This window comes from Haliotis cracherodii, unplaced genomic scaffold (genome assembly GCF_022045235.1).
Source record: "Haliotis cracherodii isolate W230 unplaced genomic scaffold, xgHalCrac1.p SCAF_1, whole genome shotgun sequence".
Taxonomy (NCBI): Eukaryota; Metazoa; Mollusca; class Gastropoda; order Lepetellida; family Haliotidae; genus Haliotis; species Haliotis cracherodii.
The window spans coordinates 21,633,772-21,694,008 of record NW_027266264.1 but is presented as its reverse complement, the minus strand read 5'-3'; the positions used below and the strand labels follow the sequence as shown (position 1 = coordinate 21,694,008).

Genomic DNA, 60,237 nt, shown 5'->3' with positions numbered 1-60,237 from the left:
TATCATTGCTACACTCCGACCCAGATGCAATCATATCCGACCCAGGTTCCAGACAGCAACAATGAGCCCGTACCTTACATGGCAACAGAGGTGTATGTGTGAGTGCAGCCCGGCGATGTCTATGCATCAAAGGCATCCATGTCAGGCGCCACCAGTGGCACCAGCCACAAACACACGCAAAGACACGTCAAGTGCAACAAACGGGAAAAAAATAAAGAATTGCATCATGTTCGTCAATCATGCGTCAGATTTGGAAATATGTCAACGGTAACACTTTGTAAAGCTTCAACATTGTCTTGAATGATGTCACCCTGATGAAACAACTTTTAAGTCAGACTTGTATGACTGACTCTCTTGGAAATCGTTGTAGAACACGCAGGCATGATTGTACTTCAAAAGTTGTGAACTTTAGAGACCAAAATTTAAGGCTTCAGCTGTTGGAATGTTGCTCGACATAAAGGAAAGCTGGCTCTTGGAAAGTTGAAGTCCAGCCTCATATTATCATTATAGAAATAATTTTTGTTAGTTAAAATCTTGTTATGCATAGGCATAAGATATCCTGTTTGTTTGTTGTGATACCCCGCTCAATGACGACCGCGATGAGGATGAGGCGGTTTCACAGTTCGCTTCTATTTCTAGCTCAAGTGAGTAAATTATTGGAAGGGAATTTGCTTTTTAACCATTATTGAACCATATTAGGTCATCAATATACCTGAAGTTTACATTCCCGTGTTTTGATTTTGCCAACCCGACAGAAAGTCCGATTCGTATGCATAAAGAAATAAATCAGGGAAGAGAGGAGCAGAAATCTTACCCTTGAGGATGTCTACAATTTTCACATTGATGTTATCTACGAGGACGTCAAGCGTATCACAGAAAGAGTTTTCACGGATGACTTTTTTCAGATTTGCATTTTAGTTTGGACAAAACCTTTGACCTTTGACAGAGATGGAGTCCAGATATTCGTGCTTGTCAAAACTCCACACAAGATCTTTCGCCGTTCAACGGCTCTTCAGGTGTAATTAAAACTTTAACTTATATTGTAGTCCTTTGTGGCGTCATAATGCCTATGATGTAACAGTGACACTAGAAGGAGAAGTAAAACGTACATATATATACGACTTGGCATAAAACATTGCATCATTATGCCCACGTTAAGTATCTATGGTAACCGAGTATGTGGTGTGTAAGCTTACTTTCAAATTGGATGGACGGAACTTCCGAAGCCCAAACCCACCATTTATACATTTGTGTTCAAAACCTGAATATTATATAACTCGACGATTTACAGGCCCCAGCGTGTCGTGTTGAGCAACAAACTAACAAACATTCGGAATCTTTGAAAGAAAACAAGGTTCTTGTTATTTTATGGACAGTTATTTATATATGCCAAAACCCAACATCAGCATTTCTGCTACTAATTATGATGCAGAAACTGGCATAGGCAACTTCCCTGCACACATAAGACAGAGATTGTTAAGCAGATAATGACTATAAAGCTTATTCGCAAATTTCAGATTATCAGTTTTGGACCATTTTTGTATGGAAAGTGATGTACATTTTTTTTAATACACTCTTCTTTTTGAAGAAAACAAAGCCAGTTGGTTATAAATTAGGATAAAGTGTTTCATATGAGTTCTTAAGTTTGATGTTTATGGTTCAATCAAATTCAATAAGATCTTTTACTCCAATCCGATACCTCTCGGTCAATAACGGGGTGAGCTGTGGTGTGTCATAAGTCGGTCAGTGTTGCTACATCTAAATTCTCGGTAGATCTAGAGAAGCGGATCTGATTTCTGTATCTCGAGAAGGAACATGTTCTGGAATTCACCAGATAAAATGAAGGTCAGCTAATCCTGTCACAGCTTCCATTACTATTCCTCATTTGTCTTCCAGTTATTCCACCTATATATTAATGTTGTGACTTTACACTTGTATCCTCTACAGTATCATAAAGTTATATTAACTGTATATGTCAGTAAAACCTCCTCTACATCTCCAGGGCTCGCGTGTCGGTAAATCTACACTAACCCCTTGTTCCAGTCCCGCGGTTCTCGCAATCTCAAATTACCCGCCCGTTTTTCCGTCAGTCAATATGACTGGCTACACTACTACGTCGAACGTACCCATTAGAATGCGAGTTACAAACCAACCTTCCAATTTGACTGACTACGCTACTACGTCTAACGCACCAATAAGAATGTGAGTTACAAACCAGCCTTCCAATATGACTGGCTACGCTACTACGTCTAATGTACCCATCAGAATGCGAGTTACAAACCAGCCTTCCAATATGACTGGCTAGGCTACTACGTCTAACGTACCAACCAGAAAGCGAGTTACAAACCAGCCTTGGCTACAAACCTTGGTTGGGGATATCAACTACATGGCGGACAGTCCCATTGATTACGAAGGAGTTTGCGAATTCAACATGTAAAAACTGACTGAAGCGCATTTTTATGCAAAAGATGACCATCAAATCTGGCTGTGGCTTTGGTTTCGAGGCAATACGAATTACCTCCCTTACCCATTGCTTAACTCGACGTTTGAATGGTCGGTAAAATGTTAATGAAAATCAAGGGCAGGTTATCTAAGATAGCGAAAAACCCGCGAATGGATCCAGGGGTAAGTTTAGGTTTACCGAAAAGCGAGCCCCGAGGATATAGAATATGGGTACAAAATGTCAAATCCAAGTTCAAAAGTTGTAAAAATTGAACAAATAGTGGGTATGTATTTGTTCTGTGCAAAATATGGGGACCAACAATTCTTCTCCAGTATATGATTTAATAAATTCCGAGTCCAACACACAACGAATATCAGATGGTCACCCCATTATCATCCTTAATATTCTTTAAACTTTGAGAAGCATAATATTTCTTTGTTTTGGTGGTAGGGTGTGTCTACAGTATGATTGTTTTCGAATATGTTGTCGTTGTCCCCAAAATGGAATGTGTCCACGGTATCAAGGACACATTAAACGATTTATTAGCCGTAACTTACAAAACTATCCCCCGTCGAGACAGGGTTAATTGGGACCAACAATTCAAACCTTGGTCTTGATGGCGGGCTAATTATAATGGGGTATTCTTTAAAGTAAATGTAAATATATTATCCACCATCCCTGTACGAATGTGAGGATTTTGTATGTTTAGAGGGCTAAACCGCATTATTGGCGGTTCGAGAAGGGAGCTAACTCCGTTTGCCTAATCGAAAGTTCGAGGTGGGCCCACATTCGAAACTAAACGCACTTGTTGTTGAGAATACGTACTATGTAAACAAGCTGCTATTTTGTCTGTTTAAAATAAGTATTATGACTTATAATTGGATTAGAATGTTCACATGCGATGACGATACAGCAGAACTCACTTCTACGAACATCGCCAAACTTGGTCGTAGGGTCATTAATATTCATGAGTTATTCCTTTTATGGAACAAGTTCTCGGAAAAGTTTGAGGCTTGTATCATGTCCGAGATGAATTCAAGTGTAGACATATTTTCAGGCTGATATCGCCACCAAAACTTATACTGGAAAAAGTGCAATGAGTGGTATTGCCTCTGTAAATTCAAGTTGAAGTAGATCTAAGTTTCTTGCTTTGTAACTATTTTTACAAAACTAGTGTGGTCAGCTATGATGATGTTATTCAAACTTCAAAGACTTTGTGTGCGTTTCGTGGAATTATAGTCACCCTAAATAATTTATAAAGATATTTCCCATCAATATTACAAAATGAGAATAATATATAATGTCACATACCCATGCAAAGTAATGACAAGTTTGAGCCCACTAGCCTAAATGACTTAGTCAACCCAATGAAGCGCAGCGATTTACAAATGTGGGCCCACCTGTTTCGATCACTATAAGACGTGAACCATGTGGGCCCACATTTTAGAAAATGGTTATAAGTAAGCCAAGCTAATGAAGATTACCGATTTATAAATGTGGTCCCTCCTGTTGCAATCAATATGACGGAAGAACGTCTGCCCACATTTAGGAATTGATTATCAGAACTAATTAAACAACCTAACGAAGCTAGGCAATATACAAATGTGGGCCCACTTGTTTCGATCCCATAGATGACGGGAAACATGTGGGCCCACGTTATAGAAAATGGTTATCAGCACTAAACCAATCTAAGAAGATGTAAGAAGAACATAAATATATAATGCATTCAAACATTTAATTAAGAATACGTTTTACCTTAGGGATAAGCTGGGCATTTAATAGCTGGACCAACAACGTACAGCGTGACTGACGCCATTTCTCGCAAATACGAAAACAACGGAGATAGCTCCCGTTTGAAATCAGAGTGACCTCCCTTTCCCAATATGAATCACTGATAATGCGGTTTCGTCGTTTGGAGAATCAAGATGAATTCTTGTTATTTAATATAAATGTTAAATAATAGTTCGCGCATATTCGCACCGAGGTCATGTATATCCTATTAACCCTGTACCATACATGTGACGAAATAATTTATTATTTCACACCTTTCTCTTCAACATTTGGATTTCACAGGTCAGAGAATTCAATTTATATAGTAATTGTAAAATTAGATCATCCTTGTGTAATGTTCATTGGTGCAAACAAAATGTAATTCTACCTGTATTCTATTCCAAAAATATCAGGATATGTCGATTTCCACATACCTGCCTTTTTCCTATGTTAAAACATAAAACTGATGAGAGGGAATTGCATATGTATGGTTGCATTGAAGCTACAGTTACCTGCTGACAGGGATTCCTCGTTATGCTTTTACGAGATGGTCAAGCCCGGGGACCTGGTTGATAGCGTTTCGTTGTAACCAGACGGCGTGGATCAACTTCCTGTAACCATACAGGACCTGAAACAAGATATGTGGTCGTGTCCCTCTGTTATCGGAAACTGTAATTACTCGTTAAACTTAGGAAATGTGTCATTTGTCAAAAATCCACATACATATTACCTACATTCAAGCAATGACGGCTGCCTTCACAAGGAAAACCACTGATTGATAGCATGAGCAACGATCTCCTTCGTCGTGTTATGATGGCAGTCATCTGCCTGATCCTCCCATTTTTGTCGGTTATAGCCAGAAGCAAGTGGTGATATGGCTATGAGAATGTGTTTCTGAAGACCCGTCTTCCTATAATATAGTTTTAATACATATAATACCACATACAGATTCAACATTCTTGCTTATAAGCAGAAAACATGAGTAGCATAATGTACAAAACAATCATATCTACAGCTGAAATACAGCTAAGGAAGATATGCATGAAACAAACGGAAATGTACATTGTCGTTGATTAAAATCTGTTGTCGCTGCAGGATAAACAAAGATACATATGCTCGAATGATTTCATTCACTCTAGTAATATTATCATTAAAATGATACTCCAGCTGTCACTGAATTATCCCCAAATGAGAGAAATCATCGACAATACATCCCAACATATTGCAGTATCGATGTGTTCTATTTCCAAAAGACTATTGTAATATCCTGAACAACGACAGATCACAATCGATTCTAACTGCAACGGCCAATCTAGATATTGATTCTTGAAGTTTGGCGACTGGGCTAAAAGGACGAAGTGACATTTTGCAAAAGACGGAGAACTAGTACTGTATCTCTGTTTCAAGGTGACAAATATGTTTTCCAATCCCATTTACAAAATGAAAAAAATTGTCTGTCACAAAAATTGTTGCAAGGTGTTTTTCTTAAAGATATATCCAGGCTTACAGTTATTTTTTTTTTTTCAAATATCTGGTTTTGCAGCTGTACCTGACAAAATATCTAATCTCCAGACAAAATTCCAGTCCCCCCGAGAATATCAAATGATCGGACCCAAAGCATGATATGATTCGTGTTTAAATCTAAATATGATTAGGATCTAAACGTGTAAACTTTTGACAGAATTACGACATCAACATCTATATACTAAAAACAAAATTCCCAACATGATTGTATCGAGCTCTAAATGCGTTCAAAATACGGGACAAGAGCATATTTAGTTTTGTGCTTACAATAAACATCTTCTTATTCAAAAGAAAGTACGACGTTTGTTTTTTATGTTATTGAAGATTGAAAGAATTGTTCAGGTTTGAAGTTTGCAAAGAGCAGCGCTAGACCTACTCATTGCCTCATAAATTATGACACCGGGCACAGGCTTGCCTGTAGCAACAGTATCACTAAAAGACATCCAGTATAGTCCTCAGCTTTTTGCCCTGTGTTCACCTAATGTAGAAACAACACTCATGTCCATAAGTTTCTTTACATCAATCAATATTTTCTATTAACCCCATTGAAACCATATATATTTTGTAACAAATGTCACAATAACCAATGATACAATCTGCCGACCAAACCGTTATCCTTTGTCCATTTATATAGCTAGGAGAGTAACTGGAGACCATGGAAGTGACAGAGGCCTCGAAATCAGATGGACAAGCTCTTTTGAGAAAAGAGGGCGCGATGGGGAGTATTTAGAAGATTGTTATCTCCTTGATGATCATGTCCAACTTTACTGCATGGTCATGTTTGTCGTTGATATCCCAATTTTTCCAATCGAGGTATGTACAGAACTGAACAGGTGAGTCAGATGAGCTTACACTCTCATGGGCACCTCAGAAACTCTGCAGTTATTTTACAAGGTTAAAGGGTAATAAAAACAGCAATAAAAATTAACGCATTAATCATAGTTAATCGCAGAGCATATGCACATAGTCCCCAGTTAATTCGAAATTTAACTGCAAACCACGATATGCTTCGCAAGGGCGTGGTGATTACATACGAATAACCTGAGATTTTTGCCTATAAACAGCGGCTTTCTGGCACAACACATCACCACCAATGCTCCTGCATATCATTGACCACGTGGGAATCCCGGATTAGTGTATGCAGACACCGATGTAGGTCATGGAAGGCCACTTGGTGGATCTGGTGGTCCGACACGGTGACTTGGTTCATAGCATGTTATCGTACCCCGACAGCGGGTATCGCTGCTCATGTCAACCATTTGATTATTTAAAGGTCAAAGTCAACTGACATATTGTTGGGTGCGGCGTTTAATAACAAACAGAACCTTGTATGTTAGTTTACAAAAAGTCACTACGCCAGAAAGGAGATACGCAACCATTTACCAACAAAGAGATGCAATTATTATTCTGATTTTGACGATTATTCTTTCATTAGCTTTTAAGGAATGATATATAACGTGATATTCATGGTAAACGATTCTTTTTGTTCCTTTCCAAGCAAAGAAGAAAGGATAAGGGGAAACTCTCATAGGGTTAATCTACAGTAGCGCAAAATTAGTTATCTTCTTGATGTCCCCGCTGTTAGGATCTTTGGTAAGTCAAATATGTCTGACAGTTTAGTAATTGTCTGGTTTGATTACCTTTTCTTACTCGACTTGTGCCTCTCCAAAAGTTTCGTATTTGCAGCTAACATTCACCTGTGGGCAAATAAAGCGTTTCATTAATATTCTCGTGATACTACATGCATAACATTCTCCAGAGTATGAAAGTTTTATGTTTGTCTGTTCTCAAGCATCTGATAGGAATGATAAAATGGTAATACATGAGATGAAGGGCTCTCTGCAAGTGTAATTCAATTCGTTCATGTACCACTTTGGTTATCTGCTAGCAGAAGTTGTATATCAATCTAATAGTGAATGGTATCCTGCCAAGTAAGGTGTTTGCGTTAAATGCAAAAACAGGAGAAGTATCGTCATATGTAATGCCATCATAAATGTCCAAGATACTGTGTACACACAAGCTTTATGAAACTTTATCTACTTTCCACCGAGTGACCTTGACCTTCAGTCTCATCCAGTTGCATGCGAGAACATTAATTCTTGCAAACTGTAGTTGTGTTGCATGAAAAAAGTATCCATACCATACAAAAAATACTTCATCCAGGAAACTTTGTGAATGAGTAACCCTCAAAGCGACCTTGATATTTGACACACTTTCGACACGTGAATGACTTCATCTTTACTGAATGTAAACACCCTTGATTTCCACGAATAACTCTGACATTTCGTGAAATCTGAATGTCCTTCCTGATGTCTCGTTTCAAGATGTGATTTTGTAGGAAAATATGAGTAATGTTGTGATCAATCAGATCCATCTTATTCATACGACCACTGGATTCAACGAGATATTTTGCGATGGTGTTAAAGGAAAAGGAAAAGGAAAATGTTATTGTCATTGAAAAGTTTGTGTGAGTTGACATTACACGTCTGTCTTAGCTCCATAGCAGCATTTGATAAATAAAAGAAGGTTAAATCATGGAGGATACATTTGCGGAGGGTCGTTAACTAATTGCCATACCACAGGAAACGACCAGTAGACGCGAGCGCGGGGTTGTGTATAAGATGACCATTGCATAAGTGAAGTGAAGTGAAGTGAAGTGAAATTGGGTTTAACGTCGCGTCCAAGATTATTGCACTTATATAGCGAAGTGCATGTACGTGTGTGTGTGTGGCTGCTTGTACAAGTCCGATTTGTACTAGTACCGATGCCGATTTATAGTGCGAACTCACTGAATACCATGCAGCAGTTTAACATGAATACCCCACTCAGACACAGTATACCGACTCCGAGCCGACCAGTCCTTGTTTTAGCCCCTAAATGCCGATCGCCAGACAGGGTAACAACAAGTACCATCTTTTAACGTCTTTTGGTATGACGCGGCTTGGGATCGAACCCAGGACCTTCCGGATCCGCTCTCTGGGCGGACGCTTTACCACTAGACCACGGACCACCATTATCAATGAAACAGATTGCTCTCTGACTCTCAAAATAACCGCCCTCTCAAAAAATGCATTTTTTGTTCTGTAAATTTTCACTGTTGAAGATGATAGACGCTGAAATTCTGCATGCGCATTATTATTGAACGATGACATCATGCTGTGTAGCTACTTCATGGTACATTGTGATTTTATAGATTGTATACATTTAACAAAATTGTAGTGACATCGTCTTTTGCTGGTTACCAGGTCATGTAGGCATACAGGTAACTCAAAAGCCGATACTGCAGCTGAAGCAGCTCTTCACAAACCGTTATCTCCACTGCTGATCCCGTACAGTGATTTCAAACCGGCCATTAAGAGTTATACTCGGGATCTCACGCAAAGGAGGTGGGACATCCAGGTGGGACATCAAGGTAGGAAGCAATACATTTTTAAGCAATTGCTTGACTGTGTGGACTTTGTATACGCAAGGGATTCACATCATCAAAGCGTAAATCTGAAAGATCTCTTTTTCGTGTCAGCGGGCATCTCATTATCAGCGATTTGAAAGAAATTGGTCTGTATAATAAAATTTAAATATGTATGTAGATAATTAAATGTTTGTTTTTTAAATTCGGTGTGATGCTATTATCAACTGACATTATTAAAGGCTCTGTCCAGGAGGTTAAAGTAGCGTAAAATTATTGTCCCCCTGTGTGGCACGTAATCCTATCATGTTCTATGTACCTATTATCAACCAGTGTTTTTAGGCCAACTCAATGCTGAGTATTTTTTAAAATTGGCTAGTATTACGAACAACCACCAGTGCCTAAAGTGATGACGAAAATTCTCCAGGGATATCATGCAGGAAACAGGGGCATTGTAAGTCCCCATGATCCCCAGCGAGGTGGCCTAGCTTTGGCTACTGGTGGCCTATAGCCCGTGTTTTCAAACTGTATACATGATATTGATATGCTCAAATATGCTTCATAAATTGTTTTTTAATATAACTTTGCATAAATAACATATTAATTTGGTCTCGTCGCTATATGGCTGAAATAATGCCGATGCGACATTAAATTTTATCGACTCACTCACTCCAAGACGACTAGACAGTTCGTGCTCCAGCATAGTGTCTCGCTGAAAGGGAGCTTCCCATGTACCGTGAGGAAAATTGGTAAGCGATGTTACAGTCGAACTGCGTGAAACGTTTTATCAGGATGTGGTTTCCGGTAACTTAAGTTCCTCCTACATCAGTCAATGTAAATATAAATTCATAATAACCAAGGCCAAGAGGCACACAAACAATGGTCGGTTAAGGTTATCTTATGTGCAAAGTTCCAACATAGAAAATGAAGGGATTTTTTTATGAATGAGGAAAGGGGTGCGAAACAATCCTTTCCTCATTCATAAATATTCCGACAATATCATGAACATGTGTTTCTGAATACCTATCAAATAGTGATGACACCAGGTGCTCGCGAAAAGTTGAGCGTAGCATGCCTCACTGGTGGGACCCGTCACAAACACTTGCAAATGGCATAGGCGGACAGAGTCTTGACATGTTTTTCAATTTAGGTTCCTCAATTAAAATTGTTTTTGCATTATCTCATTCCTTCAGACACTACACATGAATAAACTATCGGATGTCATTTGTAGTTACAAAGAAACACATAATGAACTTTTCAGTTTGTTTTGATATTAAATATACTTTGATATACAATCGATATGTTTACAATGTTAAGTCATGTGGTGGAAGTTCTTTGAAGTATTAACACATTACAAAATATAATTAATACCCTTTTACTATTGAATTGTAAATCATAAATGTATTACAGTAGATTAATAAAAACTATTTGATTTTGTAATTTCTGATATGAAGTTAATTATAATTACTGTGACAAATATTAGGAAAACAGGATAAGTAAAAGTTGTTTTAGACAACTTATTAGATGTTAATTATACTTTCCAAAAAGAGTTGGGTTTTTTTGTCATTTAACGCCGCACTGAGCAATAATCCAGCTACATGACGACGGTCTGGAATACTCAAGTCTGGACCAAACAGTCCAGTGACTGATATCATGAGCATCGATCTACGCAGTTGGGATACGATGACATGCATGACCGCCATGGAGGTGGCTCAATCACGATTTGGGGTGTCATCAATAGCACTGGAAAAAACAGTCTCCATAATTCAACTCTTTATGACTTAATGTCAACTAATATTCCCCAATGGGCGAGCAAAGATTCATGTACCATGTTTACCCAATCAAATATAAAAGCACTGAGCTTTTGAATACTAGAAGTAGTGATGCATGTTTTTGAGAAGAGGACTACATATATGTACATATATTGTGCAACGTGCCAAATTATATCTTCTCTCGGTGTATCTCGGGATCTGATGCATTCAGGTCTTGGTACACTTGTATGTCTGTCCACATACGACTTTTAAAGTAGTTTCCTTCCTTTCTGCTTCTAGCACCCAACGTGGTCCTCTGTTTGGAGGTTTGCTCACCGAACATTTCGGCTGTGCCTAGATGATGGTAGCGGGAGGTAGACGATACCTGATGACTCCCTACCACAACATTGGCACTATCAGACACAGAGACAGATACGATTATTCCCTCTGCAGAACACGTTTTCTGATTGAACAAACTTTTGGTATTTTAAAGAGACGCTTGCCTTGTCTATCTTTGGGACTGAGAACCAATCCAACCAGAGCATGTAAATATGTTGCTTCCTGTGCAATTTTATATATATCTTTACAAGGGTAGGATGTGGATACAAATTTTGCAAGCAAAGATAACTTTCGATCTGTAAATTTGCAGTAACTCTGTGTTTTGCTCACGAGTTGAGGATGCTATAAATCTCTTCCTTTAGCGTGATCTTCCGCTGTCCGGTCCGCTGACATCCGTCCAGTTTTCCAAACAGAATGCCCTCCCTTTTTGAAACCTCCTCCACCAAAAGCACCTCTTCTTCCTTTATGTACTGATGTCTTTCTGAACTTCAAGACTTTGGCCATGTCTCCGCCTGGCCTTCCCTTCATCGTTACCTGCTTTGCTGTCAGGATGATCGGAGCAACGGGAGTATCTTCATTTTTATCTTCATCCTTCCTGACAGCAAGCCAAAACTATCCAGATAACATAGGGTCGATATTTGTAAGACTTCGTAAATAGTATCAGAGACAAATCTTTTGATTTACTGTGAAACTGTTGATATGGTGAATATGTACGACAAGTGTAGTATTACATATGCTTTATCATTACCTCTGAAGTAAAATACGTGCATACATTTCGTATATTTGCAGGGTTAGCGCATATCACTTCTCTGTCATGCTTGGCATTCGATTGGCTGATTGTGGACCGTGACCTTCATAGGACCGCTTTCCTTACAGTCATTTCAGCATATTTCGATCTGCGTTTTTCACGTTGGAAATGAAAACTGAAACGAGTATAGTCCCTTCGGTATCTTGTTACGGGCCGACCATTTAAAAGTATAAATTGTCCCAGAAAATATATTCATGAAGAAATAATTATGCTTCAAATTGTTGGAAAAATATACAGTTTTGCAGCTGTAGATGAACATATGCCGCGTATCTGATCTAATACCAATTCCCAGTCCTCAATTTTTCACATTTTCAACAAACTCTCTCGGTAACCTCTAGATAAAGTTGAGTTCAGTATCAATATTTCAATGAACCAGGCCATCAACGACTTCCGTTGTGGTTATGTCCAGGAACGTTTTAGCTTTGACCTACAACTATAATTAGACTTTAAAGACAGAAACAAATATTTCACTTGGGGCATAAAAGTAATTTGATATTGGTATTTGTGTATTTGTACAACTACCTCTGTTTCAGGGTACTTTGGAGACGGCGGTTGGCTTGGGCTTTATAGCAGGGCCTGCGATAGGCGGTGGATTGTATCAGGTAATAAATAATCTAATGAAGTACATGTCAAAAGTTCATTTTCGATCAAAGACTATCTCATAGTAAAGCTTTTTCAGGCATTAAAGTACTCTACGGGTACTTGATAATATTATCAGATGACAAGTTAGAATTTAGCCAGTTTAACTAGAATATTAGGTCAGTTATCTGTCAAAAGATCCAACATCCGCTACAAGCATCATCAGTAATCTACAGCGATTTCCATTTTCACAAACTTGTTTTAGTCGATTTATCCGCGTTTGAGAGGCTGTAACTGCATATCCTTGACGAAGTGAAACGAATAATATCTCAATTTACCATACGATGGGTGGGGTTCTCGGTACGATAAAGCCAACGGATAAAAACGGTATCATTTTGGGGTCATATACGGATAAATACGCAAATATGAAAGGTCAGGTAGGTACTACTTTCAGTGTTTACAAACAAACATAGCGTCGCCCTTGTCTATCGGCGATCGACTCAGAATTAACCATCGTGAATCTGTAGAAACTATAAGGATAATTATTATCATATATTTTGTATCAAATGTTTATCAAACTTTAGTCACAAATACTAAAATTCAGTTTCAAACTGTGTTGTAACTGATGCATTTTAGATGCCTTGGAAACAGATTAGCGAGGTAAATTGCGTGTAGACCTCTGCGGTTTTCCTCTAACCTAAAACAGTTGCATTTAGCCGAAATATGTCTGAACTGATACCTTTTTCATTTTGTCGCCGTGTGTAAATCTGACACTGCACTTTGTAACGTTATGACAAGACATAAATTAAACACACGTGGCGTCTCATGGACTAGGCTTAGAGTAGCTTCCCTTTTATAAAGGGCAGTTGCTGTAGATGGTTTGCCACGAAAGTAGAAAAGGTATGTGCAGGCAATTGTTATTTTGCCCATATGAAGTTATGCTTCTGTCCAAGAAACAGTTTTTAGTTGGAACTATATTGACGGTTGTCACTGCCCGACTGACAGATCACTGATCTTCTTACGTATTATATTTTAACGCACACATTTCAGCGAAAGTTGCAATGTTTAGTTAAAAAATTTAAAAAATTGTGAGAGATGGGAACATGCTTTTCGACAACTGAAGAATATGTTATATGAAAAAGAGGTTATCACGCTTGTGTGTTTTGGGATGGTCAATATCCAGTATCAGGTCTGATTTAATATAATAATAATGTCCTGGTCTGGAATAAACAGTATGTATTCCTCATACAGGATATTTGCTATCATCGCTAGCGTCATAACCTAATCTCTATATATTTTTTCTATTACCGATGTTTAAATGTATACAAAACTGAAATTAAACATGATATTTATGATGTTATAATTATAATGTTCAACATCTGGTATCATTACTTTTCTTAATAGTGATTCATAAACGTGCGTATTATGGAAATGGATTTTGTCGCTTTTATTCAGTTAGGAGGATTCAGTCTTCCTTTCTGGGTTCTTGGGGGCTGCACATTTGCCTGCGGTGTAGTATCGTGGATTCTGCTGCCATCAATACACTGTAAGTACATATGTGTTGAAATGTATTTGTTTTTTGCATCATGATGACACATCGTTATGCTCACATAGGTTGGTCTCATAGTTTGTTTCTGTTGTTTAACGCCGTTCTCAGCAGTATCTCCGGAAGCCTGTAAACAACTGAGTACAGCCAAGACAAGCCAGTGGCTGATAACATGAGCAACGATCCACGCTGTCGGGGTATGAAGACACGCATTCAACTAAGCCACAAAATCCATATTAGCAAACTCTTAAACTACCATACATTTATATTGCTCGGATTTGTTTTAACCCGGCATCCTCACGGTGTGGTTGAATATTTAAGTACCAGTGATCTTGATCACGATAACGATTTGAAGGTTGACATTGATTTTATTCAGCAACATCTTTCGCTGAGGTAGATTAAGCAAATGAGAATGTGCAAGGGTTTAAAGACCAGGTGACAGAACTGTGGATCAAGATTTCTGATAGGCCACTGTTGAACCTTTTTATAAACTGTAGGTCCAAACACTACGTACAAGATTAGAATTTCCAAGGGTTGTAAGGCAGGCCAGTCGCACCTGTGTAATCTTTTATAACTTAGATGTGTCAGTATTTAAAAGATGTACTGAAATGGTATAAGGTATAAGACCATTCTTTATGACCAATGCACATTACAATTATCATGGGATAAAACATATGAAAGTATGAAATGAAATAGTGGAACGTCTATAGACGTACGCATGTGTCGGACATGACTTTGCGCCTGTCATGTATTGAACTCACTGGACAGTGATGTGTAATTACGTTCTTTGCGTGAATGCTTGAATTCCATTGTCACGATAAGGTGACAATTGTGCATGTAATTTATTTCTACTGAACATTTGGTCTTCCAGGTAATTATGCAAGTTAATCTTCTGTATATTTTAGATGGGCAGGAATGCAGTGACTCTGAAAGGCCATCTGGTTGTACCATCTTTAGAAGTCCATGGGTCTTGTTTGGAAGCTTTGTCACCATATGTGTTTATACTGCGGCCTTAATTTGGATACCTGTGCTATCGCTGCACTTAAAGGGTGTATTTTGCTTCATAAAACGGTTCACTTATAAAGATTTAAAGAATGTACTCAAGTGACAGTCCCCAGACATAGACATCCTCCAGTATAGTATGAAAACCACATGAAACATCTCTGACACAATACATAGCCACCTATCCAGTAATGTTTACAGTCAACATGGGCACCACTCCAGGAAGTTATGAATTTGTGGTTAGCGGTGATATCCTAATTGTCACGCAAAGGTTACCCCAGAAATCTGTACTAACAGAACTAAATTGTGAAATCAGTAAATGACCGCACAAGATCATTGAACATAATTTACAAACTATATTGAAACACAGTTTTACGTTCACAATTACACATGGTAAAAAAGGAGTCAAACACGTACTGGCATCAATAAGTAACAGGTCCTATAACTTGTCGCGAACGTCCAGAATGATTCGCTGTCGATTGTCGTAAAAGGCCTCGAATCAACTTAGTGTCGTTGTTATGTCCAACTGTAAATACTATAACTGTCTTCTAGAAAGTGCGACATCACGAAACTTCTCGAAAGATCAAGACTGTCATATTACAGTTTATGCGAATGGAAAACTGTCGTACCACTAACATCTGACCAGGACAGTACACGACATTACACTAACTCTTTAATCTTTGCGATTCTGAGAGACTACAATCACTACAAATACACATACAACAATCTCTTCTTCCATATAAAATCTGTCACTTCACAAGCACACATTCTAATTGCTGACAAATACACTTCTTCCCCACAGTATATAGTCACATTGACACCACTCCATATGGTATAAAGCCGGCATTGACACATCTCGAGTACATTGTATTTTGTTTTTGTTTGTTGTTCAACGCCGCACTCGTCAATATTCCAGCTATATGACGGCGGTCGAGTACATTGTAAAAGGAATCAGCAAATGTGAAACCTTATTTCACACGGTGGAAACGTATATGATTATCTTGTTTTGATAACAGTGCTAGGAACATATATTACTGTACATACCCTTGATGTTCGAAGTGATACTTACTTTATGAGGCATGTAAACATTTGAAATTTACAAATTGGTAAATATTTCCCATCCCAAGGAAATGCTCATATTTCAAACCCTCGTCAATATGGAAAATATTTAAACATTCTAAACCCAAGGATAATAGATAGAAATACATTTGAAATACGCTAGAGAATTCAGAATGTGTAGCAGTGTGGAACTGCAGCAGCATGACGCGTTGTTAAACAAGAACCGTGGTTGCCAGTCAGCGATGTAAGCTGAACTGTCATTGGTTTAAGCATTGGCTTCCCGCTCGCGGCAACCATGATTTTGCTTCTTGTATTTTTTGTTGAATCTGTTTCGGATAAACAAGACTGCATTGACTGCATTGGGATAAACATATGTATGTCTGCCTGATATACCTCTCTCAAACAAAACTCCCAGTCCCTCATTTCCACCATGCCACACTCAATACAATCATTATTTTATTATGTCATATTTCTGTTACAGTTTGATCTAAGCCAGGTTGTAATCGGCCTAATGTACACAATCCCTCCAGGGATGTACGCAATCACAACGCCCCTGTGGGGGCATCTTATTGACTGGAAGGTATGTTAAATCACAATATATAGTGAGTCGGCTTTTCATCCATTTTATGGGATGCTTGTGAATGGAAAGCCCCAAAAGACGCAGATCGTTTATAACTTTGGAGAAACCTACGAGCACGGTTTTCTTACTATAGTTAAGAATAGTATGTACCCGTATCACCTACGTTTTGTACCAGATTTTTCAAACTGAATGGTATTTTACACCTTGAGACCAATGGCGTACAACATACGTCTGATCGATCAATTTCGCACGGCCAAGTGAGAGGCCCAGTAGTTTTATAAATGGAGACGCTTCTAGGGTGTCGCTGCTTCACTTTAAACACTGTTTGTTCGTTTTTTGTGTGACGCCGCACTCAGCACTATTCCAGCTATATGACGGCGTGTAAAAAAAACCAGTCTGGACCGGACAATCCATTGATTAAACAATGATTGTTATTTTAAGAAAGCGACAAAACCCTTCCCATATTCACAAGAAATCTCTGCACAAAGCAGAGTCGACTGTACGATTTCGACTATATCAAGAGCATGTGTTTATGATTCACTATCACCCGTCACTAACACATGCAAGTCAAATGTTCACCTGAAAAAAACACAGACACATATAGTACGAGTCAAAATAGGGAACTGCATCAGACATCATTTTTGTCACTGATGCGTCAAATATCGGAATGTCCGGTGGTATCACAACTATTTGATGGTGATTCATAGTTGGAATGGTGGTTTCGACTTTTAGCAGAGATTTCGTATGAATATGGAAATTTATTTATTTATTTATTTATTTATTTATTTATTTATTTATTTATTTATTTATTTATTTATTTATTTATTTATTTATTTATTTATTTATTTATTTATTTATTTATTTATTTATTTATTTATTTATTTATTTATTTATTTATTTATTTACAATTCAACAGTGAAACCTCCAAGCAGGTCTTATAATTGAAATGTAACACCTCTCAGCAGGTCTCACTTGATAGTAGTACCTCTCACATGAGAGTGAGTGAGCGAGTATGATTTTATGTCGCTCTTAGCAATATTCCAGCAATATCACGGAAGGGGACGCCAGAAACATGCGTGACGAGCGAACGCCTAAAACACTAGGCTACCCAAACGCCCCCCTCTCACGTGATAGATAGCAAGATACATGCAATACTATCAGCAAATGTTGCAATAGATTTATAATGGAACCTACACTTCTTCACACAGGCTGGCAGTCGTCACAAACAACACGCATTCTGACCACAACAGAACCGTCCACAATAGAACATCATGGTCATCACTAAGACATATCTTGAGTATGTAATCTAAAATACTTATTTATTGCTCTGAATAGCTAAATAGGACACATATCTTAGTTGTTCCAGAGTGCTGGTTTTCTTTGATAGGCCTGGAATACGAACAGTCAGAAATGGGCACGTATTGATCTCGGCACTTTAATACGTCAGCAAATGCTTCATTTTACGTAGGAATCTATAATCGTAATAAAAGTTACTGACGTGCAGCATTTGAAGTGACATACCAATGCCCACGAAGCATTTACTTTTTGTTGCATTTAAGGCCCACATATTGTTACAGCAGTTGTAAATATATTTGTATAGAGGACACTAGGCGTTCTCTCTTGTTTTATTCAGGCATATGTGTTATGGTATAGTTTAAAATTCAGTCTTACCTCCAATGGGAAAACGGTGGTAAGAGGGACAGGCAACACAAGGCAAATTAGTTTGATACTGCAATCACTCCGAAAATTAACATCAGCTTCCACCGACCTGACTTAAAGCATATACGTGAAGTCTTTTGCTTCACGGATACACATTGTGCCATTTTTAAGACCACACGCGAAATATGACCATTAATGCAAGTATATGTCGATATAATTGTAGAATTCACCACTGCATCAATTTATCTAAGTGCCAAAGTAATCAGAGCATCTATGCAATGCACACTCTCATAACCACACACAATAGCCCAACGGTAGCCATATGAACGTTTGAAGCGTTACCAAGAGGACGTTTCAATGAGTGAGTGAGTGAGTTTGGTTTAACGCCGCTTTTAACAGTATTCCAGTTATATCACGGCGTGTCAGCTTAATGTGGGAGGAAAGCCCGAAGTGATGAAGGTCACAGACGTTTACCACTTCGGTGAAACCCACGAGCACGGACGTTTCAATGAATGACATAAACAAAACGCTTTTTAATAACAGAAAGAAATCATTGGATGGGAATGAAAAAACAAAACAATTGATACGACATATTTTAGAATTCATTATAACTGTGCAATTTCGGGCACCTAAACGCGCGGTTGATTATTATTATTGATTGATATGATCATGTTACATAACGGTATTGTGATGTAGATTAATTTGTTTTCAAACTTTTATTACCAAATATCATTGGTATTGCATGTTTGTTTGCAAGAAATATCCAATACCTGCTTGTATAGTCCGGCGACGTCTAAGCTTCAACAGCATCCGTGGAAGGCACCACTAGAAGTATCCACCACCAATACATGCAAAGACTCGTCACGTGCAACACATGGGAAAAATTCAAAATAAGTAATTATATCATAGTCATCAATCATGTTTCCGATTTGGAAATGCCCTCCATATGTCTCCTGTAACACTTTTTGAAGCTTCGCCACTGACTTGAATGATGTGACCCTCATTTAACATATTTCGAGCAAGATTTGTATGAAACTCTTTGAAATCCCCGTGATTGATTATACCTAAACAGTTGTGACACCAAATACTGTTGCTGCTGTAATAGTGCTCGACACAAAGAGGAAAGAAGTCCTCCCTCTAGTCATAGATACTTGTGGTTACTATTTGTCAGTTAGAATATTGTTATGCATAGGTCTATATATCCTGTTTGTTTCTCCGCTCTGTGCAGGCGGTGATGAGGAAACTGGTTCTAGTATAAGTGGGTAAATCTTTGAAAGGGAATTGCCTATATGGCCATTACTAAACCAAATCAGGTCATCAAAATGCCCGATTTTTATATTCCCGTGTTTTGATTTTTCCAACCCGACATCCCTTTGGTCAGATTCATATGCAAAACGAAACTGATCATCAAAGTGGGGAACAGAAATGTTACCCATGGGAATGTCTACAATTTTCACATTGATGTTATTATGGAGGACGTCCGGCGTTTCACATATTGAGTTTCCTCTCAGAATCTTATTCAGATTTGCTTTCAAATTGACCTGAACATTTGAAGACGGATACAAGTATATCTGCTGTTTTCACAACATGTCATGACAAATGCCCAATCGACCAAGGAATGAAGTCATAGTGCGATAGTGGTGTACAAAATTGAAAAACTAAATGTTTCGTCAGAATTGAACTGGATTCCTTTATTAGATTGCATAAATGCAAGCAAATCCTTGTTTGGGAATCCACCCTGTATTAATTCCACTTTGATTTGGTGGTACATTTGGTGGTAACAGCGTATGTATGTGTGTATACATTTTGTATGATTTCTCAACAATACATTTTCGATTATTTACAGACTACAGATATATAGTTGAAATATTGCTGAGAGCAGCCTTAAACAACAAAACAAACAAAACTGGGGCAACGTACAGACGAACGTTAGGTCAAAACCAACTGTATAATGCGTTCATAATGTCCATCAAAGTTACAGGCAGCCGTCATATACCAGTAGCTGGATTGTTGCTGATTGTGGCGTTAAACGATAAACAAACTGAGGAGAACTTGCAACAGAATTCGATTATGCGTAGGCCCTGGTGTGTGGCTTTACGCAACAAACTAACAGTCATAACTTTAGGAATCTTGGAAAAGGTCCTTGTTCTCTTGATTGTTGATTTATGCCTAAAATCAGCACAAACATTTCTGCTGCGAATAGTTATAATTAAGATGCAAAAAACATATCAGAAATTGATCCGTTAATGTACATATACAACTGGCAATAAGGCATATCCCCTGCACACAGAATGACAAGTTCATAGCGACTTTAAAGCTTATTCTCGCATTCCTTTCAGATTATCTGTTTTTGGAATATGTATGCTCAACACTATGTATGAAAAGTGTTAATTAAAGCTTAACAGGGTGTACAATCAGGTAAATGATGCATTCATTTCAATTAATAGGGTTGGTTTAACGCTGTATTAATGGTAGGAAAACTGTAACAGTCGCCCGAGGACGCGCGATTCTACCTACAATCTCCCAGGATTCATTAAAATACAGTTCTTGCAATGTAAGTTCCAGAATTTGAATTTAGGATAAAATGATAATGTAGAGTAATGCATCCATAATTAGCTCTGGTGAGCGTATGTTATCGCCTGCTTGTGATCCGAAAAGAACTAACTTCTCCTGAGAAAACGCAGGACCATTGAAACATGTACTTCACATGCTTGCTCCCTGCTGTTCAAAACGGCCGCCATTTTAAGTTCTCTTAAAATGCATCCCTTTGGTCTGTAAATTTTCCCCTTTGAAGATGATACACGAATGAAGCTGCAATTCTGCATGCGTGTTATAACTGAACGATGCCATGATGCAATGTAGCTTGTTCATCTGACATTGTGATTCTATTGACATTCAACAAAAAAACTCAACTTTCATTCATATTCCTCTTTTCCACAAAAGCATCTCACCTTAGTAAACAGGTTTGTTTGTTTGTTTGATGTCTAACGCCGCACTCAGCAATGTTCCAGTTATAGGACGGCGGTCTGTAAATAATCGAGTCTGGACCAGACACTCAAGTGATTGATACCATGCGCATCGATCCCGCAATTTGGATACGATGACAGAAACATTGTGCGTATGAATGACAATTAGGTGATTCAAGATGGTGCAGCAACAACCCATATGGATCCGATCTCTCCGTTACAGAGTCACTTGAATTAATATTTAAATTAAAACAATGAATTTGATTTTTTTAATGCATCATTCGTTTAAGACGAAAAAATAGAAACCAAGATGACTAGTTTCATGTGACTTCTTAACTTAGATTTATATGGTTCAATCTAATCAAAATAACATCCTTTGCTCCAATTCGATACATCTCTGTCAAAATCTAACACACTCTCCATGTGGACTGTGGTTTCTCACATATCACATTTCTAAATTATCTGTAGACCGTCCGAAGCATTCGGAGCAGCGTATCTGATTTCTGTGTCTCGAGAACAAATTACCCAACATGTCCTGATCCCCGTTCCACAAAGCGATCTTAGTGCTAAGTTGGTCGTAACTCCCATACTTTATCATAGGCTTACGATCAACGTAGCACTAAGATCGCTTTGTGGAACGGGGCCCTGAAGTTCACCAGAAAAAAATGAAGGTCTGCTGATCTTGTCACATCTTCCATTACCATTCAGCATTTGTTTTCTAGTTCTTCTACCTACATTTTCGAATCCAAGTTCAAAACTGGTAGGGGCGGTGGGGTAGCCTCGTAGTTTAATCGTTCGCTTTTCACGCCAAAGACCAAACAACAATCGTTTATTAACCAAATGTTGTGAGACAATAAATTCGTACAAAATATATTTGGTACAGGGTTGAATGGATAAAGGTCATCCCGCTAGGGATATCCACGAAATATTTTTAACATGTATATAAAACAACGAGAATTCATTTTGATTTTATAAACCAAACTAAATCCTCACATACGTAAAGAAAGGATGGATAATCATTTTACAATTACAAAAATGATTACAGAATCCTCCATTATAATTGGCCCTCAAGCGAGACCAAGCTTTATGTTCCTGGTCCAATCCTCCGTCTCACCGGGTGATATTTTCTCTGTAACCAAATTATTGACATCTCTGTTTTCATAACAGATATATATGCCTTGACGACATTCCCTTTTTGGAACATTCCACGATATATTAGAGGACGATCGAACTGTAGACAAACCTAACCCTCAAAACAAATAATGTTATGTTAAGCAAGGGTTGGTGGGGTAGCCTATTGCTTTAGCGTTCGTTAGTCATGCCGAAGACCCGGGTTCGATTCTCCACATGTGTACAATTCGTGAAGCCCATTTCTGGCGGCCCCTGCCGTAATATTGCTGGAATACTGCTAGAAGCGGCGGAAAACCATACAATTGTTCACCTGAAAAAAACACGGGTCTAAAAAGGAACTGCATCGGACATCATTTTTGTCAAATTTAGAAATGTCATCCACATGTCTTCCATTAAACGTTTTGAAAGCTTTACCGAGGCCTTGACTATTTTAACATTGATCAAACAACTTTTGAGCAAGAGTCGTGTGACGCCTTATGAACACAGGACATATACATGTAACTGAGGACTATGATTAATGTTCTATATTGAAATATGGTAGTCAGACGTACGGCCAATATCCTATTGTGCTTGATGACTCGAATAACTCATTGTATAGCATGTACTATAGGCACACAAATATTGGTGTGTTTGGTGGTAAAGAAAAACTATTATTGGGCGTTAAATAACACTGCTTCATAAAGTATTTAGTAATATAATACTGTATTTATCTGAACATGTGAGAGTCATATGTCATGGGGGTGAAATAATAAGTTTCACTCGAGTAAGAAAACAGTTTATCCTTACCAACTACCTTCCGTCTGAGTCAATGACGCTATAGTTTTGAGAGAAAGATCACAAATATCAGTAAGAAAATACATAGAGAATAGATCATTTGTCTTTTCCATTCAAATAACTTGTTTATCTTACCTCGTGATATGACAATGTTGTGGATTCACATTTGTTATGCAGTGCAACACAGCTACCCCGGAAAAGATAGAGAACAGTTCTTTCAGTGATATTAAAGTGGCCAGTGGTGATATTAAAGTGGAGCAGGGGAAAGCTTTAAAGACTGTGTTGTCATGTCATATAGGCAAACTCATTCTGCATATATGAGACTGGCATGATTAGATCGAGTAATAAACCAAAGAAGGAATTATGATAGTAAATGATAATATAATCAACTTGATTCAATTGTAAATATTTCGAAATCTTGTATTACACTTTGTTGTCTTCTGAGAGGAATTTGTTTTGACAGTAAACATTATATTTCGTGGATTAGCTTAACGGATACATAGCTTGAAATATTGAAATATATGTGATTATTTCAAAACAAAGGATTTGTCAGAATTTATGTTTGGTTTGTTACTGTCGAGTTTTATTAAAACAAAATCAATATATTGATGGTAATAAAATAGATTTTCAAATCGTCAAAATATACGCTTTGCATTATATTTTGTATCAGTTGTCTGTTTTCGCCACCAATGCAAGGCCTTCTTGGAACGTAAAACAATCATACACATATAGGGGTGCCGCAATCGGGGCGGGATTACAAAAATGGTACGTTATAAATATTATCATACTAGTTCCCTGTCCCGTAGGTAGAACCAACCAAAAATAATTTTTACTTGTAGGGATTTGCACTTCCTTACAGAGCAGACACATTTGACTTTGTTTTAATTTGGCTTCTGTTTGTTTCATCAATATGAACATCATCATTTAAAAAGATAATAAGACTATATGACAATAAAAGGAATCTTAATATTAAGCCAAAAGAATACAGGTGGAACAGACTTGCGGAACGATAATGGGGATGTTACGAGACAGCTAAATTTCATTGTATCGGATGAACAGACAAATGTTAGAAAATATTTATTGAAAATTTAGACATCTCTCTTACAATTAAATCACTGAACTTGAAGAGTATTCAGTGTGAGGAACTTACACGAACTCAATGACCCAAGCAACATTGTTAACTGGACAGACGTCACAGAGCATTGTCTCGCTGGTGTGTCTTACAGTCAGGACAACCAAAATTAAGTCAAAGTGCATTGCGAAGAGGGCTGTACGTGTAGCCCTTTGTTTAGTATCGCTGACATCCCCTGCAGTTTCGCAGTGGTTTATAGTACCACCATTGATCGATAAAAAATGCATCTCGGATTAAACTTTTAAGTTACTTTTGGAGGTTCATTCAAAATTCAATATCCGACAATTCCTAAAATATGTTTTAAATACATAAGGCTAAACATATTCAACATATTTATTTAAATAGAAAACGTGTAAGATAATGTATAAAGCAATCATTTCTATAAGCTGAAACACGAGTACAGCTAGGAAAGACCTGCATAGAACAAACGGAAATGTACATTGTCGTTGTTAATTATAAATTAATTTTGTTTCTCAGCAGAATGAACATAATTACGCTCTAATGATTCCATTAACTATATCCATTGTATCATTACTCATGCAATGATATTCCCGAACATTGCTTATTGTTTTATGCTCCGGCTGTCAGTGTATTATTCCCGTTTGAGGGACATCAAGAGCTTTACGTGACAACATGTTGCAATATAATGGTGCTGTATTTCCTATAGCATATTGTGATATCCCAACAATGATGTGCCAGTTATCGTTTTCAACTAATTAATACGTCCTACAACGTCTATTGGAGATATTGATTCTTGAAGTTTGGCGACTGGGGCTATGATTCTATAACAGACAAAGTGACATTTTACAACTGTCTCGGGAACTGATGTCCAGGTAAAATATGTATACGTAGAAATATCTTATATTGCAACTGGAAGTGAAGCGCAAGCAGATAGAACTATGATATGGTTGTATGCTAGCCTATTTGCCTTGGGTTTAAGCGGAACAAGGTAAGATTTGTTTTGTGCATATTTTCATTGGTGTTATGTGGAGTCGAGAAATCGTATCTGTTAGCAAGGGATCTAGCTGAAGTTTTACTCTGTAACTTTCAATAACCGTATCCCTATGCATAATTTATGTCAGGTTTGCTGTGTCGAAAACCCGGGTACTCTCCCAATGTCAGTCAACAGATTGGGAGGAACCAAACCTAAGGAACCGAGAACAATGGGCCGTCGGACAACTGGGTATTTGGAATGCAAGCGTGACATTTCGAAAACGATTTCTGCATATTTGCCATGTTTTTTCCTGAATCTTGTCAATCACATTAGTGTCAAACGGGACAGAAACTTCAATGGTACAAATGATTTCATTGGATTTATTAAAAAAAGGACAAGATCAGGTTTGTAGGCCTGGATAGGTCTGATGCTCTGTACGGGACTATTCCAAAGACTTTTGTATTTATTGTTGTAATTGTTATTATTATTATTATTATTATTATTATTATTATTATTATTATTATTATATCAATACTGAGCATATGATAATACGAGGCTGTTCGCGGTTATGTCCGTACCAAATCTGTGAACCACAGAATGTTTCCAGTGTCTCTGCTGAATGTTGTAAGCATGTCTGACCTTTATTGATTCGAGGTTTAACCGTTGAGCTGAGACAACTCCTTGCATAACTGAAAACATTTAAACGCGCTGTTGTTACATGGACATCGCCACATCCGACACAGAACATCAACGATCAGGGTTAAAGCATCGTCTGTAACCCGGGTTGAAATTCCATGTCCAAATTAATTGGTGCAATGCCCATTCCGGGTTTGAAGTCTGTAAAGAGTGGCCTAAAACCTACTCATTGCCTCGACGATTATGACAACGGCTACGGCCTGCCTGTGGCAAGAGTATCAATAAAGAACATAAATTATAGTCCTCAGCTATATGCTCTGTTTATACATTTTTTTAAACACAACACATCAATCATTATTTTCTATCAAATTCATTCTAAAGCTTTTTATTTTGTAACGAATGCCACAAACTCCGAGGGATACAATCTACCAATCTTTTGGAACATTTAATACCAAACAATACATTTTGTTGCCATTCAGATACGAACAATTACAAATCTAGGAGAGTAACTGGAGACGAGCCATGGAAGTGACAGGCTCCACCAAATCAGATGGACAAGCTCTTTTGCCAAAAGGGGACGCGATGGAGAGTATCAAGAAGAAGTTTATCATCTCCGCGATGGTCATATCAAACTTTATTGCATGGACAAGTTTATCGTTGATGGCCCCATTTTTTCCAATCGAGGTATGTATAGAACTGAACAGGTGAGTCAGATGAGCTTACACTGCAGCCCACTTTTTCGTCAAATTCCCTCTTGGGCATCGTAGAACTCCATAGTTATTTTTTGTGGCATATTTGCGTCCCAAACAACACCGAATGAGGGTAATAAAACATTACATTACGTTATGCAGGAATACGCGGATTATTTGCACCCAGTCGTATTCGTACTTTAAAGGCAAACCACGATAATCTTCTGCGTTGTAGTGAGACATGGTGATTACATACGAATAATCTGAGATGTCATCGTTTTTATATAACATTTATGAAGTCTGAGTTTTAACTTCTCAAGCTGGTTCTGAAACCTGTGCAAACTCTCTGTAACATGGAGAATAACACCATTGTCATCTCTCCAAGACATCAGTAGTATTTATACACAGCAAAAAGTTAATAAAGTAAATAAACTGTTAAGCTTATGTCGCATGTTTTATATTCGGAGTATCAACTTCTTCCTTCTGGCCGCAAATAGGGCCGGAAACCTCATACCAGCTGGTATCAGGTTTCATAATGGGTTTTGTGATAAATCATTGTTTAGCATCTGTTTCCTTCTGCCAGATGTAATGTTAATTACGTTTGTGTGCTCTTATTTATTTGTATACTGAACAACAAAAGTTCCTGTGACATTGAATAAGATTTAAATCTAAAATGTTATGTTTTTTACCAAATCTGAAACAGTTTCGGTTTGCAACAGGTAAAGACTTCTGTAAGTCTTCAAATGGTTTAATTTGCCATACTGACTTCAGAAAATGCGTGATTTCATATAAAAAACATGAACATGCCAAAATGTCAATTTGCAAATCAATCGCGTGTGTGTCCACCTCTGGTTGCGATGCAAGCAACCCATCTTCGTCTAATGGAATGGACCAGGCGTCGCACAAAGTCCTGTGGGATATCTGTCCATATCTACTGGTGCATGTTTCGAAGTTTCTGGAGTGTCTGTGGATCACGTGGTTGACGTCAAAGGCGCCGATCCATCTCATCCCACATGTGCTCGATTGGTGAGAGATCAGGGGAGTGAGCCGGCCAGGCCTAGGGGATGACATTCACGTTTTTGAAGAGAAGCCCGACAAGTCGAGCAATATTAGGCCGGGCGTTGTCATGTTGAAAGGTAATGCCTGGGCCATGACGACGCAAAAACGGAAGAACAACAGGGCTGATGATCTCGTCGCGGTAGCGATGTCCATTGAGATTTCCCTCTAACACTTTCAAACGGGTCCTCCGTCTTGCTGTAATCCCACCCCATGCCATAACGCTGCCGCCCCTGAACCGATCTTCTTGCATAACACAATGATTGACGTAACGTTCACCTTGACGTCTGTACACTCGAACCGGTCCATCGCTGTGGCTGAGGTGAGTGAATAGAACTTGTCCCCATTGCAAGGCCGACCAGCGTAGAGGCTGTCTGCACCACTGTAGACGTGCTTGACGGTGGTTGACGGTAAAATGGGACGTCTGGCGGATCTATCGATTATTGGTTACGCGTGGCCTGCTACTCAGAGGATGGTCTCTGACTGCATTCGTCTGTTGCCAACGTTGCCATAAACACCAACTGGTGTTTCTGTGGACGTTATATTGTCTTGCAACATCACGTTGACTCGATCCTGCTTCAAGCATACCAATGGCTCGCAGACGCTCATTTTCGGACAGGCGTGGCATTTCATAATGTTGAATAATTGCGTAATTTTGTTGTTTTTCTGAGTGGTTGTTGTCAGCACGATGCTAAACAATGCATATGGAATCCCGTTAACGCACATGTTTTAATACCCATTCTTGGGTAGTGAAATGCATGGGGCTTGCATAAAAGTCAACTTTTGAATGGAATGCATGCTGTTCTGTAGCAGGTGCGTTGTTGTGACTTGATTCCATACATGTACTACAATATTGAAAACCAATCTTTACTTGTTTGAAAAGTAAACTAAAATATTGGTGTCACAGGAACTGTTGTTGTTGAATATATGGGTGCTTATTAATAAGCTGAGATCTTGTAACCCAAATTTCCCTCGGGATAATAACTTGTCATCTTGTCTTATGGTAAACTACCTGTTTGTTCCAGGCAAAAAAGAAAGGATTGGGGGAAACCCTCATCGGGTTAGTCTACAGTAGCTCAGAATTAGTGATCTTCTTGGTGTCCCCGCTATTTGGAATTTTGGTAAGTCAAATGTCTTACACTTTAGTAACTATCTAGATAAGGCTGCTCAATAACGATGATAGATCGACTTTAATAACCTTCTGCTACTGGATTTTGTGCGTCTGATGACCCTCTCCGAAATTTTCTTTTTACAACAAACATTCACCTCGGCACGTAAGACCTTATTCTCGTAATGCTATAAACAGAAGATTCTTCAGATAGATCGGGTTCATCCTCTTTGACATGGTTGCCCTATGAATATTAAACCACGCATAAAAAAGCATTACAGACTGCCTACATTATATTGGCAGAGTATGAAATACACTCTATTCGTCTTTGCTCAAGGATCTAATTTGAATAAAAAGACAATAATGAGATGAAGGGGGCTTTCTGCAAGTGTCATTCAATTCGTTCATGAACCACTTTGGTTATCTGCTAGCTCACACTTATCTTGTATACCAATCTAACATTGAATGGTATGCTGCCTTGAAATGTGTTTGCATTAAATGCACAAATAGGAGCAGACCCATCCACATTTGACCTTGCCACATCAGGTGACTCTTCGCTATATGGCCGAAATAATGCCGGTACGACCCCACACAGCCCCAAATGCAGGACATCTTTGAAAGAAAAAGCCCATGCTTCTAGATAATTTGATGACCACTTCCGGCTTACACACCACACTGACGGTTTGGGTAAGAACATGCTATAGTACATACATTGTCATATGGCTAAAATATGTATCACTGTTTATCGCCCGCCAGCACAGGTAGTTCGATTAGTAGTAAGCAATTCCTGAAGTCAAATTGATGTGGCACCGCTGTTACTGATAACAGTAGTGAGTAGGTGGGTAAGGTTATACGCCACTTTTATCAATATTCCAGCAATATCACGGCGGGAGACACCAGCAATTTGCTTCACACATTGTACTCTTGTGGGGAATCGAACCCGGGTATTCGGCGTGAGGAGCGAACGCTGTAACCACTAGGCTACTCCACCGTCCCGTAACTGATATGATCTGCCTGACAAAAAATATAAACGTTATCAAAACGTGACAAGACTGAAAACGTTACGCTTAAAGGCCAAAACAGAACCAGTTAGTTTGGAAGATGCAAGTGCAGCTGCGAAAACTCACCAAATTCCTTTTTCAGGTACCCGTAAAACTGTACATGCAGAAATGGTACAAAATGCAATAGTTCACTGCCAAACCATCACAGGTTATATAAATGCACAAACAATATGTCACCTAAAGCTGCACAACACAGAGAGAGGGCGTGTTTGAAATGAGCAGAAATGAGCAGAATGGTGCCAAGCACCACCAATTGCAAGAAACTCCAATTGTTCATGTGTAACCTTGTTCCATCGTCATAATAACACACAGACGGTTAGACCACACATGACGACGTCACATGATGCCAGGTACCTCAACACATTGCGCAACAGTTTCGTCACAAAAGCAGAAACGGCAGCAACAGCGTTAGAACACCGCATCAGACGACGCTCTATGCTAAGACATCTCCGAGTCGCAGAAATTGGAGTCTACCGCCTCATACGTGGAATAAGGCCTTGACCACTGAACATTGACATCGAAAAGGGTCGGCATTCGGTGAGGTTAGAACAACGCCGGCAGATCCGTGACTAACAGAGAAGGGTATTACTGATAAAAGAAGCTTGTGCTTATTTAATAATGATGGTCGTGATCGGGCTTTTCGGCGCAAGGGGAATGCCAGGATGCATTCAGGAAGTGCATGTACATGTAGCAGAGGGGTGATGGTTTGGGTAGAAAATATGTGGTAACCAACGGACGGTACTTATTATCCGTGGCAACATCAACGACCAGATATGTAGGAATGTCGTTCTTCAACCCGTGGTGTTACCATTGAGAACGCTCTGTCTCTCGGTAATCTTGCCTTAAAATAGAATATATGAATGGAAAAATGATGACATCAGAGTTCCAAGATTGATTCAGATCCAATGTGCTAAACAATGAATAACCAAGAAACATCTTAATGTTATTAATCACATAAACATATGAATACTCATAAATTACATTATTGGAGATGATTTGGCTTCAAGACATTACTATATTTACGATGAGCTGAATAGAATCATGTTTTGAACATTTTATATTTATACAGAAATAATTTCAAACTGGAACTTGTTTTAACCTTAAAACGATACAAGAACAAAATAATTTCAAATTCACAATGACCTGTCAGCTTGAAATGATGCAACATTTATGATGGACATATTTAAAGACGAATTACGGTAGTACAGGTTTGCGGATTATCGTAGTTTTCTAAAACAAATTACCAACTTTTGTCTACCTATAAGCGGATTATGGTAATTAAAAAACAAAGGCTGACGTTTAGTAGCGCCAACAGCATATCAGTTTGACCTCCGACGGTCAACTTGGCAATCTGGAAATGACATGCAGCCGGTGACTGCAACGCAAACAGGCATCTATTGTCTAATTCATGTCTGGTGGCATGTCGTTACAGCCTAAATGTCAGATATGTCAGATATCCGAGGATTCACTGCAAAGATGCATGTGTGAACTTTATAAACTGTGATTTTTATGTTCATATTTGACATGAAGTTTTAAGCAAATGTTAGCACTATCACACCATGATTCATTCTCCAACATGTACAGCAACCGGGACCAGTTCTTCAGTGGCCAGCTCGTACCCCATAGTTAACCGACTTGTGGGATCATCTTGATGATCTGATCAGAAGAAGTCCTAATCCACCACAGTATAGCCAACAGCCGACAGCCGCACTGAGGGGCGAATGTCTGCGGATTTCCAATGACGTCAACAGGCAGCTGACGACATCGATGGGACGACAAGCGTGCATTGGTGCTTGTGCTCGTCATATTCGCGATTGAGAATGTCTGGTATCTGTGACCAACCTCAAACTGATCATGACAAAACCTGCTTTACTCTGCACATAACTGAATACTGTGCCCATGTTTATTGCGGCGTTATGTACACGTCACCTGTTGTGAGATACCAGCTGATGTAATCTTCACATCATCATTGAATATCCATTTCTTTATTGATTCATGTTTAGCCACCGAAGTCTTTTGCCAGGTAGTATATTACTTGGCTTTTGCGCATTTGCATCATCTCAGACATATATAAGTAACGGTGGATTTTCTAAACATTGTTTGTTATTTCAGATATCTACAGCCAGTCCACGTTTCTTCTACATTACCGGAATATTGATAATTGGTTCGACAACGATTCTCTTTGGGTGAGACGCCTTAATGCCTTAATCAATAGGCTACCCCTTTTATCCGGCTATGGAGGCCAATAATATACAAGAGGACATTGATGTAGTGTAGTGTTGAAAAGCTCTTACATTGACTATATGCGGGGCTAGATACATTCCTGCTGAATTCCAGCGTTTTTTTATGTGATACATGGAGAATTCTACCTTACTGTATATATGAAATTTTTGTTGATTCATATCATGATGTCAGGGGCTGTGGGGTAGTGTAGTGGTTAAAGCGTTCTCTCGTTTAGTTGAATGCCGGGTTAAATTCCCCACATAGGTACGATATGTGAAGCCCATTTCTGGTGTCCCCCGCCGTGATATTGGTGGAACATTGCTAAATTCGGCGTAAAACCATACTCACTCACCCACATACTCATAACATAAAGTCGTAACAGTGAACATGCAGTTTCTAACTTTCACGTCTCAAACTAAACTGTATTTCGACTGATAGTTACGTAGTGTACTGTATGTAGTGGTCGTAAAAGTAATGATTGTCACAAAACTATGGGGATCAACATTATACATGCTTCTTATAAGGTTCTAATGAGATAATATAGGTAAAACGCCAGAGAATAACCACTCACGATTATCTGCCAATACATATCCCACAGGGCGTAAAAGGCAAATTAAAGTTGAAAATTGTATGAATGGATCACTAAAAATCAGTGATGACATCAGGTGTTTGCGAAAAGAGTATAGTTCTAGTTAAGTCTCCATGTAGAGCATATTTATGTACTGTTGCCTTTCTGAACTTCAGGACTTTGGACATGTCTTCGCCTGGCCTTCCCTTCATCGTTACCTGCTTTGCTGTCAGGATGATCGAAGCAACGGGATTATCTTCATTGATATCTTCATCCTTCCTGATCGCCAGCCAAAACTATCCAGATAACATAGGGTCGATATATGTAAGACTTCGTAAATAGTATCAGAGGCAAATCTTTTGATTTACTGTGAAACTGTTGATATGGTGAATATGTACGACAAGTTTAGTACATGTATGACGTATGCTTTATTATTACCGCTGAAATAAAATTCGTGCATACATTTCGTATATTTGCAGGGTTAGCGCATATCACTTCTCTGTCATGCTTGGCATTCGATTGTGAACCTCGACCTTTATGAGACCGCTTTCCTTACAGTCATTTCAGCATATTTCGATCTGCTTTATTCACGCTGGAAATGAAAACTGAAACGAGTATAGTCCCTTCGGTATCTTGTTACGGGCCGACCATTTAAAAAAATAAATTGTCCCTGAACATTCTTGAAGAAATAGTTATGCTTCATATTGTTGGAATAAAATATACGGTTTTGCAGCTGTAGCTGACCATATATCTGTTCTAATACCAATTCCCTGCCCTCAATAACAGACTCCACATTTTCAACAAACTCTCTCGGTGACCTCCAAATAAAGTTGAGTTGAGTATCAATATTTCAAAGAACCATGCCATCAACGACTTCCGTCGTGGTTATGTCCAGGAACATTTTAGCTTTGACCTACCACTATAATTAGACTTGAAAGACAGAAACAAATATTTCACTTGGGGCATGAATGTAATTTGATATTGATATTTGTGTATCGTCTAGCAACTACCTCTGTTTCAGGGTATTTTTGAGACGGCAGTTGGCTTGGGCTTTATGGCAGGGCCTGCGATAGGCGGTGGATTGTATCAGGTAATAAATAATATAACGAAGTATATGCATTATCAGTTCCATGCACCAGGACGCAAATGCATGGCAAACACAATATCCACTTTAAATGACGAGGTATTATGTTATATACGGGACCCTAAAGGTCCAGTAGTTTAGCCAGATTTATAATTATGGACTTGAGAAAGCCTTGTTTACCTGTAACAATTATCAAGTGTAAAGAGAATATCAAATATATGTCGATAGATTTGAGATTTTAAGGATGTGCCTTCTAACATGTGAATGTGAGCCTTTTACCGAAGCTAAAATGTCATTTCAAACACAGTACAAGCAGTGTCAACAGTTCATTTTCGATCAAAGACTATCCCAAAGTAAAGCATTTTCAGGCATTATAGTATTCAACGGGTACTTGACAATGTTATCAGATGACAAGTTAGACTATAGCCAGTTAACTAGAATATTAGGTCAGTTATCTGTCAAAAGATCCCACATACGCTCTAAGCATCATCAGTAATCTAGAGCGAGATATTATTTTCACAAACTTGCACTGCAAAAAATATCCATCTATCCAAGCTTGTATATGCTTTGGAATGATGATATTTCCAAAGCATATACAAGATTGAAATGATAGTATATACAAAAATATACAAGTTTGTATATATGACATATACAAAAATATAAAATTTTGTATATATAATGTATCCAAATTTGTTTTCTTTGTATATATTGGTAAAGGGAGATAATTGTTATGTATTCGTGTTTAATTATTATAAATGTGCAAAATGAAGTGTTTCTTTGTGTATGTTGGTAAAGGGGGGACAATTGCTATGTATTGTTCTATAATTGATTTGTATGTGTAAACTAGTATGAGCAAGTTCCAAAAAAATGATATAGTGGCGTGTAACATTACTGGAATGTTTAATTAGTACTCCACACTCTTAGCGGGAGTACATACTCTCCCTGCAATGATATTGACGGGTAAGCGATTGAGGCGTCTGCTACTTTTCCTTGCGCGGTGCTTGGTATGTGAGTAGACGTTATGATCAAATGCACAGAGAGGATTAGCTGTTGGGGGTGATTGCATTGGCGGTGACTTCTGTGTTGAAAGTGTTGAAATCGATTTGTGCTGAGCTTGGATTCGTTTGTACGGGGAGGCCGCGATGTGATTTGTAACATGCTCTCGTGCACATAGCAGATTAGCCACCAGAGTGGATTACACAGAGGATGAAAACTATTTCATTTTATCATTACTTAAAAGTGTTGAATTTAGTTTGTTCTTAGCTGTCGGTTTAATTGTAGGGTATACATTGTTATAATGTCAAATGTCGGCGGAACGCGGAAAATCACGTTTTTAAAAAAGGGCAGTCCTTGGAAAGTTCCTCCAGTCTTCAAAATATAATCAAAGATTTTTTTTAAAATACTCCGAAAATAGCGTGTTGCCGGACAACAGTAGCGGATTGTCCTCTTTTCGATCAGAGCCCGCTATCAGTGCTACCCAACCTCTAACTGGACAAGTCCACTTTAGTGGAATAATGCCGATAGGCGACAAAAGACAGAAAATTGTATGAAGTCACTTTTTAATTCACATTGCCATAACACTAACAGTAATAATTTATGATTTCTGCATCATTGCATTAGTTCTTATAGTATACACCAGCAGGTATTTGATGATTTCAAGGAAATCATATATTGGAGGAGTTCATTCCTAGCATGGGTATGTTTTTTTCATTGTGTAGGCATTATTCCACACTGCTTTATTTTTTTTGTAGGCAATAGTGACTGTAGGCAAAAGTGGACGTAGGCATTAGTGTCTGGAACCCATGTGGCCGGGTGCGCGGAAGCTGTTCCCGATTTTTTAAAAGTACTGATTTAACTCTGACATTTTAATGCATCCGCCATCTTTGTTTATTTGACTTTTGCCACTGTTAGATTTGTTGCTATTGTCCAAACGGTACGAAATTGCTTAAAATGCAATCAAATGTTTAAAACATTTCTGGGGTCTCAGCCTAATATCGTAAGCAAAGTCAACAAACTACGACCGTAAATGTAATGTACAACAGGCGCAAGAAAATTTTAAAAATTCTTACTAATACAAATGAATACTTATACCTGTACTTTTTAGAACAAGAAATTGACACATTCTCGTATTCAGATTAAATTGATATTTTCTTTACTTACGTAAATGCAAATGATAAAAAAATATTCAACAGTGAGATACTCTGGCTACTGCGCAAAGAATCCAGTCCCAATGAAAGTGAACAGCATGCCGATGTTTTACAAAGCAATCATATAATATATAGCAACTCATAGTTCTTAACAATCAGGCAATCAACATAATGACGGTATCAGTGGGCACATCGTGGTATTTGAAGATAAAAAATGATAACACATGTCAGCAGTCTAGGAAGTTATACACGGCATCTTGACAATGAACAAAAAGAAGAAGAGTTTTTTAAAGTGTCACTATTTAAACATCCAACCATTTTGGCTTACGAGACAAAATACACATCACACCCCCATAGAAGTACCACGAACACACACATCCGCAAATTCAGTCACTAACCGGTATCTTCCCAAAACGTAGACCTGCCAAAACGCAGACTCGTTAAAACAACACTCGTTATGGCTGGTTGCATCAGTATTTAGTAACCTGTAACCTTAAGTAGAATGGTATCACCCATGTAACAAGAAAGAAAGCTGGGTAGAGTTCACAATTTTTTATTCAAATGTTATTTCATTGTCATTTATGATTATCAGTCATTTTCACTTGTTTATCATCAGTGGACCAGCTGCATCCAGGTACTGAAGGGGTGTCTTTTCACGGCGATGAAGCTGTTCCTTGAGTCAGACAAGGCGATGTTCTTTCTCTCTGTAGACAACCTTCCTGGTTGGCGGTGCTGCTCCAAATTGAATCTGCGCTAGTTTCGCTCTCTCCGAAATTTCTACCTTCTGGATCAGTTCTATAAATCTGAAGATGTTTGGATGCTTGTGCTGGAGGGCTTGCCGATTCTGGAGTGGAAACCTTCTAGGTTGTTGTTTGTATGGGGCCCTTGTTCGCTGCATAGTTGTTTGTCTCTTCCCTGGCCCTCTTCCTTATGGCGTTGACAAATCTCACTGCTCCCTCATCACTAGGTGGATGGTTGTGTTCTGACGTGCCGCGAACGTAGTCTCTCATTAATAAGGTGTGACCAGCATGGCCCAATTAATTAGTGAGCTAATTTTAACTGCTTTTTGGGAGGTCTGCATTTTCGAGGTCTACGTTATGGGAGGGACCTCCCACCCACATATAAATTACCTACCTGCCATCTCTCCTGGCCAATTGCTGTGAAAACATTGTCATCTAATTAAGTTTACATAAATGCCTATTCAGTGCACATCTAATTAGTTTTAAAACATGCATATCCTGTTATTAAGATTGAGAAGACAAAGGTTTGACACCAGATCATGTAACCGGATCCTTCAATGAATGTGCCTTTGAGATGATATGACTTTAAAGCGCTATTTGGTACATTACAAAGAGTTGTGAAATGCTTTCAAAAGCTCACAAAATGGAGTAGGAGGGAACATGGCAAACTTCATAGAGAGCTTCCTGCAAGACAGGTCGCTATCAGTTGAAATAGGAAACAATCGATCTGATCCTATGGCACTGGATAATGGCACGCCACAAGGCAGCATTATAAGCCCAACCCTGTTCAATATCATGATCAACGATCTTTTTGACCATGTCAACTCTCCTACCCAAACTTCTAAATTCGCTGATGACGGAGCAATATGGGTAAAGCACAGAGATATTTCACAAATCAGAAAAAAACTCCAATCAGCCCTGGACGGAGTAGATCAATGGTGCAATAAATGGGGATTCACCCTTTCAAGTGAAAAAACTGTTGGAGTTCTATTCAAACGCCGGGGGAATGATGCTATGATACCCCGTGTCTCCATAACAGGCAAACCTATCAAAATCGAAAAATCTACAATATTTCTTGGGGTGATCCTTGATCAACACCTCACTTGGCGCAAACATATAGAATATGTGGAAAACAGATGTCATAAAGACCTGAACGTATTACGGGCAATTTCAGGCACATCTTGGGGCACATTGAGGGACACTCAGTTGGACCTCTACAAATCTCTTATCAGATCAAAAATTGACTATGGTTGTGAGGCTTTTCATTCAGCATCAAATACTGTCTTGAGGCGCCTAGACAGAATACAATACAAAGCCCTAATGCTGGCCACAGGCACATCACTAGAAGCACTACAAGTAAAAACGGGAGAACTCCCATTGAAACTAAGAAGAGAGCAGGCAATATTATCGTTCTGGGGACAAACATCAAACCCTTTGGTTAAGAAGATATGGCAACACAAAAACACTCGAGATGAAGCCCTAGCTCGAAAAAATCCCTCAGTAAAGCCATCTGGGATATTAGTACGTGAACTCATTCGAAGTCACAATTGTGATGACATTCAGCCTCCAGAAAGTCACTACAAAGGGTTACACCCTCCCTGGACTTTAAAAACTCCCAAAGTTGACACTGCTTTAACATCAGGAGTCACTAAAAATGAAAATCCAACCCTACTACAATCAGTAGCTATCACTAAAATTCAAACTACCTGGGACAGCTGGGCCTATATATACACTGATGGATCCAAGAATCCTATCAACAACAGTCTGGTTACGGGATCCATATCCACAGCTCCAAACCCCAAGCACATTCAGTTCGCTGGCCTGATGGTCAGTCGGTATTCACGGCTGAATTGGAGGCAATTCATCATGTACTCGAACTCATTCCGGAACTTCCGGAAGCAAAGGCAGTCGTCCTATCAGACTCGCTAAGTGCACTTCAGGCCATCAGTGGCAGAAACTCAAACTCCAGGCCAAACACAGTCAACAATATTCTATAAGAATATACAAAACTATCGGACCAAGGGCAACAGGTGGAGCTGTGATGGATCCCCTCTCACATAGATATTCATGGAAATGAAAAAGCAAACTCACTGGCAAAGCTAGCTCTAGACAAAGCGGATAAACAGCCTATTCCCTTTAGTGAACTAGAGATAAAAAGCAAAATCAAAGCCTCCATAGCAGAAAGATGGCAAGCCCAATGGGACGCAAGTAAGATCGGCAGATGGCTATACAAAATTCAACCCAAGGTCCAACAAAAGCCAAACTCATACTCAAATGAAAGGAAAATTGAAATTGCTATCTCACGCCTCAGACTCGGTCACAAAAAGCATCATGACAAGGTTTGTTCATCTTGCAATCAGGCTGAAACCATTGATCACGTGTTACTAGAATGTCAAGACAATGCCCCAGCCCGGGCTAGGTTAAAACAAGAATTGCAGTTAGATCCGCTATCTGTCATAAATCTCCGAAAGCCAAGAGATGCAATAGCGAAGGCCAAACTAACTCTATTTCTGAGAGATGGACAGCTACTCGAACGTATATAAACAGAGCAACCAAGGATCGAAATGAAATCATATCAATATAAGAGAATAGAAATCATATCAATACAAAAACAGAAATTATGTGAACATCAAACTCACAATAGATAGGTGTACCCTACTCACACACAGGAGTTCCAAAGAGGGACAGGTCAGCCGAAATTGCCTAGGCAGAAGGCGACCTCCTAAACACTTAACAACATTCAAAAGCGACTGTCGTCAACTACACGGATACATGCCACGCCGACAGCAACTGATCCACGGCAACAGCGTCTAGACTCACACTGATATTACATTTTTGTGATGGTGGTCAACGGACACGTCTTGCCTTAGGGAAAGCTGCTGTACTGTCCAGCTTCTTCATGTATGTCTCATCTGCGAGCCTCTTCGCCATCTGCAGTTCCGTCGACTCGCAGTTCTTTGGTCGTACTGTAAAAAAATCTTTATGCCGTCTTCGTCATAGTTACTTTCCTCGGAGGACATCAACTGAGCTATCTTTAATGCGTCCTCGTACCTCTGTTTCTTCTGGACGGGAAGGCCGCGATGGCGTATCCCGAGGACTCGGTCACGACTCTTCTGAAGAAAAAACAACAATTGCATTTCAAATTTATAATGCATATGCATGTATATCCATGTATATGCTCATGAGCAAAGGAGGAAAATATGTGAAAATCAAATTCAAATTTATTCCAATAACCCTTAAGCAACGTGCACGTGTCAGTATTATAGTTCGTAATGAACATGTGGCGGTAACATGTGTTAGTCATCATTGATCAACTGGCCGATCATTGAAAGGTGAATAAAGATGCGTCAAACAGACACTTAGGTAAATTCATAGATTGCTGGAGACGGTCGATGTCAGCCTAGGCAAGGATTGAGTCGATACTACGATAGTTTAGATGTGCCTTTCTTAGTTTGTTCATTAGGATACGCCGCAGCGAGGATATTCGTTAACAATCATGCAGTCACGCTCTCTGACATTTCTCAATGTATACTGAAACGCTGAGACCAAGAATAAAGGTTCTAAATGATCAGAAAGAACGCTCATGTATGTTTTCGTGCTAGGGAATTCCCAGGGGTTTCCCAAGGAATGTGGAAGTAGTCCGTCAGTGTTTACGTCGTTTCAAAAACACGATCTCGTAAAAAACTTATGAACGTCAAATTGTGTCGTTCATACACTTATGAACGTCAATTTCGCGGTCTCGTGACCGACCTCTCGTCCAATGGAAAAGCCGTATATCGTGTAAACTTCAAATTATTTAAGAATTGACCTTCACTTTGTGTGAGTTCATTGGAGTATCTGTCATTCTATGAAGGTTCATACTCCAATGAACTCACACAAAGTGAAAGTCAATTCTTATAATTTTTTCATCACAATTTCTTACCTCAAAGGATGTAGACCAACATCTAAACACAATTTCATTTACATACGTGTGACTTCATGTTTACACTGACAGCCATACAACAACCAGCTATATCGCGGAGTAAAATAGTTGCTCAAAAAGAGAGGTGACATGGGCGTATGGATGCACAGCTTGCTCTTCAGAAACATCTTAAGCAGCACATGTGTTCAAATTATATCCTCATTAGATGAGAAAGGTCTGTAAAGAACTACCTCAGTAAGTCAGTCACAATGACAGCACGTCGTAATACATTTACATCAAGTACAAGACGTCAAAATGGCCGACACGATAATATCGCCAAGCACCAATACCCAGTATGCTCATGAAGTAAGTATCAGAAACCCGAATAATATCCTGTCTACATGGTCACACCCGGTGATTGTTAAGACATTCAGACAATATGGCAGTCTGTATTCATTTCTTATATCCTTAAAGTCTCCACCAAGCTTCCTATATACAAATTGTATTAAATAGTACATATAAAAATTAAAACAGAACACAAACGATTGGTCAACAGTTTGGTGCGGTCGATGGACAGGTGTTCAATTACTAAGAAAAGCTATTTAACTGTTTAATACTTAATACGTGTCTTAAAATATGAATTAAGTTATTACATTAGTGCAAATTCACCCGAACGTAGGATGTACATGGACTGATTTCAAAATGGCTAAATTGACAAATTGTTTCCCATAAACCACTGAATATAAACTCAGTTAACCTTTAGAATAGAAAGGCGAATCGTTTCTTAATATATTGTCTTTTAAGCCGATGGAAGTTTAAATCACTACAACCGAGTCCGAGGCGATAAAGGTTTATGTGACAAAATCTGGTATCATGGCTTAACTGTATACAAGTAACACTGTCCAAGTTTAACAATCCTCTATATCAGATGATTATTTCAATTATTAATGGCATCAGGTAGGAATGACTTGGCATAGTATTCTGTTCTACAACATATAGCCTGTATATTGGTTCGATTTCTATAAATGTAATTTACTATCAGCAAAGATGTTTTCCATCTTGTAAAAAGGTGTAATGGATTTCTCTATAAATTTTCTCGTGGCCTGTACCCCTTATCGCCCCATCCGTATCCTTATAGTCCGTATTGAGTGGGTGAGTTAAAATTTAACGTCACATCGGCATTATTTCAGCGTCCAAAATGAAACTTAGTGTAAACATTCTAGGATTAATTCTTGTTCTTGGTACAATAATCCAAAAGATGGGCAATATATCAATATATGCTTGAACATAACTTATGATGTGATGGAGTTATTTAACTGAGTGAGTGAGTATGGTTCACGGCGGTGGACACCAGAAAGGTATCTAAGACTTCCAAGGCAATTAATCATAGGGCTTTCCTTTTTAACTCTATCAATATCAGAATCTGACTGAAATATTATTCCCAAAGCCATAAATATTAATTCCTTTCATTTTAAGATTAGGTGTTGCACTTGTTGCACTTGCTGTAAGGAATCCTGCACGGCTTCGTTCACGTTCACCCTCAAATGTACGATAGAAATATCTGCGATTGTGCGTGTTCAATGTTCGAATGCATTTTTGCGACAGGCGTCTGTTTATTTATTAAAAGTCCACTAATTCATAAATCACATTGAGTTGCTCGCCTCTTCTCCAGTTGCTCACACTCTCAACTGATGTAGCTGCCTTGATTAACTGGAGTCCAGATGTAACTAATTACAAACTCTAATTATGCTAATCGAGGAAGTGCATTATACTGGATGACAAACAGTAATCCTTTCACACTAATGATCCTTGTTTACAAAGAACACATGTCAATTGACTAAACAAACATCCGTAAGTAGAAGCATCACAATGGACGGTGTATACAACTGTTTGTCAAACAATATCAACCAATATTTTATATTTAGAATCACCAGTACATGAAATCACAGAAACACTTATATTAAATTTACTTTGAAAACTCCAGAACTAATGTCGTGAACGTAATATAATAGGAATTTATTCCAACAAAATGTTTTCATATATATGTTTCCTTGTACAATTTTAAATTCATGGATTTTTTATCTATTATTTTGCAATGATCGTGTCAATCGGGAAAAGGCTACTCTCTTGCTATTCCGTTTATTGGTTATTCTACTTTAGGCAGCAACAGCCTCTCGTTATACAAACAGTGTTTTTTCTAACCCCGATTTAGGTAAGACAGCGGCATCCTATACAAACAGTGCTATTTCTAACCCCGACCTAGTTAAAAAAGCGGCAGCCTTTTGTTATGCAAACAGTGCTTTTTCTAACCGCCATCTAGTTAAGACAGCGGTATTATTTATGTTATTGATCTGTTACTAAAATCTGCACAAATGTTCTATTTCTTATGTAAAACGATGTCAACATAAAGAAATACAAATTATTTCATAACACTCCAAATACAGTTGCCATAATGAAAATAGTATTAACGAATTATTGTCACGTGCAATAATACTGTTCGGTAACATTGCTAACATTTTCATCCTGAATCTGTAGAAACTATAAGGATAATTATTATCATAAATGTTTATCAAATGTTTATCAAACTTTAGTCACAAATACTAAAATTCAGGCTCAAACTGTGTGGTAACTGATTTTAGAAGACTTGGAAACATTGGCGATATAATTTACGAAACAGATTAACGAGGTAAATTGCGTGTAGACCTCTGCGGTTTCCCCCAACCTAAAACAGTTGCATTTAGCCGAAATGTGTCTGAACTTTTCATTTCATTTCGTCGCTGTGTGTACATCTGACACTGCACTTCGTAACGTTATTACATGACATAAATTAAACAAACGTGGCGTCTCATGGACTAGGCTTGGAGTAGCTTCCCTTTTATGAAGGGCAGTTGCCGTAGATGATTTGCCGCGAAAGACAAGTAGAACAGGAATGTGTGGGCAATTGTTATTTTGCCTATATGAAGTTACGCCACCGTCCAAGAAACAGTTTTTAGTTGGAACTATATTGACGGTTATCACTGCCCGACTGAAAAATCACTGAACTTCTGACGTATTAAATTTCAACGCACACATGTCAGGGAAACTTGCAATGTTTAGTTAAAAATAAAAAAAATGTTCGTGAGAGATGGGAACATGCTTTTCGACAAATGAACATAAGAACATGTTATATGATAAAGAGGTTATCACGCTTGTGTGTTTTGTGATGGTCAATATCCAGTATTAGGAATATACAGTGTGTATTCCTCATACAGGATATTTGCTATCATCGCTAGCGTCATAACCTCTATTCAATTTGTTCTATTACCGAAGTTAAGATGTATACAAAAATGAAATTTTACATGATATTTTTGATGTTATAATTATAACGAACAACGATTTTGTCGCTTTTATTTAGTTAGGAGGATTCGGTCTTCCTTTCTGGGTTCTTGGTGGCTGTACATTTGCTTGCGGTGTAGTATCATGGATTCTGCTGCCATCAAAACACTGTAAGTACATGAACATACGTGTGCAAATGTATTTGTTTTTTTGCATCATGATGACACATCTTTATGCTTACATAGGTTGGTCTCATAGTTTGTTTCTCTTCTTTAACGCCGTACTCAGCAGTATCTCGGAAGCCTGTAAACAACTGAGTACAGCCCAGACAAGCCAATGGCTGATAACATGAGCAACGATTCACGCTGTCGATGTATGATGACACGCATTAAACTAAGCCACCCTATCCATCTTAGCCTTCCATACATTTATATTGCTCGGATTTGTTTTAACCTGGCATCCTCACGGTGTGGTTGAATATATAAGTACCAATGGTCTTGATAATGATAACGATGTGGAGGTATGACATTGATTTTATTCAGCAACCTCTTTGGAAGAGGTAGATAAAGAAAATGAGAATGTGCTGGGATTTAAAGACCAGGAGACAGAACTGTGGATCACGATTTCTGATCGGCTAGTGTTAAACCATTTTGAAACTGTAGGTCCAAACACTACGTACAAAGTCTAAGATTGGAATTCCAAGGGTTGTAATGCAGGCCAGTCGCATCTGTGTAATCTTTTATAACTTAGATGTATCAGTATTTAAAAGATGTACTGAAATGGTATAAGGTCTACAGGTCATCAAACCTGACCACCCGATCCATTTAGTCGCCTCATACAAACAAAGATTGCAGGGGTCTTATTGTGACAAGCGTGTTGACCATTCCGTATGACCAATGCACAGTACACTAATCATGGGATAAAACATATGAAAGTATGAAATGAAATAGTGGAACGTCTATTGACGTAAGCATGTGTGGGACATGACTTTGCGCCTGTCATGTATTGAACTCACTGGACACTGATGTGTAATTACGTTCTTTTCTTTGCGTGACTGCTTGAATTCCATTGTCACGATAAGGTGACAATTGTGCATGTAATTGATTTCTACTGAACATTTTGGTCCTCCTGGTAATTATGGAAGTTAATCTTCTGTATATTTTAGATGGGCAGGAATGCAGTGACTCTGAATGCCCATCTAGATGGACCATCTTTAGAAGTCCATGGGTCTTGTTTGGAAGCTTTGTCACCATATGTACTTATACTGCGGCCTTAATGCGGATGCCTATGCTATCGCTGCACTTAAAGGAGGTATTTTTCTTCTAAAACGGTTCACATATAAAGATTTAAAGAATGTACTCAAGTAACAGTGACAGTCCCCAGACATAGACATCCTCCAGCACAGTATGAAAACCACATGGAACATCTCTGACACAATACATAGCCACCTATCCAGTAAGGTATACAGTCACCATAGGCAGAACTCCAGGACACTATAAATTTGTGATCCAAATTTGATATCCAAATTGAAACCCAAAGGTTACCCCAGAAAACTGTACGAGCAGAACTAAATTGTGAAATCAATAAATGACCCCACAAGAACATTGAACATAATTTACAAACTATATTTAAACACAGTTTAAGGTTCACAATAACACAAGGCAAAACAAGCCGTAGCATCTATAAGTAACAGGTCCAAAATAATGTCACGAACGTCCAGAATGTTTCGCTGGCGATTGTCGTAAAAAGCCACGAATCACCGTTGTGTCGCTGTTATGTAAATACTATACCTGTCTTCAAGAAAGTGCCACATCACAAAATTTCTATGAATATCAAGACTGGCATGTTACAGTTTACGCGGAGGGAAAACTGTCAATTATCGTACCGCTAACATCAGACCGGGGCAGTGCACGACATTACACTAACTCTGAGTGACTACAAACAATCACTACAGATACACACACAACAATCTCTACTTCCATATAAAAGTTGACACATTCTAATTGCTGACATATACACTTCTTCCCCACAGTATATAGTCAACATTGACACCACTCCATATAGTATAACGCCGACATTGACACATCTCGAGTACATTGTAAAAGGAATCAGCAAATGTTAAACCATATTTCACATAGTGGAAACGTATATAGTTATCCTAATTTAAAAACAGTGCTAGGAACATATAATACTGAACATACCCTTGATGTCCAAAGTGATACTAACTTCATGAGGCATGTAAACATTTGAAATTTACAAATTTGCAAATATTTCCCAGCCCAGGGAAATGCTAATATTTGAAACCCTTGTCAATATGGAACATATTTAAACATTCTAAAACCTAGGATAAGCCATAGAAATACATTTGAAATACACTAGAGATTTTAGAATGTGTAGCAGTGGGGAACTGCAGCAGCATGACACGTTGTCAAACAAGAACCGTGGTTGCCCGTCAGCGATGTAAGCTGAACCGTCGTTGGTTTTAGCATTGGCTTCTCTCTTCCCTCTCGCGGCAACCATGACTTTGCTTGTTGAGTTTTTTGTCGAATCTGTTTCGACGGATAAACAAGACTGCATTGACAATTTGTTTTATACTGACACATTGGTACAAAATAGTGACTACATCGCATATATTTACGGATGATGATATTTACGAACGCAGTGTATACAAACCTCTCTCAACCAAAACTCCCAGCCCTCAAATCCACAATGCCACACTTAATACAATGTCATATTTCTGTTACAGTTTGATATAAGCCAGGTTGTAATCGGTCTACTGTACACAATCACTCCAGGGATGTACGCAATCACAACGCCCCTGTGGGGGTATCTTATTGACTGGAAGGTATGTCAAACCACAGTAGTGAGTTTGTTGTAATGCTGCTTTACACACCTTTTCATCCATTTTATGGGATGTCAGTTTGTGAATGGAAAGCCCCAAATGATGCAGATCGTTTATACCTTTGGAGAAACCTATGAGCACGGTTTTGTTTCTTTAGTTTGGAATAGTAAGTACCCGTATCACCCACGTTGTGTACCAGATTTTACAAACTGAATGGTATTTTACATCTTCAAACCATAGGTGTATAACATACTTCTGAGCCAAGTGACAGGCCCAGTAGTTTTGTAAATGGAGAAGCTTCTAGGGTATCGCTGCTTCACTTTAAACGCTGTTTGTTTGTTTGTTTGTTTGTTGTTTAATATTACAGCTATATGACGGCGGTCTGTAAATGATCGAGTCTGTACCAGACAATCCATTGATTAAACACTGATTCTGTTCCTTTGAAAAAGCAACAAAACCCTTTCCATATTCACAAGAAATATCTGCACAAAGCAGAGTCGACTGTACGATTTCGACTATATCTAGAGCATGTGTTTATGATTCACTATCACCCGTCACAAACACATGCAAGTCAAATGTTCACCTGAAAAAATAGAGGAACATATAGTACGAGTCAAAATAGGGAACTGCATCAGGCGTCATTCTGGTCACTGATGCGTCAAATTGGGAAATGTCCTCTGCCATATAACGTTTTGAAAGCTTTACTGAGGCCTTGAATGTTGTAATATTGATTGGACAACTTCTGAGCAAGAGTTGTATGACGCTCTTGAAATCTTGGCTGAAATATTTGTGGTAAAGTCCGCGTCTCTCTAGAGGCATTGGTTTCATATACTTGAAGTACTTGAGTATTTATCCGATATTTTTTTCATAATGTTGACATATCTTTGGTAAAGTAATACTACTTGATTTGGTGAGATCATTATCAGCACGTACTTGTGGGTTTATTGGTCTAATCATGCCTTTAGCGTTTCTCGGTGAAAGAAGTTGTTACAAAGCAACAATTACACATCATTTTCGCTGTATGAACTTATGATTACCCTCTTCTTTTGCCAGGTGCCACCCACATTCTTGATAATAGTAGGTCTTATTCTTACTTCGATCTGTTCCCTGCTTTTTGGACCAGCCCCGTTTCTGCCATTTTTGCCGCAGTAAGTATTTAATAGATAATATCTTTGCTCACGCAAATAATCAACAGATATCGCACATTCATAGTTTGAGGAAAAGGTCCATGATTTGGAAGGAATTGCTTCAGATGTAATACACTCGACCACTTATACTTTTTGTCTTTGATTTTCCCACCAGCCAATGAAATAATGTAATTCGACAACAATAAAGTGCAAGTTACATAGGGGACATTATCGTTCATCTCTAGGAAGATCTATTATTTTCAATAAGCGGGTAGTGAGTGTTTTATGTTTACACATTTAGAGGTAAAACAATACTCGAAATGAAAATACTGCCGTGTTGCAGTCTTGTCTTGTTTCTTGTTAATAGTATATCCACTGTGTAAAAAGTGGATATGTAACTAAAATCCACTGTGTAACAACTGGGAGACAACCCTTTTATTCATATAAATATTTTATTAATATATGAGTCATTTTTTAAAATGGTATATTGTATTTCGTAGTGGCATGGTGACAATCATTGTGGCGTTAGTGTTGATGGGCTTGTGCCTCGCTCCAGTAATCGTCAGCTCTATCAAGTGCCTGGTTGAAGGAGCAGGGTAAGGTTCATAGTCATAGTTCAATTGTTGTGATCAAAATAATGCGGTCAGTGATTGTTTTCGTAATTTTGAAACAAAACAAATTTTAATACAATAGTACAATAGTATGTCAGCCGATCACGAGGTGGATATGGCGAGGTGTGACCTGTGTGAGCCTATGTACACCACTTCTTTAATGCTGGAGTTCAATAATAAACATTGTCAGCCGATACGTGTGAGCCTATGAGTGAGTGAGTGAGTATGGTTTTACGCCGCTTTTAGCAATATTCCAGCAATATCACGGCGGGGGACACCAGAAATGGGCTTCACACATTGTACCCATGTCGGGAATCGAACCCTGGTCTTTGGCGTGACGAGCGAACGCTTTAACCACTAGGCTACCCGACCGCCCCTGTGAGCCTATGAACTCTTACCGCAAGATACATAGGCTGTTAAACATGGTACATAACATCTTATCATATATCTATGTCATAAAGATGAGATTTGATTGGTCAATGAGACCTTGATAAAATACGACAAATCCCGCGTCAGAGGGGAATAAATTTCTCAGGGGGCAAATAAATCCCTTATACCCCGCCACGAGCAAGGCAGTCTATACGTGGATTTTTGGGAGGTGGAATAAATCCCTTATATCCCGTTTCCAAGCAAAAGGTGGCATGCTTCAATGGAAATCACGTGATACAACATAAGCTAACCTCGCTCAATCGAACAGATGTTTCCTGTCAATTTGGATTTTAAAAAATTCTTTTTACAGTATCATATTAAATCATGTCAGTAACATAAATTCGTTACTCGTTACTCGGGGTACATAGGGTTTTACGTTTCCCTAGTTAGTTTTTTTGCGGGACGCTTAAAACCCCATATACCCAGAGTGTTCCTGCTACAACATATAATATGCCTCGACGGATAGGTTTACAACAAATGTATGTCACCGACATTCAATCATACAGATCCATGCAGGTAGCAAAGGTACTGTAAGTCTCCATGGACCCCAGCATGGTGACTTACCTTCAGCTGCTGGCGATCTATAGCCCTTTTTAAAATTTGTATTGTAACATATAGTGATATCTTTTTATGGTTGTATGCTAGTAATATGTGATATTCTAGATCGATTCCTGTGTACCCTGTGTGCGAGCAAGCTGCTTAACTAAACAAGCTAGTTAGCAAGTTAGTATTTTAATGTGAGATAAAATAATAGCTGTAGTTCTTTTAGAGTATAGCCATGTTCATACCGTAGTCGTTAAGGCTATAGTCTGTTAATACCCTTATCCGCTTATTAATAATATTTCATATTCATGTTTCTGACAGGACAGCAGCGATTATTAAATACATACTTGATAATAGTTTGTTTGTCTGCATTCCATATAGAATGCAGAATATATTCGTTAACGTCAATAGTCAGCTACATTATAACGGTCGGTGAATAATCGAGTCTGGACCAGACAAACCAGTGTTTTATACTATGAGCAACGTTCCAGGCCATCTTGGTAGTATGACATACAATCAATCAAGTCACCAACCCTGACCACCCGATCCCCATAGCTCCTCCGACAAGCATTGCTGGGGACCTACAATTCTAACCCGGAATCCCCACAGTGTCATGTTGGTGGGTCAACATAGAGTTGATGAACGAGACATATCACAATTGCCTGTAAGTATTCGAGTCCGTACCAGACACCCCAGTGGATGAAATTATAAGCAGCGATACACGCCATCGCAACGTGCACATTCAGCAAAGTCACTGCGCATGGTCTACAGATTCTACTCGTATAAGCATTGATTCTACCCTGAATTCTACACTGAATTCCCACGGGGACAGCACCAATATAAACATGTAGCGACAATTTGGTACGAGCAGAGTCTTACCATGGCCGCCCGATCCAATCTAGTAGCCCCTTATGATGACCAATTCCAACCCGGATAATCATGTGTTTCAGGAGCCTTGGTTTCGATGTGAAAGGAGCTAACTTTGGAATTGTAGGAGGAGTCGTACAATCCTCGGTTTGCTTAGGGTAAGTGTTTTTCATGTCGTCAACTTGATAACACTGGAACCTGTTAAGTGATTAGTGGACAAGGACAATCAATATTGACAAATCAGTGGCTTAATGATAAGGACTTTACTCACTGACAGTGTGTGCAGTTTGTACGACAGCTTGCTCTACATGTGGTCAGTTCAGAAGCGCATTAAAATGGTGTGCGTAAAAGTATTGTCATAATTTTGTGAAACCACACAGTTCTATGAATCTTAGGGTATCATATCAAGTGTATATCATGTACAGCCCTCGATTATCCTCAAGGACAAAGCTTGAAAACAGCGACAGCATACATAATTACCTGAATTGAGAAGAAATATCTTTAAGTCAGTGAAACTGCAACTTCAAATGTCAGTGATCCCAGGGTGGGGCGCCATCGCTTTTGAGTGTCCAACATGCATATGATCATATTCATTTGCCATTTTTCTCTTAAATGCCTTCTCCTTCAGGAATGGAAATAGTTCCTTTAAACAAGTACTTTGAATACTTATGTATGGCAACAAGAGGACATGTGACAAGGCCGCATTTAATGAGTAGCATACATGTATGCTCTATGTCGTTTCTTACATTGAATTACAAATAACTACACAATATTTGTTTGTATTATTATACTTTATAATCCTTAAGAGAATTCTTAATCTTGATAATTGAGGGTCAAATTCACCCGTAAGGTAAGAAATGTATTATGGTACTGATAACAAAAGAAAAGAATCAACACTAGAGAAAAATCATTCTCGCATATCTGCCGAAACAGATTCCATTGGGCGTACAATTCAATAATGAACATTATCTGAAAATCAGTGATGACACCAGGTGCCTTTGCTTAAAACTGATAATTTTTCTTTTGCATATACATAAAGGTGTGTCTACAAGTATCACAACGCATAATTCAACTCCTTTTAACTTAATTGGCCTAATTTATAGCATTATTTACATATTTCACCATGGGCGAGCATACATTTCTATACCATGTACCCAATCAAATATAAAAGCTCTCACATTTTTAATTTGAGAATAAACCTATATATTGGACCTAATACATTTATTTCTGGGTAAACCTTTCTGTCTGTCCATGTACGACTTGAACTTACTTAAGTAATTTTTGTTCTTTATGTTTATGCTTCTAGCACGCTACTTGGTCCACTGTTTGGAGGTTTGCTCACCGAACGTTTCGGCTTTGCCTGGATGATGGTAGCAGCAGCTATCATTGCCTTGTTTCCGGTAACATGATCATTTCCTGTCTGGCATTCTCGATCTTGTATCAGCCAATATCGTTGGTTTCAGTAAACAACAACATTAATTCTTTCACTTTTACTTGTCACCTTAAGTGAACTTGTGCGTTGAGTTGAAAAGAGCAAAGAGAAACAGAGGAACGAAGTAAATGGTTCTTAAAAATACTATTTTTGAATCAATATAACTGATATGTATTAGTGTCTGTGTAAGAATATAATAATATGACTTTTGAGCACTTTTTTACCATATATATATATATATATATATATATTTGTCTTTTTGCAGTTAATATTTTGTGGTCCTTTCCTGTTGTACGCTGCGTCTGACAAGTGTAAATCGACGGATGACAAACAGAAGTATGATAAATTGAATGGAGTGATTAACAACAACATTGCTATGACAACTTATCAATGACCACAGAATTATCATCTGCTACAATATTGCATGACAGCGAGATCCGTACATAACGGTCAATCGAATTTACCTTTGGATTCGCCAAGATTTTGAACTGTGAACATTGGTGTGTCAGCGCCAAATGACAAAGCGCATTGGTTTTACGAAAGCAGGACACGTTTGCAAGCTGCGTTCGTTTGGACCTTTCTCACATTTACTGTTTCATGTTGTGTACTTCGCAGTACATGAATCACCATTAATGTCATTGTATGAGATGATGTTCATCCAGACGTAAGGTGACCAGATCTACATAATCTACCATTTATCCCACCATATGACAAGGAGAGGCACGGGCCACAGAGCCGTGAATACCCATGCCTATAATAAAAACAGAAGATGAGATTGGGTTAAATGGCTGAGGGTGTGCAGGTACTAGTGGGCTACTAAGCTGCTAATTTTGTATACCAAAATGCTACCGTTGCCATGGCCACTAGCGTGGCCAACGGCGATTCGCAGCTAGCGCTGCTGGCCTGAGACTGCTACCGCTGTCCAGCCCCCACAGTAGCATATTTAAATGCTACCATTGCTTGGCAACTACCATGCTGCCAAAAGCAGCTCCCGCTGCTGGCCTAAGTCAGACTACCGCTGCCCGGCCCCAGGTAGCCGGCCAAAGCAGATCCAACTGCCGGGCCCCATTAGCAAAACCATTGTGCGACTACCGCCGCGGACCCAAATGTCAGCTACCGCTTGACAAGACGGCTTCCGCCGCCGGGCCCATATACGTGGCAATTGTTTGCCCCAACGTATGTTTTTTTACGATTCCCCGGCTGAAAAGTCGGGAAAGACAAGGTTCCCACTGAGAAGCAGGTAACCCCGGAAAGTTTCCCCCTGAAAAGCAGGTAGCCTTAAGCACGAGTATTAATTTGGAAGCAAGTTAATTTGTTACTAGCAGTGTAGCCCACAAGAACCCCGCACACCTCGACGTAGTTTATTGTTGAGACAGGCATCCGCATATATACATATATACAGCTATTTAGAAGTCATGTTTATTTACACCTATCAGAATCGTTTAAAAGGTGTGTACATATATACAAGCGCCCTGAAAACCTATTTTACATATGTACAGGTTTATTTAAATATATACAATCTGCTCTGCTGGTATTTGTAATAGAATAAACGCTGAACAAAAGAAGTGATTAGCAATCCAGGTGAAGAGGACACATTTGGCTGAAAAGGAAAGAAAAGGGGTGGGAAAGCGATTAGATACCGTGAAACGCATGTGTACTTGAAGAGGGACTGTGCGCGAATGATGATTTGTAGCAAAAGGCTGGATGATGCTTGCGCGGGATTATTCCCCGGGCACGGTGCAGAGTGGTGACCCGGGGGTGATTGAGTTACGAGGGGTGATTGGGTTACGGACGTAATTAGCCAATGGTTTGGATACGCGCGATAAAGTCATTCAGTAGTTAGTACTAAATGTGAATAACGACACACTATTAATCGTCTTAGCGCCTTGGTCAAGGACGATATTATGCAACTTTACACGATAAAAAAAGATAACCTGTGTCACTCCATACGATGGAATTACAATCAATTAGCCCGTAGCTAAGAATACCCATTGCATTGTGCACAAAGCCATCACGGGATCATGTGTACTTTACCTCCGTATTTGCAGTAATCGTTTGCAAGTTACTTAACTAAGGAACAATTCAGTGTAATCGAGAGTAAAACAATAGTTGCTTTTTTTCTTTCTCTTGTGGTGTATCAAAATCATGTGGTAACGCCATGTAAGAAAGGTCATACATGGTACACCTCATATGTATGTCAATCAATCCAAAGTGGTCATTTATGGTATATTATTGCCAAATCCTGGGATAGGTATAAATAAAGTTTACTTTAATGACAACCTGTGTCTTTATCTTGAGATTTCGGTCACTGCATTCGAGTGTATGCTTTGCTGACTATTAGGTCAGTGTCACAGAATGTGGACGCATAGACATGATATCGTTGGTGCTTATACAGATACATCAGGTGGAGGAACACATGGGACAGACATCATTGGCTCTCTTACAAGGTGATTGAGACTCGAATACGAAAACATGTAGCTGTTGAAGATGGATTGTCATAGTTGTGATCATGAGGATTGAATCTGATCTCTGATAGTCTCAGACAACACTGTTCGTGTTTGTTTGTTGTTTAACACCGCACTCAGCAATATTCCAGCTATATGATGTACATTATCGAGTCTGGACCAGACAATCCAGTGATTGACATCATGAGCATCAATCCACGCAAATCGGACAATTAATGACACGCTTAGACAACACTTATTTCTTTCGCTGCTAGTTACATTGACATAACAGTCCACAGTTATTTATACCGGACAAAGGCTGTTTTCCTGTTACATACTGATTAACCTCACACTTGTTTTCCCGTAATGTCGTGGACGAATTGTCGACGAGTTTTCATGAAAACTGATTAATCGGCCACAAAAGGTATTAAACTGAAAGAAAGGAAACCAAATAAATAAATAAAAACATGCCCACCTCTATTACAGATTGGTCATCGGAGACGAGAAATATTTCCGTAGAATGGATTACTATTCCGGTTTCTGAGTGTGCCGACCTTCTCCGTGCATTCTAGGCCGATAAGCGGTTGCACGTGAGGAAGGACACGGCACATAAATGAAGCTAACAACAGGTCACACAGTAGGTCCATCTCAGGTGACAAGAAACACCAGGAAGCAAAGTATTACAACACACATGACAAATCCCAAACTCCAAACATAAGTCACCCTATCGTTTAAACACAAAACACACAAGTTTCAGAGCAATCCGTTCATTCACCACCAGTCAAATCCACATCGTTCGTATTGGTTTGCGATTTTCCAAACACAAGCAATACCTTCATAAATATGTCGTATTCACAACCTGCTAGTTCCATGGGAAGGTTCATGCATGGGGGTATTTTCCACAACTGTTCCATAAACTCAACTTTGAACAGCAGTAAGTATAAATTTCATCCTCATGCTCCCGTTCAACTCGAAATACGACTGACCCGTGAAGATCTGGGGTAGAATAGGTCTTCAGCAATCCATGTTTGCCGTAAAAGTCGACTATGCTTGTCGCAAGAGGCGACTAACGGGATCGAGTGGTCAGGCTCGCTGACTTGGTTGATGCATGTCATCGATCCTTATTGCGTGGATCAATGCTCATGATATCAATCACTGGATTGTCTGGCCCAGACCCGATTATTTACAGACAGTCGTCATATCGCTGGAATATTGCGTTGATATTGCGTTAAACAACAAACCAACCAACCAACGAACTACACCTCTTTACAAACGTCTGTGACATTATATATAAATCCGCACTTGAAGGTTTACCTTGCCTCAATGCATCGAGTCATGTTTATATCTTTGTTTGCTTTCCTGTTACCAATGTAGAAGATTAGATGAAGCTCAAAACCTATTTGTCAGTTTGTCTAGAGAATAAAATTATGTTGATATTGATATATTTTCAGCTTATGTTGCATATATTCAAAGAACTATTTTTCTTTGCGTAACTAAGTATGAGTAGGGAAGGGTATGTGATCGAGAGCCGTAATATAGCGACAAAGTAACATTGTTGCAATGTTGTTTGGTGAACCCAGAGAACTTCAATGTAAGCAATTATTGTTAAGATATAATACTGATATACCAGAACTTTATTTTGGATTAGTTCATTGAAGTGTGTGAACGATTTAAAAGCGCTGGTGAAGCTCCGATGTTCTCACAGTTTTTACCAGCGTTTTTAAATCGTTCACACGTCAATGACCCCATCCACAACTGACGTTCAACTATATCTACAATAATTTGTTTGTGAATTCGAGTAATACTTGCCTCCTCAGTTCTCAGCTTCCTAATGCTTCACACAGGTAATATATTTGAATTTGTGGTGCGTATATAGGAATTCATGGGGTCCGGACAGACCACATGGACATTTCTCCACAGGACATTTCTCCACAGGACATTTGCTACATGGACATTTGCCCACAGGACAATTCCCAACTTAAAGTAGGACACTTACCCACACCCAACTTTTTTATTTTGGAAAGAATTAATAAGGTAGCACCAGTATGGGACAACTGACCTAAATGCTTCTCATTTACAAAGGTATGACTACATATAAATTGAGTGAAAGACTGAATGACTGAATAATGCAAAATGTAATCACCAGATTCTCATATTTTCATCGCTTAAGAAAAACATTTTGGGTCAATTTGGGGCCTCCGGGGTAGAAGGGATCATTAGTGTCTCATTCTTGTCATACGACGTCCGAAATAGGGATCGGGGGATCAGGCTCTGTGACCTGTTAACTTGTGTGGCTTCGTACTCGGACGGCATGTGACGGTGATCAAGCCTTCAGTCACATTCGTACGCAAACAAACAAAAAAGGACTTCAATATTGAATATACGCTTTAAGAAGCTGCTGATGCCTCCCTGGGGGCACGGCTGGCTCAGACGTCTAAGGCGTCGTAATTCGCTGTGCAGTTCCATCCCTTGGGCACGCAAGAAACCTCTGATTGTGGCTTCGAATCCTGGTTTGCCTCGATTATATTCTAGGTTTGTCAGAGCCATACACCTGCTCATGGGTTTCACCGAGGTTGTAAACGTCTGCGACCTGCATCACTTCTATATTTCCTCACACATTTAGCTGACACGCAGTGATAAAACTGGAATACTTTTCAGAACTTTCAATTCTGATATCCGGTAACCTTGCGAATGATGAAAAGACAAAGTTACAATGCACATTTTTATTAACTCGTTTGATCTATCATAGATATTTCTTAAATCATCCAACATTTGGGCCCTTATCATACCCGATCCTTTCTGGGGATATTGAAGAGCAAATTCAATACACATGCCTTAGCAAGACTTTAGCAAAGATAATCAACCTACGTTTAAATCAGTATCAATGGCAGCGGGTCTGACAGATTTGTTTGTCTGGACTTTACATGCATGTGCATCAAGGTATAAGAGATGCAAGACCAAGAAGGAGCAACACCATCCAAGTGATTGCTGGCTTCTGGGACCTCCACTGGTTGGATAAATAGGGGGACTTGTGTCAGCTGGACACTCAAATGAGCGCATCGCAGCCAGGAACTTGACATCCGCGAGGGATGCGAATGTGCCAATGGATGATGTCGTGAAACTCCTGAGTTTGTCGTGGAAACATGGAAGTGCCCTGACTGCAGTTAGAGCTGGAGGACACGGACTGCAGTTGTCAATCACCTGGAACAGTGAGTGAGTGTATGGAGAATGCTGATAACTTTCCCCAGGCTTCAAATACTCATAAACAACCTCAGGATGTCTGAAATAGGATAATGTTTATCCCCTAACGGAAACAATGCTGTATCATAATAACATCTTATTTCTAAATAGATACCTTCGTGTCTCATGATAACATAGTATTTCGGATTCGATACCTTGGTGAATAATCCGACTCAAACGGGATGCGTTTTGTTGAAGAGCATTCCAAAGTCACATCTGTACAGCTATGATCCATCAAACTGACACATTTCCACATCATCCCAAGTTATGCAGAGAGGTCTCATGTTCTCGACCACATAAACCTTTTGAATACAATACATCTCTAAAACAAGAAGGCACGTGCCTTAAAGGGTCGGTAGGTCAGGCTGACGACTTGGTTGATTGTATATCATTGCACCCCGACGGTATGGATTGTTGCTCATAACATCGATCACTGGTTTGTGTTGACAAGACTCGATTATTTACGGGCCGGGGTCATTTAGCTATATTCATTGCTGAGTGCGGCAATACACAAACGCACAAACAGTACACTTACTCGTTACATCACAGCCAGCAATGGTCGTATGATGCATCACATTAGCGTTGTCTTTCAAAGGTTGTGTTGCTATCGTATGGTACTCAACATCAGGTTCTAACATGGACAACTCAAATATAAAACACATGTAGGTGGTTTCCTTGGCAGGGAATGAAGTCGGGGGAAACCTCAGTGTAATATTAAACACTTCTGAAACAATATTAATTAAAAACAATTTTGTGAGTGAATGAGTTAGTATCGCTTTACGCCGCTTTCAGCAATATCCCAGCAATATCACGGCAGGGGACACCAGACATGAGCTTCACACATTGTACTCATGTAGGGAATCGAGCCCGGGTCTTCGGCGTGATGAGTGAACGCTCTAATCACCAGGCTACACCACATTGCTTAGGTGTCATGGATATAAATAATATCATTGAACAGCCAAGAGATAATGATGAACATACGCCATGAAAACACCACATGGAATACGAGGAATAATCGGAATGCTTCTGGCGTTATACATCGATTGTCTGAGTGAGGTTTGAACATTTGTATGAAGAATATTACTCTTGGATTACAAAAGACGGAGGTGATATAAACATATTTATTTTCATAAAGTGGAGGAATTGGCAAACAAGCAAATTTTGCTTATCTGAATGTTTCTCCCAAACATGATACATATACAAATTAGAATGTATTGAAAGAAAAAAGAAAAAAACATACAGTATATAATTGACATTAAAGATAAGTATTGTTCTGTAAGTGTTTAATTACTGGATTATATTTCGTAACTACAGCTACGTTATTATTTACATCCAGCACAACCTCGCAGTATCATATAGCAAAGCCAACATGTCAGACAAAATCTCGAAGTCGGCAAGAAGAAGAATAAAAGTGTGCACTGATTTCAAGGTACTTACTGATAACTGCATCTGTTTATGAGAAGTCAACTAGAGAGTAACCACAACAATGGAAAAACTAAGCAAACAACTGCGAAAAAGTACCCGCATAAACAAGGCACGTCACCAGAGAAAATACACGAATATTTGAGAAGCACACTTCGGGAAGACTGTCCTTCATATTCAACTTTAAAGAAATGGTGTCAGAAGTGGCAGTGACTGCAGCGGCAAAATGTGGATTACTTCCCTATGCCCCATGCTTTCCTGACCTGGTACTATCTGATTAGTATCTCTCACCGCATTATGGGTGGTACATGTCATGAAAGGGAGGTAATTACAATCTGGAGCTTATATATATTACATATAGATATGTATATCAACTTTCCGTCATTGTGTATATCAACTTACCTTCACCGTTGATGCCCTCATATTTAAACTCTCCCATGGCACAGCTTATGTCTTTGTTTGCTTCCTGACATTTTGCATCGCGCCACGGATCATACACCTGAAGAAACACCCAGACAGTTAAACAGTGGATGAGTTGGGTTTAATGACACTTTAAACATTTTTCAGTTTTATCACGACGTGTCAGCGTTGTTGCAGGGCTTAGATGGTTTGACATTCTTACGGTGCTAACAAGCTAATGTAGGATTGAGTGACGCAACTCTGCAAGCTTATTGTAGCGTTTGGAGCGACTGGGCATCCGTGAAAAACTAAATGAATACGTGTGCATGAGCATATATATTTGATTACATGTTGTTTAACCCTGCCGTCGGGGTACGATTGAGACGCAATCAACCATCCAGTTCATTTAGTCGCCTCGTTCTACAAGCATGGGTTGCTGGGGATCAAATTAATAAAACGTTACTCGACACTACAATGTTATGCTTAGCAGTAGTTTGAAGTGCGTGAGTGGCTGACATTCCAGCCTCAGCATGCCAACACATAGGTCTGGACCTGGCAAATTACTGTTGAAATCACGATCCACAACATCAAACAATTCACCAGGCTTGCTTACTCGATCCATTCCTGATGAGTAACTGTTCTAAGGTACCTGTTTGGTAGATATACTGCATCTCACCAGGGGATGTGATGCCTGTAGTCCTGGGCGGTAGATTACCCGGAGTCCGCACACAGTCCGGATCTCCAAGTTCCTGTCCATTGGTCAATCCGTCATTGTCTGAGTCTATACGACACAGTTCTGATGTCCACTGCAGAAAACATCCATAACATTTCAAATGCTTTATTATGCAGGCCGCGATGAAGTAATCGTGAGCCCTGAATTTCGATCACCTTGTGAAATGTAAATGACCTTAACCTCTGTATTGCTGAGTGTTAAATGGCACTGATGGATA

The 60,237-nt window shown here is 38.9% G+C and overlaps 1 protein-coding gene and 1 pseudogene across 1 annotated transcript; both read left to right on the top strand.

Annotated features, from left to right (window-relative positions):
• Positions 1–6,392: 6,392 nt before the first annotated feature.
• Positions 6,393–23,658, top strand: LOC139454683 (MFS-type transporter SLC18B1-like; annotated as a pseudogene).
• A 1,569-nt stretch (positions 23,659–25,227) lies between these two features.
• Positions 25,228–52,216, top strand: LOC139461892 (MFS-type transporter SLC18B1-like). The gene is made up of 14 exons (XM_071243385.1): positions 25,228–25,302; positions 26,519–26,723; positions 28,810–28,905; positions 32,066–32,139; positions 32,921–33,068; positions 33,766–33,834; positions 44,011–44,101; positions 45,097–45,242; positions 46,678–46,776; positions 47,827–47,921; positions 48,401–48,496; positions 50,434–50,508; positions 51,657–51,750; positions 52,048–52,216. The coding sequence occupies exons 2-14, from the start codon at positions 26,562–26,564 to the stop codon at positions 52,174–52,176; spliced, it is 1,374 nt and encodes a 457-aa protein (XP_071099486.1). The 5' UTR covers positions 25,228–25,302; positions 26,519–26,561; the 3' UTR covers positions 52,177–52,216.
• Positions 52,217–60,237: the final 8,021 nt, after the last annotated feature.

What these genes read in the sequence shown, in the direction of transcription:
- LOC139461892 (XM_071243385.1), top strand. Translation starts at nt 26,562, where the DNA reads ATGGAAGTGACAGGCTCCACCAAATCAGATGGACAAGCTCTTTTGCCA. An exon ending in CCCCGCTATTTGGAATTTTG is followed by an intron (nt 28,906 to 32,065) that starts GTAAGTCAAATG and finishes TTGTTATTTCAG; the next exon opens with ATATCTACAGCCAGTCCACG. An exon ending in ATAACATAGGGTCGATATAT is followed by an intron (nt 33,069 to 33,765) that starts GTAAGACTTCGT and finishes CCTCTGTTTCAG; the next exon opens with GGTATTTTTGAGACGGCAGT.